Source organism: Panthera leo, chromosome B4 (assembly GCF_018350215.1).
Source record: "Panthera leo isolate Ple1 chromosome B4, P.leo_Ple1_pat1.1, whole genome shotgun sequence".
In the NCBI taxonomy this organism is placed as follows: Eukaryota; Metazoa; Chordata; class Mammalia; order Carnivora; family Felidae; genus Panthera; species Panthera leo.
Window position 1 is genome coordinate 78,813,567 of NC_056685.1, and position 69,709 is coordinate 78,883,275.

At 50.8% G+C, this 69,709-nt stretch overlaps 3 protein-coding genes across 4 annotated transcripts; all 3 read right to left on the minus strand.

Moving 5' to 3' along the window:
* Nucleotides 1–10,548: 10,548 nt before the first annotated feature.
* On the minus strand, nt 10,549–17,339 carry KRT4 (keratin 4). Of its 2 annotated transcripts, none has more exons than XM_042946633.1 (9): nt 16,802–17,339; nt 14,779–14,993; nt 13,770–13,830; nt 13,288–13,383; nt 12,606–12,770; nt 12,221–12,346; nt 11,584–11,804; nt 11,297–11,331; nt 10,549–11,188 (listed from the first exon to the last, which is right to left on the minus strand). In XM_042946633.1, exons 1-9 carry the CDS (start codon nt 17,261–17,263, stop codon nt 11,001–11,003), a joined length of 1,569 nt encoding a protein of 522 aa, XP_042802567.1. In that variant the 5' UTR covers nt 17,264–17,339; the 3' UTR covers nt 10,549–11,000. The 2 variants fall into 2 exon arrangements, with proteins under 2 accessions (XP_042802567.1, XP_042802568.1); XM_042946634.1 differs by lacking the exon at nt 16,802–17,339 and adding an exon at nt 15,089–15,147.
* Nucleotides 17,340–28,815: 11,476 nt separating this feature from the next.
* On the minus strand, nt 28,816–40,364 carry KRT79 (keratin 79). The gene is made up of 9 exons (XM_042946635.1): nt 39,769–40,364; nt 37,069–37,289; nt 35,718–35,778; nt 35,498–35,593; nt 31,479–31,643; nt 31,191–31,316; nt 30,332–30,552; nt 29,744–29,778; nt 28,816–29,467 (listed from the first exon to the last, which is right to left on the minus strand). The coding sequence occupies exons 1-9, from the start codon at nt 40,243–40,245 to the stop codon at nt 29,265–29,267; spliced, it is 1,605 nt and encodes a 534-aa protein (XP_042802569.1). The 5' UTR covers nt 40,246–40,364; the 3' UTR covers nt 28,816–29,264.
* Nucleotides 40,365–45,980: 5,616 nt separating this feature from the next.
* Nucleotides 45,981–54,450, minus strand: KRT78 (keratin 78). The gene is made up of 9 exons (XM_042944562.1): nt 53,926–54,450; nt 53,285–53,499; nt 52,180–52,240; nt 51,607–51,702; nt 50,363–50,527; nt 49,883–50,008; nt 46,899–47,119; nt 46,587–46,621; nt 45,981–46,505 (listed from the first exon to the last, which is right to left on the minus strand). The coding sequence occupies exons 1-9, from the start codon at nt 54,289–54,291 to the stop codon at nt 46,234–46,236; spliced, it is 1,557 nt and encodes a 518-aa protein (XP_042800496.1). The 5' UTR covers nt 54,292–54,450; the 3' UTR covers nt 45,981–46,233.
* Nucleotides 54,451–69,709: the final 15,259 nt, after the last annotated feature.

Consider the following 69,709-nt stretch of genomic DNA (forward strand, 5'->3'; position numbering starts at 1 on the left):
AGACTCATTGGTGAACAAAATACATGGATCCCCTGTGAGACCGCTCCTCGGGCTGAGGGGCTGTGCTCCTAGAAGTCTGTGGCCTCAGCATCCATACCCCACCCCCAGCCTCAGGAAAACAGACCTGGCAGGGCCCCAGCACTGCCATACGTGTCTGACTCCAAAAGCCTGAGAACTGCCAGCCTGGTGTTTTTCAGAAGCTTAGGTACTGGGCTTGGCTTGTCCAAGAGGAAAGCCTTCCTGCCAAATTAGCCGCTTATCTCTCCAGGACAGGCCTTTTTTCATTCAGTGTGCTGCACGTTAGGCCCTGCTAAGGGTGTAACCTATGCAGCCTTGGCAGCAGCTGTCTCAGATTAGGAAAAAGGAGGAAAGGACAGGGGATGTTTCAATGCTGGGTGGGGCTGGGAATGGCCCGAGTGCAGAGGAAATGAAATTTTCTTCAGTGACCTGGTTCTCCTATTTTGTCCTTCTCTCGCCCATTTGTTGCCCACAGGCTATGCATCCTCTTGGCCCCTTCCCCAGAATAAAGCCGTAAGCTTTCCGGGAGTTTATAGTCTTGGTAATGTACTGGATCCCTTCGTTCTTAGCACAGTGCTTTGCCAATAACAGGTGCTGATAAAAAATTGTTTGGTTGAATGAGTCAATCAATTAACTGACGAATTAATGAATAAATTAAGCCTTTCCTGGATTACAACCAAATAAAACTGGTCAAAAATGGGTTCATGGGGTGCCTGAGTGGCTCAGTCAGTTAAGCACCTGACTCTTGATTTTGGCTCAGGTCATGATCTCACGGCTCGTGAAATCAAGCCCCGCATTGGGCTCTGTGCCTGACAGCACAGAACCTGCTTGGGATTCTCTCTCCCTCTCTTTCTGCCCCTCTCCTGCTCACATACTCGCGCTCTCTCTCTCAAAATAAATAAACTTTCTAAAAAAGAATTCAAATCCCATTACATGAGGTACCCCAAGTTAATTGAGATCATCTCAACATGAGGAATCTGGACACCTCAAATTTGGTGTACAGCTTAAGAAAATACACATGCAAAATGAGTGTCGCCTCTTTTCCAATGGAAAAAATGTTGTAGAATCACAGTATCAAGAATCACTGATCAATCAATCAGGAACCACTCAATCAATTAAGGCACGCACTTGTCGGTATGAGCACTGGGGGAGGTATGGAATAGTTGGATCACTATATTGTACATCTGTTAACTGTATGTTAACTCTACTAGAATTAAAATAAAAACTTTTTTAAAAAGTGGTCATCCTAGGGGCACCTGGGTGGCTCAGTCAGTTAAGCATCCGACTTCAGCTCAGGTCATGATCTCGCAATTTGTGGGTTCAAGCCCCACGTTGGGCTCTATGCTGACAGCTCAGAGCCTGGAGCCTGCTTCAGATTCTGTGTCTCCTTCTCTCTCTGCCCCTCCCCAACTTGTGCTCTGTCTCTCTCTCTATTAAAAATAAATAAATGTAAAGAAAAAAATGTTTTTAAAAGTGTTCATCCTAAAAAAGGAAAAAAAAGAACAATCACTCAATCAGAGGGGTGGGGGGATGAACAAAACAGGTGAAGGGGATTAAGAGATATGAACTTCCAGTTATCAAATAAACGAGCCTGGGGCCTGTGAAGTCAATAGTCTTGCAAGCCTTTTTATGGTGACAGGTGGTAATTACACTTATCGTGCTGAGCGTTTTGTAATGTATGTAATTTTAGAATCACTATGTTGTACACTATGTTGCACATGAATATAATACTGTATGTCAATTATACTTTAAATTTTTTAAATCTTTTAAAAATTTAAAATTTTCAAAAGAATCAATCAATCACAGAATCAGCTTGAAGTTGACTGGGCATTTGAGGTCCTATAATCTGCCCCCTGCCCAGTACTGGGATTTCCTCTCTAGCAGGTCTGAACTAGATCCCTGACCTTCCAGAGCTGTTGCCCAAGGCTTAATGACATGTGAAGTGAGCCCACGGCCCAGATCGTGGCCGCACACAGACACGCTCCTCCACTTGGCTCCCTCCGAAGAACTAGACTTTAAAGAATGAACCAAACCCAGAGTTGGGCCAGCCCCACCCCATGACTAACCATGACCAAAGCTGCATATCACAAAAAATTAGGCCATATTTCTTTTTCTTAATATTAAAGAGTGTGCACTTTGAGGCCAAATAGACCCAGTTGTTTGATTTTTTTTTTTTTAATGAGGTATAACTGACGTACAATGTCATATTAGTTCAGGTGTACACAGGCCCAGTGTTTAAATCTCAGCTTTGTCATGACACATCCATGAGCAGGTTCTCTGTGCCTCAGTTTCCTTATCGAAAAAATTAAGTTTTTAATGATACCTCTCTCATAAGGTCATTGTCATGCCTGGAAAGTACCTAGCACACTACCTGAGTTCAAGCGGTGTTCACTATTATTGTTAACTGTTTGTGTTTGCAACCCACGCAGAGAATTTCAGCTTCCACACCCGTCAAAGAACCGGCCCCATAAAATGATGAGTCCATTTGCACTTATCCATGGCGGCCCTACAGGGGATGTGAGCACAGCTTGCGGCCCGATAGATAGCTAGATAGATATCAACTCCATGACCTGGGGTGAGGGGAAGCGGACTTCAGCTGCCAGCCTACCAAAGAGAAACCAGTGAACAAATATGAGAAGTGTTTACTGAGCATTGACTCCTCAGTCGCCATGTGATAGAGAGAATGGTTTCCAAAGAGCTCACAGTCTAGGCAAGCCAAACAAAGCAAGACTGTAAAACTACGTGCTGTGTAAGGAGTGCTGTGAGAGCATGAAGAGTCAGAAAACAGAGTCGCATGGGAAGGCTTCCTGAAGAGACATGGGCCAGAGCTTTCAAGGAAGGCAGGATTAGACAGAAGGAAAAGCATTTCATCCCAGGAGGTCATGAGCCAAGGCTCAGTGTTGAAAACAAGCACAGTTGGATTCAGAAAGTGGAGACCATGGTGGACTTTTGTCATTTGTGACCACGCAACATCTGTGAACACCTTTCCTACGTTTCAGTCATTTCCCACATTGTGATCCCCACCTTCCTAGGACAAAATCCAGAAAACACATTCCCAGATTGCTTTGCACCTGGAAGCCAGGACTGTGACCTACAATGTTCCAATGAGGTAGACCCTCGTGAGATTTCAGATTCTGATATAGACAATGTAAGGAGACAGCCATGGACAGACAGAACAGTTTAGCTTCTTGGAGGGTGCAATGATGGAGACATCTGGGCCTCCATGGGCAGAGGTGGGATGTTGTCATTTTGCCCCAGGCATCATCGGTGCAGCAACAGTGGTCACACTGTTGTCACCAGAGATGCCTCCAGGTGCGGCTGTGCATGGTTCCAAGCTACCAAGCTCCCAGAGAGCAAACGAGCAATAATGTCCTTTCATATATTATTTTCAGTTTACATAAGACAGAAGGGATGCTCATATTTGCAAGCATGAGCCTTGATCAATTCAGTGATGAGATAGACCTGGAAGGCAGAACGGATGGAGGGCCTGCCTTTTGTGCCGGACAGAACAAGGCTGCTGCATGGCCAGGTGCCAGCCCTGAAGTCTAGGGAATGGATCCTTGGGATTCTTAAACTCCCAGTGAATCAAGATCCCCAACTGCTCCCCACTGGGGGCAGCCATGACCAGAGCCCGCTGATCCTGAGCCATACTTGCCATTCCTTCAGAGGGAATTAGCTTGGAGAAGAGTCTTTGAGAAGCAAAGCCACAGCCACCACAGTCATCACCTAGTACTAGAGCTGGGACCTCCCCAGCCAGGGGCAGAAGGAGTGAGAGGAAGGGCTTAATCTATTCTTACTCTACAGCCAGGGTTTCAAAGCGGACATCGCTCACGAGGGAACCGGAAGTAAACCAGGGATTGGGGGTGCCTTAGTAGGACTAGAACATCAATTCTGATTGGAGAGTCATGAGTGATACAGGTGATGCCAGGGGAGGAAGCAATCCCAAGTTGAAATTTATGATGGTCCAGCCCAGCCCTCTGGACTTGGGGACCCAAAAAATATTTGGAGAAAACACTTGTTGGTTTACACTCACCCTGAACACCTGGATTATTTGAAGCTTAACTAAATACCCTAGGTTCTTTCTCCCTAGATAAATGAGTGACTCACTGTGTTACAGTGTATAAAATCAGAGCCTCATAGGGTGCTGCACCCAGGAAGCCAGCCAGAGCACTCCTCTGCCTCCAGGTGGTCCCCTCACTTCCCTGCGGCCTCTCTTTGCTCTTCAGGATCCCCACGGAAGGCTGTTCATCAAATCTTCTGGCCTGCCCAGGCCAGCAAGCCACCACCCTGAGCTGAGGAAGTTCTTCTTGGCTCTAGCTTCAATGCCCTCTACTCCAGTAGGAGCCTACCTCTTCTTCATGGAATCAGTGAAGTTGGGGTTGGCAGGGGTCTCACCCACCTGACCACCATACCACCATGGCACCCACCCATCTCCAGATCTGAAGGCCCCTTTTGACATTAAAAATTATATTGACAGGGGCACCTGGGCGGCTCAGTTGGTTAAGCGGCCAACTTCAGCTCAGGTCATGATCTCGCGGTTCATGAGTTCAAGCCCCGCGTTAGGCTCTCTGCTGACAGCTCAGAGCCTGGAGCCTGCTTCGGATTCTGTGTCTCCCTCTCTCTAATCCCTCCCCACTCATGCTCTGTCTCTGTCTCTCTCTCAAGAATAAATAAACATTTTTTAAAAATTATATTGACCTTCACGTAGGTTAGACTCTATCCTTTCAGGGTCATTTGAGAACATCTATTTTTACTGTGAATTCAACTCTGCCTCTCTCCCTCAAAATAAATAAACATTAAAATTGCCTTTTATACTCGCCTACATTTCAAAAGGGTAACACACGTGTGTGAAAGACATTTGATTTATTCAGTCTACGGACACGTGTGTGCATTTGGAGGGTCAGAACCCTGGCAGTAACCCAACAACCACCTGAGATCTTTAAGCCCCAGGTCTCAAACTCCTACCGATCAGCCTCTTCCACTGTCCATTACACAAGGCTCACTGTCCCCTGCTGGAGCTCCCCGCGGGACCACTCCCTTCTGCGTGCCGTCACTGCCAGCCCTCCCTGCCTTCGTGTCCATCAGCATCTGGTCCCATCAGGCCTTCAACGGATGTGAACTGAACTGACATGACTTCGCTCTTGTCTGACCCTCCAGAGTAATACACACAAAGCTCCCTGACTTCTGCACAACAACTATTCCAATATTAGAAAATGCTGTTGAATTTCCAGAAGCTGTTCTCTAGGTTCAATACACCCAGACCCTCCTCCCAGTCTTCTTTCTGTGCACGTGCCTTCCAGGACTCTTCATTCTGTCCACGAAACTCTTAAAATCACAGTGCTTAATGAAGATATAATGTTCAGGGGTGACGTAGTATGTGGCAAAACCCCTAGGAAGACCCTCACTGTCTGTGACGTGGACACTGTGCTTCTTTCACTGCAGGTTAAGGTTCTGTCCCTTTCTTTAACTGTTGGCTCATGTGGGTCCCACCTGGAGATAAGAGAGGGGCTTTACCCAGATAAACCAGGCAGTCCTGGGCTTGAATCCTGGCTCTGCTTCTCACTTGTGTTCTTGGGCAAGTTACTAAGCTTCTCCAAGCCTTAGTTTCCTCCTCTGTAAGATGATAATAATAGCGAATTAATCTTCCACAGTTGTCGCAAGCATAGAATTAAATAATGCATGGCAAACTCTAAAGATGGTACCTACACATACTGAGTACTCAGGAAACAGTCACTATTATTTTCCATATGTCATTGTGTGTCACTTTGAGATGTGCTTCTGTCCTAATGTGAGAATAGGTAGGGCCCCTTCTGCTGCTCTGGAACATTCACAGGTTAATTCAATGAATTAATTGCTCTAGCAAGGACCCGAGCACCCTGTGTTCTCCATCATATTCTTGACTTAATACCCTTCTTCTTCCACAGATGCAAACATCAGCTCTAATCAGCCTTCCTGGGCTCTGTCTACTTATAAAATGAATACTTATTGAGCACTTAACTATTTACCAAGCACCATTCTAGGCACAAGGAAAGCAATAGTGGACACAATAGATGAGTCCCCACTCTTCTAGAGTCCACAATGCCAGTGGGAAACAGACAATAAAGAAATAAATACATGCTTGTCAGGCAGTGGAAGGCACTACCAAATAAATACAGCAGGAAAGGGGGGTAGACATGACAAGGGGTGCTATCTCATAGAGAGTGGTCTAAGGGGACCTGAGCGGATAATCTGAACACAGTGAAAGAACAAGACATGCAAACATGTGAGTAAAGGGTGTCCTGGGCAGAGAGAACCACAAGTGCAAAGGCCCTGAGGCTGAGGCAGGAGAATGGGGAGCATTTGAGGAACGGCATGGGGCCAGCAGAGCTGAAGCAGAATGAGGGAAGAGGTGAGAGGAGATGTCACTGAAGGGTTTCAGGAAAGAGAGACAGAGCATGAGCAGGGGAGGGTCAGAGAGAGGGTGACACAGAATCTGAAGCAGGCTCCAGGCTCTGAGCTGTCCGCACAGCCCGACTCAGGCCTCGAACCCGCTGACTGCAGGATCATGACCTGAGCTGAAGTTGGACGTTTGACTGAGCCAACCAGGTGCCCCGACGTGAGGTGACTTGTAAAAGGATGAGTCTGGCAGCTGTGTAGAGAGTAGGTTATGAGGTCAAGGCAGACTGTGTTGAGACCCATTTCACCTTCTTTACCTTCCAAGACAGAAACTTGCATCCTGATTTTAAATAACTCACTTCCATGTCCTGCTGTAAGAATAAACTGAAGGAACAATGGCCGCAAAGCAGACTTACAGAGAAGATAAAAAAGACAATAAAACCGAGAGGGAGGCTCGCCCTCAATAACGCTTTATCTAAGCAAGATTGTCCTGAGTGATAGGAGCTCTCCACCACGTTTGTGCTGAATCATGTTTGTCCAGTACGCTTCTCAAACTAGAGATTGTCAGTAGCAGAAATCCCATCTTGTCCTCCGTGGGAGATTCCAAAAACAACTTAGGAAGTTATGAAATAAATTGCCTGAAACAAAAACTAAAAGAGGCGGGGGGGAAAAGGTCAAGTGATCATTTAACCTGGGAAAGAGAAAGTTAACAGGAAATTTAAATGTATTTTTCCGGGCAATGATTTGAAAAGCAGGGCTCTCCTCTCTGCTGCAGCTTTGAGGGAATCCAGTTGGACACCAGGCAGAGGGTGCTATCACGGTGGGAAATAAGGGGACCACAGGATATTATGTAATTAGTCCAAGGAGACAACACCCAGCATAAGGAAAGCACGCAGCAAATATCGAAGGAATGGATGTCGCTAGGGGAAAGATGATTCTACCAGGAAATAAGGGAGTGACGAGAAACCTGTTGGGCCCCGGAACGTTTGCTCACAGTAAACAAGAGTGGGAAAGGAGGCAGAGCAGGGCCAAGGTTTAGCATTACAGCTGCCTGAAGGGGAGAGAGGTGCACGTGTGGCACTTCCCAGATGTGAATCCAAAGCACACCCTGGGCCTGAAGGCCACACCCCAAAAGCAGGTGGCCCAGAGTTCCCTCTTCATCTCTTCCAGGTTATATATGTGCATGTTTTTATCTAGACATTATTACCCTGATTGAAAACTCCTTGAAAGAATCGTCTAATTCTTATTAGAACTTTGCCTAGGACATCCGTTCATTAAACCAATTCACATTGGTTCATTAAACCAACATTTGTGAAACATCTACTATGTGACAAGCACACTGGCCTTGAAATATCAAAATGAATAAACACAGTCCCTACCCTAGAAAATTCAAAAGCTAATAAATGGGTGGATGGATGGGTGGATGGGTGGATGGTTGGATGGATGGATGGATAGACAGTAGATGGATGGATGGTGGATGACAGACAGGTGAATGGCAAATGGCAGTCCAAACTCTTTCTCCCCAAAACCTCTTCCTAGCTCATCTAGCTTCTCCTTTGAATTTTTGAGGACCAAATCCACAGCACTTCAAGTAAAAACCCCACAGATGCAAGAAACCATGGGCAGCAACAAGCCTGAGTCCTGGGGCTCCCACCAAGACCCTTCATGGCCACGGTCCTACACTCCCAGCCTTCTTTCCATGGGATAGAAAGATGACTGTTAAGTCTCTACCTTCAAACAGCAAAAGGGTGGAACAGGTGCTAAAATGGCTTCTTCCTTCAGCTTGCTCCTTCTCTTTGCCCTGGCCGGACCCACTATTCCCTTGCCTCAAGGGCTAACAAAGGAGGACTCAGCTCCCTTAGTTATTTCCCTAGATCACTGTCTCATTAAAACTTGACCATCACTCTCAAGACATGGCAGTGGACCTGCCTTATTCTGAGGTCCTCTGGTCCTAGAATCCAAAACCTGAGTCCCCATAGCAGGCAAAACCAAAATCCCACAAGGGGGCAACACTAAATAAATCCCTCTCTGTTATATCCTTCAGTTTTACTAGCAACAAGGCAGGAAGACTTCAGAAGTGTTGGCAAGAATTTTCTGAAACTGGGAGGGCTGGACTCAGAGCAGAGGGTCTTGGCAAAGGGGGAGGGACCTATGCAAATAAGGTCATTGCTTGTGAGCCTGGAGCCTGAGCCAAACCACCAGTGAGGTTGCAGCCAAGGCTGGAGGTCAAGAGCCTGAAGAGTGGGGGTCAAGGCAGATGAACCAAATATAATGAGTTAAACATCTGCCAACTCACATTTGGGCCATTACAATGTGAGAAGTGGTTTTAGTACTCCTCACGTTAAAGCATTTGGGGGTGGGGGGAGGGTGTGGAGACTGCAGGGCCTTCCAAAGGGTAATACAGTCTGTGTCTCCATAGCTCCCTGAACACAAAGAGCTGGCCAGATCCAGTTCAAAGATCTAAGAGAAGAGCGGTGCCTATCATCTCAGAGTTGGACTTTCCCCACAAATAATAATCCCCTTTCAATAGCCAGCCAGCTCCAGACCTATGGCTCATGGCCAGGATCCACTCCCCTGGATTGTTCTGGTAACAGAGACCAACAGGAATGCTTTTCTTCTTGTAGGTGAACCAGGAGTCTTCTTTATAGAAATGAAACACAAACAAACTCACATAACCACTTTCCTGCAGAAACACATTTATTCAAAGACACACACGCACTTGACCTGAGTTTCCTGTGTAAACCATTATATCCAACTAAAGAGGCCCTGGAGGCCTAGCGGTGCCACTCAGGCTGGCTAGTCCCACACTTGACTTGCTCAGCGGGTATGAGAAATTCGGTAATCTGCCCCCAGCTCCTCAGGGTGGCCCATCACAACCCGAACCTTCCTGATGGGTGAACTTGAGAAGTCCCTCCCTTACTGCTAACCTTTGACTCCTCCTCCCAGCTCCAGGAACTTAGAAAAGAGCCAATTCAGCATGTTCCCAGGGGAGGGGCTCAGTGGTGGGAAGAAGTAAAAGACTTCCTGGTCTGACACATGGCGGTGAGCCCCAAGACAAAGGGGAGATTAGGGCGGGGCTGAAGAAGGACCAGCCTTTCCAGCCCAGGGAGCACAAGCCCCTGAGATTAATGCTTTGTTGCCTGCCCATGCTGCCCTGAGCCCACCTCCAGGTCTGTGTGAAGGCCACTTGGGCAGGGACAGGCCCTGGGCAACCCGTGTGCCCTTCTGTCTGCACGCAATAAGGACCCCATGGGCACTGTGCTGGGGGGACTGGAGTCTGAATGAATTGCCTGGCAGTCCAGGGTGGGAAGCTCCAACTGAGTGGCCAAGGGAACGAGTGCCTCCTGCATCTGCAGTCGGAGGTATTTAGGTCAGACCACACGGGGAACGGTGCAAGAAGATTATGCTCCTCGGCATAGCTTGAAATTGGTCCAATATAGAAACAGGGTGTCCACAAATGCTATAACCAGACCCCCACCTCTCACTGCCCTCACCTCATCTTCATTTCCTTATCTTCATTTCTCCAGGGCTGGCCCAATCAGGCAGCCTCACCTTCTACCGCTCTAGCAGACCTGCCTCCCGCCCCCCACGTCCTCACCACTCAGGGACAGCAGTATGGACATAACCCTAGACATAATCACCTGAGATGGGAAAGTGGGCAGGGCATGAAAGCTCTGCGAGAACAACATGCTTCCATCCCTCCATCCAGCAATCGGGATCTTGTTGATTCTTGGAAGAAGTTCCAGAAACCCTTGCTGGTCCAGTTAGATTGAGTCCCATGCGTGGAGTTTCATGAAAGTAGGGAGGCCTTGCTAGACACTGAGTATAAACTCTCCATAAGCTCCCTAACCTCTCGTTCCATATTCATTGGAGACCCCTTGACTGCCTCTCTTCTACCCCTTCCCTTCAGGCTCACTGCAGGCTCCACACTGAGATGGACCTGCTCTGATTGTCTTCCATCTTTGTGTACTTGTTGGTTGTTGGAAGTCTGTGCCCCTGTTCTGGAGCAGCCTTCAGACTCCACACACAGCATGTCTTCCCCAGATTAGATGATGACCTTGATCTGTGCAGACATATCCCTCAGGCCCCAGCCTCCTTTGCTCCCACCTGAATTCTGGAGACTTCTCCCCAGGGAACAAGGACAATGACTCAGAGTGAATGACAAAAGCGTTTTATTAGAGATTCACCCAAAATGGATAGAGGGGAGGAGAAGAGGTGGATGGGACCCTGAGTGGTTCCTGTCCTGACCTTGCAGGCCAGGTTGCTGCCAAGTAACAGAGGAGTTTGGTCCTGATGTAGAGAGATATCTGGGGCCATGGGCTGGGAGGGGACATACGTGACCCTGATTAACCAGGAGATGAAACTCCTGGTTGTGTTCTCCTCTGCCTGTGGGAGGTGAAGAATCAGCTGACACCCCTTTCATTCCAGGTGGTAACCAGGACCAAATCGAGAGGAAGATACCAAACTCCAGGAGGGCAGAGTCCACACTGAGGTGACACTGGGAAGATGAGCCCCAGAGAGGGAGGGTGGAGGCAGGGATGAAAGAAGCACAGAGATACCAGGGCTGGGCCCAGCTGGGCTCAAGGGCTGCAGGGACCTTGTCTCCTCTATCGGTGGGACCTCTTGATCATGGTGCTGGTAGAGATGATCTTGCTGCCAGAACTGCCACAGACACCGCCACCAAACCCAAAGCCACTTCCGGAGCCAGAGCCAAAGCCACTGCCCAGGCCAAACCCAGAGCAGCTTCCTAATCCTCCGCCGATGGTCCCAGCACTAGCGCCACCACCAACCACAGCTGCAGGAGAGACACAAAGGGTATGGTTATTCCAACAACACTGGCACCCAGGGGTCTCACCCGAACCGGGGTGGACAAAAGGCCATGGAAGGGGTGGGAGGTACTTACAGATGCTCAGGGCACTCTGGCATTCTCCAGACATTCTGTGGGGGAGAGAAAGAGCAGTGAGTCACAGCAGAGCCCGGAGCCAGGCTCCGTTCAATGAGCGGGTCTCAAACACATATCCCATCCTTATGTAGCCAAGTTAAAGGTCTGAATGTGAACCTGTTGTCCACACAGCCCTGCTTCATAACGCACCCATGCAGCACTGAAGCAGGTGGCCCAGCAGAGGTGCAAACTCAAGGCTCCAGAATATCTCCCTCCCTCACCTTCCCTCTCTGCCTTGCCCATCCCACCTGTACTCCTCGCCCTCCAGCAGCTTGCGGTAGGTGGCGATCTCCACGTCCAGGGCCAGCTTCACGCTCATGAGCTCCTGGTAGTCCCGCAGCATCCGGGCCAGCTCCTCCTTGGCCTTCTGCAGGGCGGCCTCCAGCTCTGTGCGTTTGCTGTAGGCATCTTTGAGGGCCAGCTCCCCACGCTGCTCTGCATCAGCCACGGATGCCTGCAGAGTCTGGCACTGTAGACAACGGCATGAACAGGCAATCATCAGTGCCCTAATGTCAAGCCTTCTCCATCTGCCCCTCTGCTGTGCCAGCTTCACTTGGGCTAAGATGTCAGGATTCTGTCCTTCTCCCACCTGTCCTATTCATACATTCCCTTTACTACAACCAGGGCCCGCCAACATCCCTACCAGACTGATTAGATAAAGATGAGCAAAAACCAATGAAAAAGAGCCAAGAAACCTTATTTACCAGGGTGTCATGTCAGGTTAAGTAGAACATTGCTAAGAAGACCTGAGTGTGGTTTACATAAGGAGTCACAAATCCCCTGCACACAAGCTTAGGATCTCCTGGCCTGATACCAGATCTGTTTGTCTGCTATGGAGACACCTGCCCTGGCCCTGTTCCATGGCTAGAAGGTGGTGACACTTACCTGCTTCTTGACATTCTCAATCTCAGCCCGCAGCCTCTGGATCATCCTGTTGAGCTCTGAGATCTCACTCTTGGTGTTCTTCAGGCTGTCACCATGTTGGTCAACTGAGATCTGGAGCTGTTGGACCTAATATCCAGGAAAACACAGGGAATGAAGGGTCAGGGCTGTTTGGGTAGGGTCTACTCTCAAGTGAAGTCAGCAAGAATAGGTGGCAGGGATAATACAAAATATCATGTAATCTCAAATTAGACCAGGACCAGTGATGCCCGGGACATGAGTTCATCTCTGACATCTCTCAGGCTTGAGTGGTGATCACCTGCTCACAAACATCAAAAGCAGAGTCCCAGAAACCACCCCCAGCTCCTGAGAGGTCCCCAATACCCACCTTGGTCTGGTACAGCGCCTCAGCCTCCGCCTTGCTCTTCTGGGCGATCTCCTCATACTGGGCGCGGACCTCAGCGATGATGCTGTCCAGGTCCAGGTTCCGGTTGTTGTCCATGGACAGGACCACGGACGTGTCTGAAACATGAGTCTGCATCTGGCACAGCTCCTGCAGGGGAAATGTCTCGTGTCAGTTTCCCCAGAGAGTCTTCCCTAATCTCTGACACCAGAAATCCACTGTGGTGATGGAAATGGCCATGCCACAGACTCAGATGGAAGTAGGGTTGGCATCCCAATGTGTAGGGAGAGCGGTAAGTTTTTATGTAGAAATCAAGTGATTGGTGGTGACATTTCAAGACAAAAAAAGTAATGCTTCTGGTCTTTGCTGCTCTCTGGGAACCATAAGCAGGTGATCAATGAATGGATTCATCTCACCAGGGAAATGCTGGACAGCAAGAAATTCCATCCCATGCAATCTTGGATCTAATCACTCCTCCTAAGACCACATCTGGTTTCAAAAACCTCCGAGTTGAGTCTCTCACTTCAATTCTTTCTACCCATGACCTTGCTGAGAGTGCCCTCAGCAAGTAAGGGAGCTGGAGTCCTTTCAAAGAACTGTGAATGCCTGCAGCAGCCTCACACATGAGGGACTGCCTTCTTTGAATGGACGGGGATGGAGTCCTCACCGCAGCAAAGAGGACCCTCAAGAAGTTGATCTCATCGTTCAGAGCATCCACCTTGGCCTCTAACTCCACCTTGGTCATGTATGCGATGTCCACATCCTGCAGAGGTGGGGGATAAGAGACAAAGGTACAGAAATCACAAGCGGGGCAAGGGAACGAATGTCAAGTGACACACAAAGATGTTCTCAGCAGCATGTAGGGAAGGCTTCTCAGTACAGGTGAGGTGACAAAGGACTCATCGTCTGACATACTCGGCCCCTAAAGCCAGCTGCAGAAATGGAAACTACTTATCCAAATGGGCTTTTATCCCCAACTTCAGTTCCTTAGGGTCTGGTGCAGTTACCCACTCCTTTGACCACATAGATCTGGAGAGTACCAAGTGGGGTAAAGATGGGGCCGAGATGAACCAAACCCATGATTCCAGCCAAAGACCACTCTCGAGGGAAGGGATACCCTCATAGCCCCTCCCACCCTTCATCTCTTACCTTCTTGAGGACCACAAAGTCATTCTCGGCAGTCGTGCGCTTACTGATCTCATCTTCATACCTGGGGGGAGGGGTGGGAAGGAAAAGACAAAAGCCGCACAGTGAGCTAGTGTTTCCCCGATCTCTGCTGCTGGCTTTCAAACATCTAACTCTTTGGAAATATCCAAGTAATTGGCTGCATTTTGCTGTTTTCATGCAAATGCTCATTCAACTTACATTTGTTAATTACCATGCATGAGAGACCAGTCTAGACCCTGGTTTATTCAGAGAAGTGAAAAATCAAACTTTATAAAGACTGTCTTCAAGAAATAAGGCGTGAAGAAGAGAACCCCGCATGGTCTGGTTGGTTTTATCTTCATAGAAGGGCTGCCCCTTTGGTGGATTAAATTCTCAGGAATGCTGCCAGTGCTCCAGCTCTCTTTGTTTGGTGTGAGAGCGAATGGAGAGAGCGGATCAGTATTTTCTCAGGTCTACACCATAGTAAGTATAGTAAGAGGTACTGCATTAAATGTTCATGTTATGTCCATTGCTATGCTACCTCTTTTCTCGATCTTATTTAATTTCATTTAATTCTCAAAAGCTAAAAGGTAAGATTATTAGCCTATTTTAAAGATGAAGAAAACTAAGGCTCAGAGAGGTTAAGCAAGTTACCCAAGATCACACAGCTAGTAAGTGGAGGAATCAGTATCCAAACAAGGTCTGTCTCCACAACCTGTATTCTTCTGACCATGCCCTACTACTTTTCATCTGTGCAGTTTCTGATCTTGTTTGTATGCAGCAAGCCCAATTCCCCAAATGCATCACTCATTTTCTATTTGGGGCAACAAGGCCTCACACCATTTTTTAATGGGACCATGTGGATGCAGGGGAACAAACTAGAAAACCTTCCTGACGCTTTTGGGATCTCTTCAGAGGCTGAGATTCTAAATGACTAGACTGGAACCCAGGGACCCTGGGGCGTGGTTGGGCAGATATTGGCAGGCGGTGTCCCTCCGTGCTCCACACATACTTGGTCTTGAAGTCCTCCACGCTGTCCTGCGTGGACTTCAGCTCAGACTGCAGCCGTCCTTTGTCATTGGCCAAGGTATCCAGCTGCTTCCTCAGGACACTTATGTAGGCCTCAAAGAGGGGTTCAAGGTTTTTGCTGGATGTAGTGGTCGTCTGCTGCTGGAGGAGGTTCCACTTGGTCTCCAGGACCTTATTCTGTTGTTCTAAGAACCGCACCTGTGTTAAAAAGGCACCGGCCAGCCCATGAGGGCCTGAATGAAGCTTTGGCAGGAGGATTGGCCACAGCCACCCAGGTGACCCAAAAGCCATACAAGTAGGGCCACCGTGTCACAACTCCAGGCACCATCCATTGGGGTCAACATGGTGGCCCTGCTCCATGGCAACGATGGAACGCATGTGTTGCAGGCACCACTTCCTGACCACAGGGACCCAGAGGCCCTGAGGCAACTTGCTGAGAAGAACATTGAACTTCTATGCAATAATAAAATAAACAAAACTAGGAGATAAAACCACAGTCTGGGAACTCTTGCATTCCAAGTGATGCTGACCCAAGGCAAAGGCACGATAAATTTGCTGAAGATTTTTGGAATAAATGGGCCTGAGGTGTCTCTTTAAACCTGTGCACAACTGAGTATCAATAGTTAGCACCAAGGCCCTAGACACATTCCCAGTCTCGGCCAGGCTCGCTCTCCAAGGGGACTTCCCTGAACCTTCCCTCTCTCTACGAAGAGATCCAACAAGATAAGCCAAGGTAGCAGTTTGGCACAATGTTCCCACTGTATGTGCTTCAGAGCTGAAAGAAAAGCAGGTAAGGGTGACTGATCACAGTCTGAACCCACAAGATGCGATGAGGGGAGATGAGACAAGGAAGCACCGAACTCTGGGCCTTGCTTTTATATCTGCGTGTCCTAGAGTCACCATAAAGCCTCTTTAAGCTACGGACGGCTTATCCAACTAGTAAGAAGAGAAAACATTCCCACTCAGTCTACTCCAAGATTGTTCATTCTTGCCCCGTACATTCTAAGAGGACTGAGATTTCAATGCACAATCAAGGCACCCTTGACTAAATGTACTACACTCATCCACTAAATCATTAATCTTCAGATGACTTAGAAATCTGGGCTTATCTGCTTGCTATCATCCATCATACTTGGCTGTAACTGAGCTTCAAGGACGTGAATCTCTAGGGGCGCCTGGGTGGCTCAGTCGGTTGAGCATCCAACTTCGGCTCAGGTGGTGATCTCGCGGTTCATGAGATCAAGCCCCGCATCGGGCTCTGTACTGACAGCTCGGCATTCTGTGTCTCCGTCTCTCCCTACCTCTCCCCCACTCACATTCCGTCTCTCTCTCTCTCTCTCTCTCTCTCTCTCTCTCTCTCTCAAAAATAAATAAATCTAAAAAGAAAAAAAAAAAGGACTTGAATCTCTAGACCCTGCATGGGAAAGGAAGTTAGAGTACAAAGAGAAAAGCAGAGACCCAACCCCTCCTCTCTAACAGACCCAGAAATGAGCAAGTCTGCCCAGAGTCAGGAGGATGAAGAAGATGACTCTCCAGGGTCCCATTGGTCCCTTTTGCCTTTGGGAAACCAGCGTGGTTTTCTTCTGCTCCAACAACAAAAGTGCCAATAGTTAAATTCTTATATTAACTATAATTAATTTTGGCTAATCATTAGATTATTAGCCATGTTACTTCCAAAACCAAACCTGAGAAAACAGCAGGGAAACAATGCACCCAGGGAAACCGTATAGCAGGGATACCTGGACTCAGCAAAGTTGAGCAATTTGCCCAGTGTCACAGAGCACATCTAAGAAGACTCCCAACACTGCATTGCTCTGAGTAGCCTGTCTTCCCACCCCCATGGACAAAAGAGGAAGACTTGGAGGAATGAGCCCCCTTTAACGGCTAGAAAACAGAGGCCCAGAGAAGTTCAGTGGTTCCCAACACTGTGGCAGGCTCAGGTCTGAAAGCCCAGGACACAGGACCCCTGGTTTCTACCACCGTGTCTGGCCAAAGGGGCGGCTCACCTTGTCGATGAAAGAGGCGAACTTGTTGTTGAGGGTCTTGATCTGCTCCCGCTCCTCAGTCCGGACCTTCTGGATCTCGGGGTCGATCTCCACGTGGAGTGGAGTCAGCAGGCTCTGGTTGATGGTGACCTCCTGAATCCCCCCAGCAGGGCAGACGGGGAAGCCAGGACCACCCCGTCCACCAAAAGAACCCCCAAATCCACTACCAAAGTTGCCAACGCCAAAACCTCCAGCAGCCCCGAAGCCAGCGCCTTGCCGGGACCCGGCCATGCTGATGGCGATGCTCTTTCTCCCCCCGAGATTGTAGAGGCTCCTGCTGCCGAAGCCCCCAGAGGAGCAGCGGCCCGTGCCCCCAGACGTGGAGACTGAGCTGAAGGCAGGCCTCTTGCCCCCGCCGACGACAGCCGAGACACAGCTAAAGCCCTGGGACCCGCCTCGGACGCACTGCTGTCTGGAGATCATGGTTGCGGAGAGGAGAGCGAGCTTGGCTTTCTCAGAGAAACTCGAGGGGCCAGGCCCGTGAATGCTGCAGCCCCAGCCTGGGTCTCTTATATGTGCTGAAGCAGCAGGGCTTGGTTGCAGGGGCATAAAGGGAAAAATCTGAAACATCTCTGGGCTTGGCCTTTGGCACAGGCCCATCCTTCCTGTACCTGCTGAGTATGTCACTAAACACACCTACAGATGTCATTCGGAGGGCACAGGTTACAGGATCCCAACACACTCCCCTCCAGGAGAACCTGAACTGGTGCCCCAGGGCCTCCTGAATCACAGGCCCCTGCCTGGACCCAGCCCTTAGGGGCCCCCACCCACTGCCCCTTCCATCTCAACAGCCTCTCAGGGGCTCCCCCCACCCCGACTCCACACAAGATGGCCCATTGCCCATTCTCTCATTCCACAGATTTTGGAAACCGAGGGCCTGGGTTCAGGTGCAGGGCCCGCCCTCCCTTGCTCCACAAACCTGGAGCGAGTCACTGCCTTGGGCTCAGATGCTTCCCCCGGAAGTTGGAAATAATACAAACATTTACCTGCAGCTCCTCTCAAGATGCAGCGAGATGATAATCGTAAACCGTCAGAAGCTGCCCCCAGGTTTATTCTCCTCGTTATTATTCCTCCACACACACTTGGGGCCCACGTGCACACACAAAGAAGAAATCCGTATTCCAGCCTTATAGCCTTCCAAACCTAGATCAAGACTCACCTCAACTTGACACGGTTGTCGAGACCCTACTATGTGCCAGGCGTGGAGCTGGGGACTGAGGAGACAGAACTCTGTCTCTGGCCCTCAAGACGCAGGTTCCTTCTCTGGCCTCTGTTCGGGTCTGTGTTTGTGGGATTCTAGATCAGCACTCTCCAGCCTGGGTCCCATCCCTACGGCGTGTGCCCCACTGCTCCGTTTGCTGCCCAGCTGTTCCCTCCACTCCACCAGGACAGGGCATGTTCTGTTTTTCTGTAATGACCCCCGCATTCGGGGCAGGAGTTTGTAACTCTTTTGGTGCTGAGGACCCCTTTAGCAGAACAGTGAAGCCCGTGAGCCCCTTCTCAGAGCAATGTTTTTAACACAAAATCCCAGGGGCATCTGGGTGCCTAAGTTAAGCGTCCGACATCGGCTCAGGTCATGATCTTACGGTTCAAGGGTTCGAGCCCCATGTCGGGGGTTCTGTGCTGACAGCTCAGAGCCTGGAGCCTGCTTCGGATTCTGTGTCTCCCTCTCTTTCTCTGTCCCTCCCCTGCTTGCTCTCTCTCTCTCTCTCTCTCTCTCAAAAATAAACAGAAATAAATGAGTGAAAATAAGTGCAAAATCCTAGTTTTTAAGCCCTAACTTAAACTCTTCCCCACTGAGTGACATGGATCTGTGTTCAAATCCCACCTGGTGCCACTAACTAGCTGAATGCATTCGTTGTTTTTTTTTTAATTTTTATTTATTTTTTTAATATGAAATTTATTGGCAAATTGGCTTCCATACCACACCCAGTGCTCATCCCAAAAGGTGCCCTCCTCAATGCCCATCACCCACTTTCCCCTCCCTCCCACCCTCCCCCATCAACCCTCAGTTTATTCTCAGTTTTTAAGAGTCTCTTATGGTTTAGCTCCCTCCCTCTCTTTTTTTTTTCCTTCCCCTCCCCCATGGCCTTCTGTTAAGTTTCTCAGGATACACATAAGAGTGAAAACATATGGTATCTGTCTTTCTCTGTATGACTTATCTCACTTTAGCTGAATGCATTCAAACCATCTTCTCATCTAGAAACTCGACACCTGCCTCTTACATACCTATGGGGCCTGGCACATAGTAGGTCAGTGGACATTCATTCCTACCCGGCCCAGACCTTGCCATTGCCACTTAAGATGAGAAATTAGACAAATCCGTGACCCTCCTCCTCTTCTAAAGCCCTGATGAGACTGCCGTTGCAAATCTGAGGCACAGCAGTGATTGGGGCCTGGGTAATTCCCACAGGCCCGAGCTGACCCTGACCTACCGAAAGCTGGCCATGGCAGAAATGAACAGCTCCCTCCCTACAGAGAGAAAGGGCAGGGCCCGTGGGGTGCAAAGAGGGAGGCGGTGGGTCCAGTTCCCAGGGACGGGGCTGCACGGAAGAATGGACTGGCGGGGGGCTCTCTCCTCTCCCCCTCCCCTCCCCCATCCCCTCTCTCCCTCTGAGCTGTAACACCCCCCCCCTCAGTCCCACCTACCTCAGCCTCTGCGGAGCTCCACCTGTCAGGGTTCAGGTGGAAGGGGGGTGGAGGAGCCGTGGCCGTGAAGACAGGAGGCTCCCAGGCTCCATGGAAGGTCCACGGAAGAAAACCCACTGGGTTGTCCGTCCCCCTGGAGTAAGTGAGCACCCTAGAGCGAGGACCACTTCCTACAAGGGATGCTGCTGACACTTCACTCCCTCCTTCCATGAGTATTTATTGAATGCCAGCTTCGTGCCCTCCCTGTGCTGAGTGCTTTGCACACAGGGCACCATTCTGTCTTCCTAAAGGGTCTCCCCAGGGTCACACAGTAGCACGTGGTGGAGCCAGGACTGGAACCCACATCAGTCTCGTCCCAGAGGCTCGGTGCCCCCGGCCTCTCACCGTATCACCCTGCCCGGCGTGAAGCCGCTTGTCTAATTTCTACAGCAGCCGGTCCAGAATTGGGCACCTGAACAAACCTGGCTGACCCCACCGTTCAGGTCAAGGGGGCTCTGAGGGCACTGGTATCCCAGGGTCTACTGCCCTCCACCCTGACCGCAGGTATGGGCATGGCTGGGTAGGAAGGCAGAGCTACTCCAGGTGTCTGGGGCTGCAGCTATAGGAGCAGAGGAGATCTGGCGCCACCCCCTTTGTGGAGCTGAGGTCTGATGGTCGGCTGTCCTGCCCTGAGAGGAGACAGGAAGGCCACCAGGATTGCAGCCTGAGCTCAGACCCCGGCTGCCTCACCTGGGTCTCCACACCTCCCACTCACAGCTCCATCCTCTTGCCCCTGAACAGTTGACGAGAACCTTCCTGGCTAGGAGGAAGGTTTATATCTGCAGAGGTGAAGCCCCAAGGAGGCTCCTGAGATGTCCATTGTGCCTTGTCGTCTGTGACTGTGACACTTCCATGCTAGGAGAAAATGATGTGGTGTTGCACCTGGAGTTGTGTCCGCTCGTGCCCAGAGCCTAGAAGAGAACACAAGTGGGGATGGAAAGGATTTGGGGCGAGATGATATATAACATTCAACTTATTTTGTGCCTGTGGGTGCTTCTCAATTGAGGTACTGCTCATGAAGCTAATGCTAACGCACACACCACCCTGAGACAAAAAATAAAACAAAGGAAAGGGCTTAGTGCTTTCCAGGTAGAAGGGGCTGTCATTTAGAGTTGCCATTATGTGCGGGACACTGGGTGCTTTTCTGATAACAGTTCCATTCCTTACAACAACCCTGTAAAAGAGGTGTTGCTATGCTCAGTTTAGGGCTGCAGGCATTTGAGGCTCAGAGAGGTTATGCAACTTGCCTGAGGTCACACAGCCAGGAAGTGATGGCAGTGGGAAACCAGTCCTATCCGTCTAACTGCAAAGTCTAATGACCTTAACCTCTATACCACTTTACATCAGTGACTCTGCCCCACACAATACCTGCAGGAAAAAAAGAAAAAAAAAAACATACAGCAACTTCTACAGAACCATAGTTTATAATCCAACAGGGCATCAACAGGGTCCTTAACGAGCATGCTCTGTAGAGCTGTCTCTGCTCTTTCTGCCCTTTCTCTTGTTACATGATTGGTTGTTCTGTTTACATTACCTCGTCCTTGCAAGTATCCAATTAGGTAGGACATTGTCCCAAGGGACCGATTCTGTGTCGTTCAATTAACCAGATCCAAATTAATGTAAATACATTTGGGCTTTTTCCATAATTTGGCTACTGTAGACAAACATCAGGGTATAAACATCAGGGCGCGTGCCCCCTTCGAATCCATATTTTCGTAACCTTTGGGTGAATAGTGCAATTGCTGGGTAGTAGGGTGGTTCTATTTTAACTTTTTGAGAAAACTCCACACTGTTTTCCAGAGTGGCTGCACCAGTTTGCATTCCCACCAACAGTGTAAGAGGGTTCCCCTTTCTTCACATCTGCTGTTTCCTGTGTTGTTCATGTTAACCATTCTGATGGATAAAGAAGATGTGGTGTGTGTGTGTGTGTGTGTGTGTGTGTGTGTGTGTGTGTGTGTGTGTAATGGAACATTACTCTGCAATCAAAAAGAATGAAATCTTGCCATTTGCAACAACCTAGATGGAACTGGAAGGTACTATGCTAAGCAAAATAAGTAGTCAGAGAAAGACAAATACCATATGATTTCACTCAAGTGTGGAATTTAAGAAACAAAACAGATGAACATAGAGAAAAGAAACAAAAGAGAGAGAGAGAAACCATAAAAGACTCTTACATACAGAGAATAAACTGAAGGTTGATGGGGGTGGGCAAGGTAGGTGATGGCATTAAGGAGGGCACTTGTTGTGACTGGGTGCTGTATGTAAGTGACGAATCACTAAATTCTATTCCTGAAACCAATATGACCCTATATGTTAACTACCTAGAATTTAAATAAAAACCTGAAGCATTAAAAAAATAAGGTATGCACCTACAAAAATTGTTTAATTTTTTTTCATTAAAAGCAAATTAACTTAATTACACATCCTACAATAAACCCAAGCCGAACAGGAAGAAAGTTCTAGACGACAGCCATATTCTGTGCCTTGATTAAGTCAGAATTGCCAGAAGTTCACAAACCCCTCAAACTGTAACATGGGAAACCGAAGGTAGACATGCCTCCCGTCTGCAGGGGCAGATTTTTCCTGGAGTGACAGAAGCACACATGAGGGTCTTTCCCTAGAAAAGGGAGAGACGTCTGCTGCCCGCATAGGCTGGACTCAGGAGGTGGAGCAAGGTGACTCTACCAGACAGCGAAGTCTAAAAGCTGGTTGCCATCCCACCCCCCAGCTTCCGCTATTGTCCTCGGTGACCCTTTGTCCTCCAGCCACTGTTCCCACTCTTATCAAAGAGGTCGTTGGGCCGGGAGATCAGGACCCGAGCTGAAGTCAGACACTTAACCATGGTGAAGCGACCGACTTCAGCTCGGGTCATGATCCCAGGGTCAGTGGATTCGAGCCCCGCGTCGGGCTTTGTGCTGACAGCTCAGAGCCTGGAGCCTGCTTCAGAGTCTGTGTCTCCCTCTCTCCCTGCCCCTCCCTCCCCTGCTTGCTCTCTCTCTCTCTCTCTCTCTCTCTCTCAAAAATAAGCAATAAACTTTAATTTTTTTAAAAAAAAAGAGAACACTTACAAAGAGGATGGCTTGCTGACAGGGGTGTGGAGCAGGGGCAGGAGGGTGTGTTTGTTTAGGGCTTTCTGAGTGAGGCAGGTGTGCACTCGCATTCAGCCTGGGATTACAGAGATCCCGAGGTCGTTCACGCAGCCCCAAAGCTGGCTGGCGCTGTGAGAAAGTACCCCCGCCCTCCCTGGACGATCCGTGCCCTTGTGCCTGCAGTCACTGTCACTGGGCCTCAGCCGCACACTGGGCCTGAGTCACCCTTCGGGCAGCCAGAGTCAACTTGGGGATCAGAGACTTGGTAGGAAAGAAGCAGTCGGCATTCAAGGAAGGGGCCAGGAAGAACAGTGAGAGGTGAGGACTCCTAGAATGGGGGAGGGGAGGTTTTCCCACCCTGGGCACGTGCAAGCCGGGACGACCTGACACATATGGATGGCAAAACCATTCTTGCCATCCAAGACTTGCATGGCCCCACTTGTAAAACACACAAAAGGAGACATACTCTGTCCGACTGCTGTTATGAGCAGGGAAGTGTGGGTTTCTCCCGGGCTAGCCTCCACCCCACCCCGCCCCCACCCCAAGCAGTCCCTGGGGTCTTCAGCCTCCAGGAACTCTGTGTGGGAACCCCTGCGTCCTGGTCATTCCCAGCCTTCAACAAGTATTTCTAAGGAACACGTTGTTGTTAGTGGACCTTCTGGACAAGGGATAGAATCCTTGTGTTTTATTGCATGATAACCCAAATATCTCGAGTTTTTAAGCTGTAAATATAATTTCAGTGAAACTGTTTGCTTGTTCTATTCAACCATTAGCAAGTCCTCCCAGCTCTCAACCCTAGTTTTCTTACATATAAAATCAAAAGTTTGGACTGGATCGCATCCAAAGTCCCCTTCCAGCTTCGGCATCCCGTCCTCTGTATCTTTCTCCGTAAAAGCAGCATCACCCAGCTGTTAAGAACTTGGGGTCTGGGATCAGATTGTTTAGGTTCCATGCCCAGCTCTGCTACTTACTGGCTGAGAGCCCTTAGACAAGTTACTTAGCCATTCGGTGCCTCAGCTTCCTCATCTGCAAGATCAGGATGATAACAGTACTTCTATCAGAGGCTGTTGGGAGGAATGAATCGGCTAGAGCGTTGACAGTGGCTCCAGCCCACAGTAAGCACTCAGGGGACAGTAGCTGTTATTCCTAGAAGGCGCTGGATGGACATCAGGGGTGGCCTATGATCCACCCCTTGCAATGAGAAACATCACTCTGAAAGTGTGACTGTCTTCCCAAGCTGGAGACCACCCAGTTTGGTAAGGTGGAACTGGTTTTGCCGAGCACTAAGTCTTTGTGTTCCTAAGCTGTGGTTTAGGGTTTGGCTCACAGTCCCTCTGCGGACCTTCCCGTAACCCTAGAGGAAGCTTTCATGGGGCACGTCTGGGCTCTTCCAAGGAGGATGGGGTGACCAGGTTCAGAGTACAGGGGACATCCACCAAGAGGGGTTCAGATGAATCATCAGGAGGTCTAAGGTTGTCCGGGATGGGGTGGATACAATGATAGCCTCAACACAGGAGGCCACTCTCCTGATTTGGTAGTAAGGTTTAGGGGGGTGGAGGGCATAGACCAGTTGGGTGTAGATTGAGGAGTGAGGTCCAAGCTCAGAGTAGGGAGCTGTGGAGATGAAGAGGGAAAGGGGTGACTCTGAGAGCCACGATAGGGGAAGGACGAGATTTGGAGAGAGAGGGACGCAGGGGTGGGACAGAGATAGCCTCACAGGAAAGGGACATAGGGCTTGATATCAGCAGCCCTAGAAGCCACTAACCAGCCATATGGCTGCTGGTGTGAGAGTTAGCTTCCGTGAGCCTTAATAGCCTCCCCTGCTTGGGATTCTCATCTCCTTCTCTCTCTGCCCTTCCCATGCTCGCTCTCTCTCTCTCTCTCTCTCTCTCTCTCTCAAAAATAAACATTTACTTAAAAAAAATAATGCTGCAGTGAACATGGAGTGCAGAGATCTCTTCCACATAGTGATTTTGTTTCCTTCAAATATATTCTCAGGAGTGGAAATACGAGATCATCTGGAGAGTTCTATTTTTCATTTTTTGAGGACACTACGCACTGTTTTCCATAGTGGCTGCACCAATCTACATTCTCATCAACAGTGCACGAGGTTTCCCTTATCCTCCACATCCTTGCCCACATTTGTATCTCTTGTCTTTGTGATGGGGGCCATTCAAACAGGTGGGAGGTGATATCTCATTGTTGTTTTGCTTTTCATTTCCCTGAAGATAAGGGACATTGAACATCTTTTCATGTACCTGTGGACTATTTTAATTTCCTCTTTGGGAAAATGTCTATTCAGGTCCTCTGGCCATTTTTTAATTGGGTTATTTGGATTTTTTTTGCTTTTGAATTGTAAAGGTTATTTATATAATTTGGATCGTGTATGTGATTTGCAAATATTTTTTCCCAATCCATGGTGGCCTTCTCATTTTGTTGATTGTTTCTTTTGCTGTGTGGAAGCTTTTTAGTTTGATAGAGTCCCACTTGTTTATTTTTTATTTTGTTGTTTATGCTTTAGGTGTCAAACCCACAAAACATCATTGCCAAGACCCTGTCAAGAGGCTTTTTCCCTGTTTTTTCTTCTAGGAGTTTTATGGTTTTATGGTTTCGGGTCTTACCTTTAAGTTTTTAATCCATTAAAGAATTCACTTTTGTGGGTGCTATGAGATAGTTTTATTCTTTTATGTGAATACCCAATTCCCTCAGCACTATTTATTGAAGATAATGTCTTTTCTCCATTTAGTATTCTTGGCTCTCTTATCAATATTAGTTGACTGTATATGCATAAATGGGTTTATTTCTGGGCTCTTGATTCTGTTCTATTGGTCTCTGAATCTGTTTTTACACTGGTGCCATACTGTTTTAATTACTATAACTTCATAGTATACTTTGAGATCAGGAAGTGTGATGCCTCCAGCTTTGGTCTTCTTTCTCAGGATTGCTTTGACTATTTGCACTCCTTTGTAGTTCCATACAAATTTTATGACTGTTTTTTCTACTTTTGTAAAAAAAAAAAAACAATTACTATTGGAATCTTGATAAGGATTGTATTGAATCTATAGATGGCTTTGAGTAGTATGGACATTCTAACAATATTAAATTCTTCCAATCCATGAACACAGATATCTTTCCATGTATTTATGTCTTATCCAATTTCTTTCATCAATGTCTTACAGCTTCCAGTGTACAGATCTTTCACTGCCTTGGTTAAGTTTCTTCCTAAGTATTTTATTGGTTTTGATGCTATTGTAAGTGAGATCATTTTCATAATTTCTCTTTCAGATAATTCATCATTAGTGTGTAGAAATACTACTGACTTTTGTATGTTGATTTTGTGTCCTGCAACTTTACAGAATGCATTGATTAGATCTAATGGTTATTTGGTGGAGTCTTTAAGATTTTCTATATATAAAACCATGTCATCTGCAAAGAGAGACCATTTTACTTCTTCCTTTTCCAATTCTGACAGCTTCTATTTCTTTTTGTTGCCTGATTTCTCAGGCTAGGACTTCTAGTACTTTGTTGAATAGGAATGGTAAGAGAGGGCACCCTTGTGTTGATCCTGATCCAAGAAGAAAAACTTTTAATTCTTCACCATTGAGTATGATGCTAGCTGTGGGCTTGTTATACGTGGCCCTGTTTGCTGACAGTTTGCTGACAGTTGCTGACTATGAATGGGTGTTGAGTTTTTTCAAAAGCTTTTCCTACATTCATTGAGATGATCATATGATTTTTATCTTACATTATATATTTTTTTAGTTTCTTAAGGTTTATTTGTTTTTGAGATAGAAAGAGAGACAGAGCATGAGCAGGGGAGGGGCAGAGAGAACAGAGGCAGAACCTGAAGCAGGATCCCAGCTCTGAGCTGTCAGCACAGAGCCCAATGTGGGGCTCGAACTCACAAACTGTGAGATCACTACCTGAGCCAAAGACAGACGCTTAACTGACTGAGCCACCCGAGCGTCCCTATCTTTCATTATATTAATGTGATGTATCACATTTATTGATTTGTGTATTTTGAACCAATCTTGTATGCCAGAGATAAATCCCACTTGATCACAGTGTAAGGCCCTTTTTTTTAAGCTTATTTATTTATTTTGAGAGATAGCACGTGTGCACAAGCTGGGAAGAGGAAGAGAGAGAGAATCCCAAGCAGGCCCCATGCTGTCAGTGCAGAACCCAACCCAGGACTTAATCTTCTGAACCATGAGATCATGACCTGAGCCAAAATCAAGAATCGAACACTTAACCAACTGAGCCACCTAGGAGCCCCAATAGTGTAGAGTCCTTTTAATGTGCTGCTGAGTTCAGTTTGCTAGTATTTTCTTGAGAATGTTGGCATCTATGTTTATCAGGGATATTGGCCTGTATTTTTCTTTTCTTGTAGTGCCCTTGTCTGCCTTTGGTATCAGGGTAGGCTGGCCTGGTAGAATAGTTGGGAGTGTTCCCTCCTCTTCTATTTTTTGTAAGAGTTTGAGAAGGATTGGCATTCATTCTTCTTTAAATGTTTAATTCACCAGTGAGGCCATCTGGTCCTGGACTTTTTTTTGTTAGGAGATTTTTGATTACTGATTCAATCTCCTTACTTAGTAATTGGTCTGTTCAGATTTTGTATTTCTTTCTGATTTGGTCTTGGTAGGTTGTATGTTTCTAGGAATGCAGCCATTTCTTCCAGGGTGTCCAGTTTTTTGTCATATGAGTGTTCAGAGGAGCCTCTTATGATCCTTTGCATTTCCATGGGATCCGTTATTGTACCTCCTTTTTCACTTATAATTTTGTTAATTTGGATCCTCTCTCTCTTTTCCTTGGTAAGTCCAGCTAAAGGTTTGTCAATTTTGTTTGAAGGGTCAAAGATACAACTCTTAGTTTGGTTAGTCTTTTCTATTGTTTTCCTACTCTTTATTTCATTTATTTCTACTCTAATCTTTATCATTTTCTTCCTTCTGCTGACTTTGGGCTTAGTTTGTTCTTCTTTTTCTAGTTACTTAAGGTGTAAAGTTAGATGGTTTAGTTGAGGTCTTTCTATGTTCTTTTTTTTCTTTAAGGTTTATTTTAATGTTGAGGGAGAGAGACGGAGCGTGAGCAGGGGAGGGGCAGAGAGAGAGGGAGACACAGAATCTGAAGCAGGCTCCAGGCTCTGAGCTGTCAGCACAGAGCCCAACATGGGGCTCAAACTCATGAACCATAAGATCATGACCTGGCCCAAAGTCAGATGCTTAACCAACTGAGCCACTCATGAGCCCCTCTTATTTCCCTGACATATGTGTTTATAGCTATAAAATTTCCTCTGAGAACTACTTCTGCAGTATCCCATAAGTTTTAGTACGTTATTTTTCCATTATTATTTGTCTCAAGATACTTTTTTATTTTCCTTTGAATTTCTTTTATGATCTATTAGTTGTTGAGGAAAGTACTGTTTAATTTCCATGTGTTTGTGAATTTCTCAGTTCTCCTCCTATTACTGACTTCTAGTTTCATACCATTGTGGCCAGAGAAGACACTTGGTATAATTTCAATCTTCCCGAATTTACCAAGACTTGTTTTGTGGCCTGACATATGATCTACCCTAGAAAATTGTTCTGTGTGTGCTTGAGAAAAATGTGTATTCTGCTGTTGTTGGAAAAATGTGGATTTTTCTTAATAACCAGATATGAGGGCTGAGAGAGAAGCTATCTGACGCCACGATGATGAGTTACTTGGGAAACCAGGAGCCAGAGTGAAAGCAAGTGAAGAGAACTGGTTCTTGTTAAGACCCTCATTAGCCAGGTGATTTACACATGTTCTCATCACACCTTGCTTTTATGAAGGAGGAAACTGGGGCTCAGCGGTTAAGTGACTTGCCGAAGGTCACACAGTAAGTGGCAGAACTGGGATTTGAAGCCAAGTCGGCCCAGTTCTGAAGGCCAAGTAATAGGGGATGGGCTGGTAATAGGTAGATGCTCAGTGGCTGGGTTCTGCCTTGAACAACTTAGATATTCCCTCAAGTCTCCCCCTATGAATTCCACAAGGGAGAGAGTAAGAGCCAGGCCTACAGTGGTGATGGTTATCAGTGGATGTGCTTTTAACACAGTAATTAGCATGGGGCATAATGAGCATGTGGTTGACAATTTCAGCTCCCCCGGGGCAGGAGAGACCGGAGCCACAGACATCTAGCTGCAGTTACCATTTATTGAGATACATCACAGGCACAGACAGGGGAGGTGGGGTGGGTAAATTTGGAAAGGGATTGGGGGTTGGTGGGAGCCCGGGGAGGTTGAAAGGCCTTCGGGGACCATTCCCAACTTCCCTCCTTCCTCCCCCAGCCTGCCCCGAGTGCAAAGCAGATGAGCAGAGGAACTGAGGGAAATCTAGCCTCCTCTCGGTTGTCAAAAGATCACTCCCAAAGCACTCAAATACATCATTCAAGATGGTAGCCTTAACCCCCGTCCCCCTCCCATCACATTGCAGAAGCAAGGAGAAAACCTGGGCAGATTTGAGCCTTCCCAAAATGCAGATCACGTGCAAAGAGTCTGGCATGCAAGTAACACTGGACCTGTGGTCCGGGGCTGTTCCCGCTCCTATGGAGGTAGGCAGGGAGGGCAGCAGAGGTGGGGTGAGTAGAGCAAGGAGAAAACGGCAGGAGCCCCGCTTGCGAGGCTGGGCAGCTAATACCTCCGGCTGGACGTCTTGACCGTGGTGGTCTTCCGCAGGATGGAAGTACCCCCAGAGACGGGCCCTCCCTTGGTGCTGTAGCCCACACTGGTGCTGAACCCGCCCTTGCCAGCACCCCCACTCCCGCCCAGGGACATGCCACCCCCGAAGCCGGCGGCACCGCTTCCGCACACAGTGGTGGAGTTGCCAGTCACCGCTGCAAGACAAAGGGTCTGGGTGAGGTAGGGCAGCCGTGCTGGAGGAGGGCCGGGGACTTGGAGAAACCAGTGAGGGACAGCAACAAACGCAGGCCGTGGAGCCATGGAACACTGATGGAGAAGGTGGGGCTGGAAGCTCATTCTTTGAGAACCCCCCAACTGGTCTCCAGGGGCTCAGGCGGGGGGAACATGGGCTCCTGGCCAAGGATAGATTGAGTGGACTGAGCAGAGGACGGGGCTGGGCCTGGGGCAGGGGAAGACAGCAAAATACTCACAAATGCTGACTGCACTGGGGCACTCTCCAGACATCCTGCAGAAACAGAAAGACCAGGAGAAGGGTCAGGGGTCCCCGGAGCCCAAGCGAAAACCCTCTGTCTCCCCGACTCCCTCCTTCCCACTCTCTGCCTTTACAATGGATCAACTCAGTGGGTCATCTCTCGAGCCAAGGCCCGCAAGACAAGACCAGGAGACACACGAAACACGTCGTGGCCTTTCCAGCCGCTGCTGCAGAGAAAGCAGAGCCAGGGCGAGCCAAGTGGCCCCGTCCTGCGCCGTCCTCACTTCCCTCTGCACGCACACCACGGACAGCAAACAGAGCCCATGCCGAAAGACACCCAGTTTCTGGCTGAGGGGACTTTCTTTACATCTCGTGCCTTCCCAAGGACAGAGATGATTCATTTTTTCTCAAAGCTCCAAAGGTGGTGGCACCTGGTGTTGGAAGGAGAAGGCTCACTCCTGCAGGGATTCCAGACACCCTAAGGATTACTGATGGCTGTGCCAACCGAGGAAACACGTGGCAGAAGCGGTCAAGCTCTCCCCCAGGGCAGGGCTGGGAAGCCCTCTGAAGCAGGAGGGGCCCCCACCTGCTCTCCTCGCTCTCCAGCAACTTGCGGTAGGTGGCGATCTCCACATCCAGGGCCAGCTTGACATTCATGAGGGCCTGGTAGTCACGCAGCAGCCGGGCTAGGTCCTCCTTGGCCTGGTGCAGGGCCGTGTCCAGGTCCCCAAGCTTCTTCTGAGCATCCTTCAGCGCCAGATCCCCACGCTGTTCCGCTTCTGCGATGGCAGTCTGCAGTTGCTGGCACTGCCCAGGGGATGAGAGGGGTTGGGGACACCCTCCAGGGTCATCACATCCACCTCTCTGCCCTCAAACCAGACGTCACCATCCCCCACCCACCCCACCCACCCTGACTAACCGAGCTGGAAGGAAAGCAGAAATATTCCTCTGAGAGAAGAGATACTATTACACAAGCAGGGTCTTGTAGCACCACTGGGGAAGTCCTTACTGAAGTCTAACCTTAGCCTTTCCTGCTGCAACTCAACCCAGTGCCTCAAAAGAGATAAAATAAATAATGTAACCTCACCGTTCACCAGGTGCTTCACCCTGATACGGGGAAAAGTCCTTGCTTTTTTAGCCACGCCCTAAATGGAATCAGCATCTAGGACCTGAACACTTGAACCCTCAGCCTCCTGCTCTGACCCCCTGGAGATGGGACCAACCTCCTTGGAGGACGTTGTCCCAACTGCTCTACCACTAATATGCCATGTGACCTTCCCCAGGCCTCAGTTTCCTGTCCTGTAAAAGGAGTACATTGATCCAGCGTTTGAGTGTGTCCCATCCATCAGGAAAAGAGCAGCTCTGACCCCCTCAGCATGACAGTGAGAAGGTCCCCACCTCCACCAACCCAGGCCTGACCCCCAGGCTCCCAGCCAAAGGCTCACCTGCTTCTTAACTGCATCCACCTCACCCTGCAGCCTCTGGACAGTGCGGGTGAGCTCAGCAATCTCGTTCTTAGTGTCCCGCAGGTTGTCCCCATGCTTCCCAGCTGTCACCTGCAGCTCTTCATACTAGAGACCAAAAAGGTGGCTGTTGTGAGCTGTCAGTTCCCGGCCCTCCTGGGTGACTAGGGGCCCTTCGGAGGCTGGGTGTGTCTGGCCTCAGGCCTCTCATGATGGGGGATGTTCTGTGTCCAGTCCCAGCCCATACACCTGACCGGCTATTCTCCTCACCTTGGTCTGGTACCAAGCCTCAGCCTCAGCCCTGCTCCTCTGGGCAATCAGCTCATACTGGGCCTTGACCTCAGCAATGATGCTATCCAGGTCAAGTCTGCGATTGTTGTCCATGGAAAGGATTACATTGGTGTCAGACACGTGGGTCTGCACTTGGCTCAGCTCCTGCAGAAAAAGAGAGAGCTGCCAGCGGTGCCCCTGCTCCAGGCCCCCAGGAGACAGCTGAAGGGTGAAGGATGGGGTCCCCAGGTGGCATCAGGAGGCCTGTGTTCTGCCCCAGGCTCCAGCCTAGAAGGAAAAGCATCATTCTCCCCGGCTGTGAAATGGCACTCTCATTTTGGTAAATACCATTTCTTTTTGTGCATTTACAAGTTTCCAAGAGATTAAAGAAGGGGAAAGAATGCATACTTACTGCCCTCAACCCTGGTGCCAGGCATTCGGCCAGCACGTCCACCAGTCCCTTTCATCGTCAGAAAGCCCTGGGAGGCAGGCAAGGCCATGACTGGCGCACAGGGTGCTTTTGTCAAATTGGGAAAAGTCTCCCCTCTGAGTGGAAGCAGCTGGTGGGACCCAGGGAGCTGACCGTGGGCCTGATTCGAACCCCACTCTCCACTCAGCCAGTTAACAACCTGCAGCATCATTCACGGTGGTCCTGACAGAGGTTGGTGAGGAAAGAGTCTTGGAGAAGAGAAGTGACACATCCAAGGTCATCCAGTCCTATCCTGGAGCCCAACTGGAACCAGTCAGTTGAGCGACAAATCCCAAATCGTTTCCTCTAGAATATACTGACATTTATAGACCATGGTGATATTCTTGGACCCTTCCTGGGTTTCTAGGACCATCAACTTTGACATATAAACAGGCATTTAAAGATGTCATGAACAGCAGCTTAGTTTCTGTGTTCTGGCTTTGGATTCAGCTCTATCGCTACGCCATATGCATTGGCTCCCAGCTGAGCTCTGCCTCCGTCTCTCCCATGGTCCTTCCTGCCCTGGGCTGCCAACAAACTGCCCAAACCCCAGCGCCAATCAAATACCTCATCCAGAGGCGCCAGAGTGGTTTAGTAGGTTGAGCATCTGACTCTTGATTTTGGCTCAGGTCATGACCCCAGGGTCATGAGATCAAGCCCCACACCAGGCTCTGCACTGAGTGTGGAGCCTGCTTGAGATTCTCTCTCTCTCTCTCTCTCTCTCTCTCTCTCCCTCTTCTCCTCTCCCCCACTCACTCTATCTCTCTCTCTCTCTAAAATTAAAAAAAATGTGGGATGGGTGAAGAGGAAGGGGTGAACATCCATGCTGCTCCCCAAACACAAGGCACTCTATGCTGCCTCCGTGTCACTGTGCAGGCTGGACCCTGGCTAGCAGGCCCTTACTGCTCTTCCTTTAGAATTCCTGCCCTTCCCTCAAAATTCGTCTCAAATCCCACCTCTTCTGAAGCTCCCACAGCTCTCCCAGGAAGAATCAGGCTCAGCCTGCTCCATATACCTTGTCTCTGTCCCAGCACGGCCTCACCACATGGTAACTGGAGATATAGGGCCCCCAAAGCAGGGACTTTGTCCTTCTGGTGCCATGTGGAAGCTACTCAGTAATATGTGTTAAATGAATAAGGGACCGCAAAGGAAAGAAACACTGAGCATGCAGACATGGGTCTTAGACAGTAAGAAGGCCAATTGTTGTCCATTCAGAGAAGAGGGGGTGGGCACCGTTGACCTGGCCCAAAAGTGAAAAGAATCTAGAGAGGAGAATGAGGAATCCGCAAGCAATGAATGACCATCAGTGGTCCAGCAAGGAAAAAAGTGGGGAGGCACCTAGGAAATCATCGTGATGGCACAGAACACTCCCCAACAAGTTCCATTCTGACAGGGCAGATGGAGATGTTAGAAGGAGAAAAACACAGCCATGGATGAGCCAGGGGAAATGCTGAGGTCAGCAGACAAGGGCTGTAGGTAAGCTCTAGGTGAAAAAAACAGAGAGGCAGCATTGGACTAACCCAAAACACCAATAACTCAACTGCTACGTCATTTGCCTCTTTCCCATCAAAGGGAACAATCATCAACTTAGAAAGAGCAGCATGCTGGAGAAGAAATGGAAAACCAAGACAGACACAGAGAGTATGAGAGGCCTTGGCCTTGTTGGGGATCTCAGGGGTCCAGGCCAAAGGAGCATATCCTAGAAGGCCATGGCATTGCCAAGGGGATGAACACTCCCAGAGATCCATGAGAAATATGGAGAGTAGGACAGGTTCCAGAACCCCAGACACAGCAAATGTCCTCATTTTTGAGGGGATGATATTTAGACTTTTTCAACTTAAACTTGACGTCAACTTCCTATGAACCTCTAGAAATACAAAATATAAGTAAGAGGCAAGGAGCCAGCAAGACTTCCCTAAGGAAAGGCCAAGCCAAATGGATTTCACTTTCTACTATGGTTGTCTTACTAAAATGCTAAGGGACCGTCACAGATATTGCTTGACCAACAACTTCTTGAACACAAGACAGAAAGATGTGGGCCAGATAATGATGTGGTCACCTAGATTTTACAGTAGCTGAGCCACTTGAACCATAAATTATTGATTGGTGGAGTGAGGTCAGCCTGGGAGAAAGGCACCCCTGAAGGCCTAGGTCTTGCACTAGAACTCCGTTCTTGGCCCCGTCTGCTTTAATGTGCTTACCAGTCATTTACACTGAAATGTTATCACCCCACTGAACTGAAAGTTGACCAGGTCCACAGAGAACCCAAAGCTGGGGCATCATCAATAAATATATCCAATTACCCAACTGGGTATCTCCAACATATGGATGGGGGAAATCAAGTTTCAAAGTGCCCAATAGTGTCTGGTTGCCCAGACAATGGGACGAAACCACAATGACATTTCACAGGAGAAATGGGACTCATTAACTCTTCGGTTACAAAAATTCAACGGCCAACTTCCTGTCTTTGGAAGCTGGAAGCAAACAGATACATACCTCACTTGAAAGCACTCATGTGAAAAACTCCAGGGTTTTTATTAAGGATCAAATATCATGAAGTGACTTCTAAAGATGACACATAAACTAGTGCGACATTAGGCTGCAGGAATGCAAGTCTGTAACCGCCCTCCCTACCCCCCCTGTTTTCCAAAGTCTGAGATCAGAACCCTATTTCCTCAGTTTCTTCATATGCCACAGATGGCAGCCACCTAAGCATCCTGACCTCTAAAGTGCTGCCATATGAAAGACACAGGCCACACAGATGTGTGCAGCCTGGAGGGCAGAAGCAGGGCCAATCAAGAACAGAAGTCACGGGAAGATTGAAGTCAGCTTTCTAATTTGATCAACAATGAAAATGCCTGCCCTAAAAAATAGTGAGTTCCCTGCCACTAAAAGCATTCAAGTCGAGACTACATGACTCCTATCAGCGATATTAGAGGAAGGGCTCCAGCATGAAGGGGAAGGGGGGCCATGAGGTCCCTTCCAAGTCTGAGTCTGAGATGCTAGGATCAACTCGGTTAACTTCAGCCCTCTTAGCCTGGTCTTCAAAGCCCCTTGTTTCCTGGGACCTGGCCTGGATTCTACCCACTACCCATACCTCAACTCCTGAGGCAATCTGGAATCTCCGTCCCCTCTCTGTCCATCTCTGCTCCTCCAACCCTTGCTCCATTACAAATGGTCTAGAAGGGAAATGGTCTAACACAGGAATAAGAGTCAGACTTTGAAGAAGTCCAAGAACCAGGCTTTATTTCCAGCACTGCATCTAACTAGCTATGTAACCACGAGGAAGCTACTCTGAGCCTCAGTGTCCCTGACTATAAAATGGAAACAATAATGGTATCTATATTGTGGCTTTGTTGAGAGGATCATATAAAGCTTAGCCCAGTGTCTGACCCATCCTTAGCACCTGATACATGGAAGCCTGTATTAATTAAAGGCCCAGGTTCTATATTCCCTCAATTAAATTGCACTGGTGAATTCAGATCAGACCTGCGGGGGAATCCCCAATGCCATATGTAAATGTAATTGTCTCTGTCCATTGCCATCTCACCAGTTCATAGAGGTGGTTTAGGAAGTCGAGCTCCTCAGTCAAGGTCCCTACTTTGCTGTGTAGATCCATCCGGGTCATGTACGCAGCATCCACATCCTGGGGGAAAGAGAGACAGCAGGGCAGATGCCTCAGCCCCCAGGACTCTCACCTCCCTCTGAGTCAGCCCAGCACCCTGGCAAGCCCAAAAACCACCTCCCCCACTCCCTGCCACCCTGCTCACCTTCTTGAGCACCACAAACTCGTTCTCCGCTGCAGTGCGCTTGTTGATTTCATCCTCATACCTGTTACACAGGAAGACTCAGGCCAGGCTCAGCCAGGTTCTGCCTTTTGGGACATTTAACCCACTCGGCTTTAAGCCCCGTTGGGTCCCACGTTATCTAAGAACACCTTTGAGAAGGAGTTCTGTAATACAGCCTACCAGTGAAGAAACTTGGGGTACAGTCTTTAAATATTCCTGCCCCGCCCCCCTTTGAGGAAATGGACACAGAATGTGTGCAATAATATGGCGACCAAGAGCAACTATCTCTTTGGATCAGAGCCCTGAGGAGGCTTTTATAAGAACAGGCAAAGATGTGTCCACAATGGCTCATCTTTGCTTTCACTTTCAACAGACGGGACATCTTTTAAAACAACTAACTTCTCTCCAACTGCTTTTGCTGAGACTTGAAGGGTTAGAAATTGCCAGTATCAAGTTATTGGAAAAGTTATGAAAGATTGGGCCCTAAAATGACAAATATACATATCAACTGATCATAATATGTGAATTTTATTTGGGTCTTGATTCAAACAAACTGTAATTTTTAAAACTTAGGACATGTATGGACAATTGGAAATTCATAATGAACGGATAGTCGATGATATTGAAGAATTACTCTTTTGAAAGTTTTAGGTGTGTGAGGTGCCTGGGTGGCTCAATCGGCTAAGCGTCCAACTTCAGCTCAGGTCATGATCCCACGGTTCATGATTTCGAGCCCCACGTCGGGCTCTGTGCTGACAGCTCAGAGCCTGGAGCCTGCTTTGGATTCTCTCTCTCTCTCTCTCTCTCTCTGCCCCTCCCCTGCTGGCACTCTGTCCTTGTCTCTCAAAAATAAAACAAACATTAAAAATTTTTTTTAATTTTAAAGTTTTAGGTGTGATTATGGCATTGTGTTTATGTTTTATTAAGTCAAGCTATGCAGATAGGCTCTATGAATATAGCCAGCAAATATTTGTGAATGGAATCACATGATGGCTGGGATTTGCTTCAAGACAATAAGGTAAGGGAAAAATCAAGTAGATGTAGAAATAAAACAAGATGGGCTACGAGTTAAGAATTATTAAAGCTGAGTAATGAGGACATAAATGTTCATTACACTGTCCTCCCTACCTTAGAGTTTTTAAAATGAGGAACAATACACAAGTAAGTGGGACAATTCTCCAGGACGCAATGGGTCCAGAGCCTGGACACCCAAGGGGAGTAGCTCTGTCTGGGCACTGCCCCGGGTGGGTCCCAGGAGCCTGGGAATGGGGTGATTTCCCACGCTGTCCCATCCCTGCCCCCACAAGCTCCCAGCCTGTCCAGTCCTCCTTACTTGCTCTTGAAGTCCTCAAGGAGATCCTGCACATTTCTCAGCTCTGAGTCCAGCCTCCCCCGATCGCTCAGGAGGCTGTCCAGCTGCCTCCGCAGGTTGCCCAAGTAGCTCTCAAAGAGGGGCTCCAGGTTGTTCCTGGTGACACCCGTGTTCTGGCCCTGCTCCTGCAGCAGTGCCCACTTGGTCTCCAGCACCTTATTCTGCTGCTCTAGAAACCGCACCTGAGCCAGAGCAAGAAGAGTGGTGGGCTGGTACCATTCCTCTGGCCCCAGGAGGGACCCAGGACTGGGCCCATCACCACCACCCATCCCCGACCAGGACGTCACAGGGCCAGTGCAGACTACACATTGCCAAGGGGAGGAGTTCCTGAGAATACATTCTTTGCTGGAAAAAAACAGTCCAATCCAATGACAAGACTCTAAAGAGTTAATAAACCATCAAAGCCCCAGCTCAGTCATTTGGTGGTTGGTGATGGTCAAGTCACTTCTCTCTGCATCTCCCTTTCCTACTTACACTGATTACACTGGACTAGATCAATGTTTGTGAACCCTCATTCTGCATCAAAATCAACTGTTAAAAATGCGGATGATGGGGGCACCTGGGTGGCTCAGGCAGTTAAGTGTCCGACTTCGGCTCAGGTCATGATCTCGCGGTCCGTGAGTTCAAGCCCCGCATCAGGCTCTGTGCTAACAAGCTCAGAGCCTGGAGCCTGTTTCGGATTCTGTGTCTCCCTCTCTCTCTGCCCCTCCCCCACTTGCACTCTGTCTCTTTCTCAAAAATAAACGTTAAAAAAATGTTTTTACTGCAAATTCATATATAGTGTATGTGAATGTATGTATGCATATATACAAACATGTATGTATGGACATGTGGACACGCACACATATACAGAGAAAGCAAATGTGACAAAATGTAAACATTGGTGAATCTAAAGCAAAATAAGTCCGTCAGAGAAAGACAAGACCATATGATTTCACTCATGTGTGGAATTTAAGAAAAAGAACAAACAAGAAAAGAAAATAGAGAGAGAGAGAGAGAAACCAAGAAACAGACTCTTAACTCGAGAGAACAAGCCGATGGTTACCAGAGAGGAGGCGGGTGAAGTAGGGGACAGGGTCTGAGGAGGGCACTTGTCATGATGAGCACAGGGTGATGTATAGAGCTGTTGAATCACTATACTGTTCACTTGAAGCTAATATAACACTGTAGGTTAACTGTATTGGAATTAAAATTAAATTAAATTTTAAAAATGGGTGCATCTGGGTGAAAAAATAGTTAGAAATATGTTGTACTGTGCTTGTAACTTTTCTGTAAATTTGACTTTTTTTTTTTTTTTAATTTTAACTCTAGATGCCCAGTCCTATCTCTAAAGACTTAGAAGGGAGCTCAGGGGTGGGCTCTGGGGGGCTTCTCTGCCCGGCCAACAGGGACAACCACACAGACCACGTCCTAGACTGTGATGCTGAGAGCCTGGGAGAGGTTTTTGCTTGTCTGACCTCTGGGACAGTCCCACAGGAGGACCAAAAGTCACTAGGGGAGAAGGTGAGGAGGTGGGCGGAATAGCTTGCTTCACCTTCCACCATCTGGTTTCTCCAGGTCCCACCTCCACAGCACCCCAGGCCCTAAATCACATGGCCTGGGAACCATGCATCAGGTGCACCTGCCATGAGCGGTGACAGGGCCTCTTAATGCCAAGGACCATAGGGCCCATGAACCTGAGTTTCAGGCCCACCTCTGCCTCCAAGTATCCGTGTGAGCCTGGGAAAATCTCTTGACCCCTCTAGACTTCTGTTTTCTCTTCTTTAAAATAGACACAATATCACCTATTCTGATTCCTCATGGGACACTGTAGGTTTCACGTCAGAAAAGGACATGAATGTTCTCTGGGAATCCACACATCACTGAACCAAGGTGTGGTCATCTGCCAGGATTTTCCCCATCATGGTCCCTCTACCTGGGGGGTTGGGGTAGAAGTAGACGATGCAGTGAAATGGACCTGAAAATGCCGGAGGGCAGTACAAGAGCCATGCGGTCAACCTGGAGGCCAGGGAAAGAGTCAGGATGCCCCCGATCTGGAACAGACCAAACTCTATACCCCTAGCTCTGGTGACCACCCTCTTCACCATCCATCCCCACTTGAGCTTCTTGGCCAGAAGAGCAAGTAGGAATAGAAGAGAAAGGTGACTTCTCCCAGGACAACCCCCTCTATCGCGCTGAATCACATCTTTGTCCTTAGGCCTTCTCCAAAACTGAGAGAACAGGAAACAGATGGGGCTCCTTGGATAACATGTGTGACCTTTGAGCCAGTTTCCCCAGCGGTGAAATGACAAAAGGCGATAAGGACCACCCTGTTAAGAGGAGCAGTGAGGACAGTCTGCCCCTTCACTATGTGATAGGCTGCTGTGTGACCGTGTTAATTATGGCCAGAGAAAAGGCTGCACCACAGTCAAGGTGGGCTTGGCCGCAGACCTCCTGAGCAGAATTGAGATTCACCTGAGCAATGACAGTAAGATCCAGAAGACTGTCTCCAGCCATCCACGTCTGGGCATCCCAGGCGCAGGCGGGAGAGCTCTAAAAGTCATTCTATCAACCCCACCACACTGCACATGGGCTACATCAGCCTCTGCCCAGCCCACCCTCTCTTAGGGACCCTGCTTCTACTCCAAGGGCCCCTCCCGGCCTCCTTCCACCCAGGCTCACCTTGTCAATGAAGGAGGCGAACTTGTTGTTGAGGGTCTTGATCTGCTCCCGCTCCTGGGTACGAACCCGCTGGATCTCCGGGTCTATCTCCACGTTGAGAGGGGTCAGCAGGCTCTGGTTGACAGTGACCTCCTGGATGCCTCCGGGAGGACAGGCAGGCCCGAATGTCTGCCTGCCGGCGCTCAGGCCCCCATAGGCCCCACCGCCAAAGCCGAAGCCCCCCAGGGCCCTCCCTGAGGAGGCCCCTCCAGCCACACTGACCGAGATGCTCTTGCTGCCCCCCAAGTTATAGAGGCTTCGGCTGCCAAATCCCCCCTTGCTGGGGCCACAGCGGGTTCCCCCAGCACTGCCACTGCTCCGGGACACCGCCACCGAGCTGAAGCTGGTGTGGGCCCGGGACCCGCCTCCTCCACCTGCAGAGTTAGAGCTAAAGCCTCCTTTAGTGGAGTATGTCTGCCGAGACACAGAGGACCTCATGGCTGTCAGAGGGGCCGGAGCACAGGCTGAGAGAGCTGTGAGGGAACGCAGTGAGCTTCTATGACACTGAAGGGCTTTTTATCTTTTCCCGGTTGGGCTGGCTCCTGGGCTCCACAGACACTCCTGCCCCATTGCCCCAGGAAGAGAGGGAGGGGCCCCGGGGGCCAGGGGAGTCCCCTCTCCCCCAGTGGGAGGGAGCGGCTGCCCAGTTATCACCTGCGCTCCAGAGCTGGGGCTGAGCCAAGACTGTGTGGGACAGGATGCCACCTTCTCCCCCCTGGGGCTCTCCTGACTTGGAACAGGATGATACAGTCTCCCACGGCCACCCCCACCACCCAGTGGCTGGCTTGGTCTCCTCCTACTCAGCCCTGATGGCCGCCATCAATGGGGCTCTGTTCTGTGGGATTTGGCCCAGGCCCCTGTCGTAAGCCAAGGCCCCAGGGCCCATGGCTGCACAGGCGGTAAGGGAAGGAACATTGAGCAATGGACTGGGGGGAGGGTGCCCAGGCCTGCTCCAGTCCCAGCCTCCCAACCCACGGCCTCACTGCCTCCTGGCAGGTCCAGGGTGGGGGGAACAGGTGACAGAGCGGGGCGGGAGCAGTCTGCTCTTCAGTCATACACGGGCAGATGGTCTGCTGGGTGGGGTCCCCGAGACCAGGGAGATGAGTGGGGAAAAGCACATTCTTCTAGGGACCGAAGAGAGATGGAGGGCTTTGACCATCACCTGAGACCCCCAACCCTCTGCCCTGCAGCTGAGCATCCCCAGAAGGGCCCAGCCACTTTGGAGGGGGCTGGAGGCCCCATTCGGACTGGACATAAGTACAGATCTGAGAAGTATGTGTTCAACAAAGACCACAAGAGGCCCACGAAGCATCCCAACATTCTCATCTTCCCAGCCCCCAAGGATCCTGATGCTTGAATCCCAAGGGCCGGAGGCTCTTCAATCACTTCACACAGTCCCAGGCACAGCCCCAAAGGAAGACTTGGAGGTGTCAGCCGTTAGGACTGAGACAACTTTGAGGAGGTAATTTCAGAGATGTCCCTCCTCCCCCCTTGAGCTTTTAGCTGGAAAACTGGAAAATGGGCCCAGAGAGGTGAGAGAAACTCGCCTGAGGGAAGGAGCAGACGCAGTGCTTGCCGTGCTCCTCCCACAGTGGCTGGGCAGGGAGCTGGGGCTGTGGCCACTTGTGTCCCCAGGATCCCAAAGGAAAGGACATGGCCGGCTCCACAGCCCAAGGAAGTCAGGCAGAGAGCGGGCCCACTCCAGGCCCAGGGGAGGCTGTGGGACTCTTTCCCAGGACCACTGTGAGAGGCTGCAAGTTAGGTCAAACCTAACACCCAGGAGGGATGGGGTGAAGGGCATTCAGAGAACTAGACCCTTATTTCCCAAGAGAGGCTCTTCCTCCCTGCTGGGAGCTCAGATACAAGGCACTGGGGCAAGCCAGGCTGGGACGGAATCCCCACTGAGCTGTGTGTCCTGGGGCTGCTCTCTCAACCTCTCTGGGCCTCCTTTGCCTCTGCCTATAAGCAGAGCCCGCAGGGGAAATCCTTTCAAAAAGCCTCAGCCAGCCATCCCAGGACTGAGCCATTACTTCCCACTGACCTTTGCCTGCAGTCCCGAGGCGAGGCTGTGATCACTTTCTCAGCCTCCTTTAGCTCTCCCTGGAGGGGTGTGGGAGGGGGAAGGCGGGAGGGGATGCGGGGAGTGGGGCTTCTGGGGAAGGTGGGGAAGGGAGTGATGTCAGCCTTCTGAGTCAGGGCAGCCGGGGAGGTGGGAGTAGCGTCAGCTACAAACAAACAAACATTCCACCGCTCCCCAGGAATGACAGCCTCATGTCATTGACCTGGCACGCTGAGCCAGGCTTTGTGCTGAAAGCTGGTGACAGACAGCGGCACAGGCCACCCAGGGCTTGTTCTCTGAGTTACTGCTTGGAGACATGCTCCCTCCTAGGCAGTGGGGGGGATGGGGGGCTCACGGGTCCCAACCCAGCCACCGTTGGGACCTTCTTTTTCGGGCCTTGACTGTCCTCTCTGCTTTGATACCGAACACCCAAGCTTAGACCTTCTTTCTGTGGCTTAGGGATCGCTTCCTCCCCTCTGCTGCCGCTCCAACCAAGGGCTTCTGTGTCTGCAGACTGTCACCTGCCTGGGGTCCCCCCACTGTGGCAGGACACAAGAGCAGAGGGTATGGCAGGCTGCTGCAGGAGGGACAAGGTAAGATGGCTGATGGTGTCAGCTGAGCACCCAACATAGGCCAGGCTGGGGACAGAGCAGTAGGAAAGATACGGGTGCCAGGCACCTGCGTGGCTCAGTCCATTAAGTGTCTGACTCTTGATTTTGGCTCAGGTCATGATCTCATGGTTCGTGGGGCTGGGCTCTGGGCTGATAGTGGGGAACCTTCTTCAGATTCTCTCTCTCCTTCTCTCATCCCCTCCCCCCTCAAAATAAATAAACTTTTTTTTTAATTTTTTTTTAACGTTTATTTAATTTTTGAGACAGAGAGAGATAGAGCATGAACGGGGGAGGGTCAGAGAGAGAGGGAGACACAGAATCTGAAACAGGCTCCAGGCTCTGAGCTGTCAGCACAGAGCCCGACGCGGGGCTCGAACTCACGGACCGCGAGATCATGACCTGAGCCGAAGTCAGCGGCTTAACCGACTGAGCCACCCAGGCGCCCCTAAATAAACTTTTTAAAAAAAATTTTTTAATGTTTATTTCTGAGAGAAAGAGAGAGAGACAGCGTGAGCCGGGGAGGGGCAGACAAGGAAGGAGACACAGAATCCGAAGCAGGCTCCAGGCTCTGAGCTGTCAGCACAGGGCCCAATGCGGAACTGGAACCCACGGACCGCGAGATCATGACCTGAAACGAAGTCGGACACTTAACTGACTGAGCTACCCAGATGCCCCTCAAAATAAATAAACAAACTTTAAAAAGAAAAAAAAAAAAGGAAAGGTACGGGGTAAAGAAAACACTTGCTGCCCTTGGGAGCCCTCATACAGGGATAGGACTTTCTAAACTAACAGCAATGGTTCTTATAATCAGCATTTACTGAGCACTTCCTACGTGGCAGACACATCAGTGCAGTAACACATCTCACGTCCATGATGGGTAGGCTCCGTCCACCTCCTTCCTGCCCCAGATCAGTCATCTACCTTCTAGACCCTTGTAGGTTGCTCCCTTGCTCTCCCACTTCCAGGTGGGTTGGCCAAGGCAGAGGGGATGGGGGGCAGGAGGGGGGGATCAGTAGGAGATCTGGGAGAGGAAGGGAGGACTGGTATTTCTCCCCAGCCTCTTCCATGATTACGGCTTCTTCCAAGTGATCCCCCCAAAAGTCCCTGCTCTTGTCTCATCTGTCACTCCTTCCTCCTGTCGTTCGGCTCTACACTGGGTGGCCTCCTCACCCTGGTTCTTCCAGGATTGTCCTTATTTAGCACTGAAAGCCCCACGTCTTGGAAAAAGGCTCAGTCCTGGACAAACCACTAGCCTCGCTACCTCTGGGGATGGCAGTGGCTTCCCACTGCTCCCAGCCTCTGGCCCCTCCATCCTTTCTGTGTCCTTAGCCACGCCCACACCTCCATAGGTACCCCTTTCATTAAAGTCCATTTAGCCGACCTTTCGGGTGAATTTCGTTTCCTGCTGGGACGACAAATGGCAGGCCCCTCCACCAGCCCTGTGAGGTAAGCACTGTTATTAATCTCTTTCCACGGATGAGGAAACTGGAGAGGTTCCACAGCTTGGTCAAAGTCACACCACTAGTAAGTGGCAGAGCTGGGACGCAAGCCCAGGAATCCTGGCTCCTGAGCCGTGTACCCCCAACCCCTGTCTCCCTTAAAGAAGGCTCAAAAGCTTCCTTCTCAGACATTTTTGATGGAGAGATCCACAGGTCTGAGAAAAGGGCTGACCTCCCCTTAAAACTGGGATGGGGGGGTGGGGGTGGGGAATGGCCTGACTTCCTGTGGCCAAGACCATGGAGTTTGGTGTTAGCCACATGGGGAGGGAGGAGACAAGAGGAGCCGTGCAGGAGCCGACGGGCTGCTGGGGTAGGGGCCCGGGTGGAGAAGGTGACCCTCCCCACCCTCTTAGCACCTGGCCCTGATGCCCACACACCTGGCCTCCTGCAGAGCTTCCCACTGAAGAGGGAAGAAGACTTTTCCAGTCTCATGTTCAGACAGGCCCAGTGGTGGGATGAGAGTCAAGAGGTAAGGGGACGGGCTGAGTTTCAGTCCCAAGTGCCCACCAGAGCCCCCCTGCACAAGCCGAGCAGCTGGTCCCCATCCTGGGTGCAGGAGAAGAACTTGCCCACGGGTCCCAGGCTAATGGAAAAACCTGGGTCCCAGGCAAGAACCAGACAGAGACAGAGCCAAGGATAGCTACGGGTACAGCCAGGCTGGGCCGGGGACAGAAAGGGTCTGGCGCATTCAGACCGAGGGAATTAGAGAAGGTTTCCAGGAGGAGAAAAATCCGGTGCAGACATGGGAAGAAGGAAGAACAGGGATGAGGGGCTGTGTTCAGTCAGGAGTACAGCCAATTTACCAGGGAACAAGCGAGAAGAGATACTGAAACATCAGCAGAGATGGAGGGAATGAAGGACATCCTAGGGAGCAGAGCAGAGGGCTGGAGGGAGCCCCCCAATGAGCTGATTGGGATGAGGGGTGGGATGCCCGTTGGATATTCCCAAACAGTGATCGATATTTCCCAGGTTGCCTTCTGCGGAGAGCGTGGGCTGGGCAGCAGGCCTGCTTCTGTTTTACTGGGTGAGGTGCAAGCCTGGGGGCCGAGCTGAATTGCCAGAGGGAGTGGCAGAGAGACTGCACACCGCCACAGGGCACCTTCATCTCTGCCCTTCAGCCTCCCCTCTAAATGCCCTTGGATCACCTGTTTAAAGCTAGTGCTTAGCATCGCTGCTGAATTGTTAATCTCCTGGGGGCACTGCTTTCCAGAAGAAGGGCCAGGTTAAAGCTCAGAGATGAGGTGGGGCTGAGGCAACAGGACCCAGCTTGCTACCTCGGATGGAGCTGGAGCCAGCGTGTCCCTGGAGGAGACTGTACAAAGGGGCAGGACACAGAGGGAACTTCACCAGAAACCCCCATCCCCCAACAGAGGCTGTCTGAATTAGCTACAGGAGGCTGGCCTCTGGCCCTGGTAACCAAGGCCTCTGGAAGGACGATCTGGCTCTCATGGGTAGGAGGGGTTATGTTGGAGAACCCAGAAACTGAAGGGGACGGGGAAGATGCTGAACCCCGGGGGCGCCTGGCTGGCTCCATCTATGGAGCATGTGACTCTTGATCTTGGGGTCATGAGTTTGAGCCCCACATTGGGCATAGAATTTACTCAAAGAGAGAGAGAGAGACTGAACCCATTAGGAGGGCAGGCTGGGATTGATCCAGCCTGCCAGCATAGCCCAGTCCTGGCACAGTGCCTCGAGTATGGTTTACACTCAGTAGAATTTGTGAGAGGGAAAGAGTGGGAGAGGAGAGAGAGAGAAGGGAAGACGCCCCCTCAGGGAGAAGTGGGTGCTGCTTCATGTCACAGAAGAGCTAGAGAAACGGTCCAGAGACAGGGGAAGAGGAGTAGGCAGGTTGGCCCGTGATTCCAGCCCGCAGGCTCTGGTCAGTGGTCCTCAGGCCTCTCCCCTCCCCACAAAGGACAATATTTGGCTGGCCAAGCCCATCAGGGGTTTCCCAGCTCCTCCTGAGGGCTGCGAGGAGGAGAGGATGAGGCTGGCTGGCTAGAGGACAGGGTGCTGTGGACTTGGCCTGGGGTGAACAGCAGGCAAAGGAGATGTGGGTCAGTATGCAGAGTAAGGGAGACTGGGCAAACACTCGGAACAGCGGGCAGGCATGATTTTATTGATTTGTGCAGAGTCCCCTGTGAGCTGGCTCAGGCTGTGGGCAAGGGACACAGAGCTGGCCAGGAAGGGCAGTGGAGGTGGGAACTGGGCTTAGAAGGTTCTGGAAGGCAAGGGGAGCAAGCGGCTGCCAGGTCACTCAGTATGTGACAGACGTCTTCAGACTTGACTCCACCGTCTTCTTCAGGATGGTGTGGCCGCCGGAGCTGGAGCCAGAGCTGAAGCCGGAGCCGGACACAGAGCAGGGGCCCCAAACCGGGCCCTGCCCAGAGCCCAGGGTGACGCTGGAGCCTCCGGTCACGATGCTGGAGCAGCCAGACCCAAAGCTGCCTTTCCCAACTCTGAGTCCACAAGCGCCCCCCAGGTCACCACCAGCTCCTCCAGATACGATGGTGCTGCCTCCCCCTACAGCTGCCAAGAAATGCGCCAGAGTCACGTCAGGGTCCTCAGCTCCCCACGGGGACCCCTCTCCCCAAGTCCCCTGATACTCACAGACAGTGACCTGGCTGGTGCATTCCCCAGACATCCTGATGGAGAAAGGACAAGAGAAGGAAATGCTAAGAAGGGCTGCAAAGAATGCATTCCCTCATGCTTTTTAGCTTCTTGGAGCAGCTCACATACCCAATCAGCAGATGAAACCCACAGTCCTGGTTTTAAATCCCTGCCTCCCCGCTCCCCAGCAGAATAGGTTGCCCTTAGTGGCTCAGAGTGCCAGGAAATCTCAGAATCCCCCTCAGCAAGGAGAGCATTGCAGTGGCAGTCCATCCCCCTCTGCCCCCTCGGCTGAGTTCCCAGGCCCCCCACCTGCACTCCTCGGCCTCCAGGAGCCTGCGGTAGGTGGCGATCTCCACATCAAGGGCCAGCTTCATGCCCATGAGCTCCTGGTACTCCCGCAGCATCCGGGCGAGGTCCTGCTTGGCCGCTCTCAGAGCAGCCTCCAGCTCGTCCAGCTTGGCCTGGGCGTCCTTCAGGGCCAGGTCCCCACGCTGCTCAGCATCAGCGATGGTGGCCTGCAGGTCGGCATTCTGGGATGGGTGTAGAAATGAGGGAGAAAGTGGCTGCAAGCCCAATACAGCCTCCCAAGTCACCTGCTGTGGATGGAGCTTAAAGCCCAGGGTAGACCACAATCTCAAGCGCTCAAAGTATCCATGGTCACCCCCACTTCCCCGTTGCTCTCATCCTAAGGGAGCGCATTGCCTCTTCTGCTTCCTTAACTCCCCGAGTGGGTCGAATAGTGTCCCCAAAAAATGTCATGTCCACCCAGAACTTCAGACTGTGGTCTTATTTGGAAAGAGGGTCTTTGCAAACGTAATGCATTAAGGACCACAAGATGATAGCATCCTGCATGCAAGATGAGCCCTAAATCCAATGAGTTGTGTCCCTAAAAAAAGACAAGAGAACACGGAGACAAGCACAGAGAGATGACGCCATGTGACAACGGAAGCAGGGACTGGAGTGATGCAACCGTAAGACAAGGAATGCCCAGGAGTCCCAGGGCCACCAGAGGCTAGGAAAAGGCGAGGAAGGATTCCCCTGCCGAGCTCCTTCAGAGGGAGCGCACCTGCTAACACCCGATGGCATGCCTCTAGTCTCCAGAACTGAGAGAATACACGGTCTGGTGTTTTCAAGCCTCCAAGTTGGTGGTACTTTGTTACGGCAGCCACAGTAAACTCATCTGCTTCCTGTCTCACCTCCTCCGATGATCTTCCCCTACTTCTTCCCACTCCTGCCCCTTAGCTCCTTACCCGAGGCACTGTAGCTCTACCCAGGCACTTAATGCCCTTCCTGTCCTGTATGGAGCAGTATCTACAAGTCTCATCTTGAGGGTGACCACCATCCTTGATGGTTTGAGAACAGCCCCATTTCAAACACTTTGTCCTGTTATCAAAGTACAGTAAAACCTTGGTATGGGAGTGTAATTCATTCCGGAACCATGCTTGTAATCCAAAGCACTCCTATATCAAAGTGAATTTCAAGAACCATTGGCTCAGTTGTGATCATGTGACGTTCAGTGTCACATACTACTCGTATTGCCAGACATCGCTCGTTTGTCAAGTTAAAACATATTAGAAATGTTTGCTCACCTTGCGGAACGCTCGCAGAACAAGTTACTTGCAAGCCAAGGTTTTACTATATATCAAACCATGTGCCTCAGTTTGGGGTTTGAGAAATACACTCTCTGTGCTTACCTCTCTGATCTGATAGAAAACTCCCAGAAGGGGAACAACTTCTCTATCTAATCTGCCATCCAGTGGGTTTACCTTCCTGTTTGGGTCAGGAAAGAAGGCATTCCCTAAAGGCTCTCATTATTCTAGTCCCAGTGTAGTCTCATTCCATTCTATTCTATTCTATTCTATTCTATTCTATTCTATTCTATGTTTTTCTATTCTTTTCTTTTCTTTTGTATTCTATTCACACGCACCTTGTTGTTGGGAAATATCATCTCTATCCTACAGATGAAAAAACTGAGGTTCAGAAAAGTGGTGAGGGGCAGAACTGGGACCCTAACCCCGGACAGCTGATGTCTGGTCCTAGACCGCGGGGCTCTGCCCTAGGTCTGGCACAAGGATATCCAGTCCACCATGTGTGTGCAGGAAAATGGGGCCAGGCGAGAAGAATTCCCAAGAGGGATTCTCACAGGACAGGCACCTTGCTGTGTGGCAGAAGCTGTGGGTCCCAGATGTGGGGACAGAGTAGCACTCCTAAGTACTGGCTGCTGGGCTGAGGCTCCGCACCCTCAGTCACCCTGGTGAACGAACTGAGCTTAGAAAGTATCTGGGCTCTGCCCTTAGATACTGATTCCCTCAGTCTGACAGAGGCCCAGGGATCTGCATTTTAACAGACATTGCCGAGGCATTCGCAAGCAAGGAATTCAAATCTATGGACAAAACACTGGCAGCAAATTGAACGATAGGACCTGGTCACCTTCATCTCAGGTCCTGAATCACATCCCACAGGAGAGCAGGTGAGGATGGGTGGAGACTGTGTCTGGGCTTTGAATGGCCTGAGCTCCAAGGGCTTTCCCAGGGGGGCCCCACCGGGGAGTGGACGGGTCACACGTGCCCTGCTTGCCAAGCTGAAGTGCGTGAGGAGCCCGCCTGATCTGTCGTCTCGGCTCTCAACCCTCTGCCGATCCCAAAACCGATTCTTCGGGTTTGGGAAAAGTGGGTGCAAAGATACTGATTGCTGAAGAGTCTGTAATCCTTCACGTCTAGAAGTGAGGTCTCCGGGACTAGCAGGAAACCATGTCTCTCTCCTTGCTGCCCTCTCCCTCTCTCCCTGCCAGCCCACACCAGGCACCTACAGCATCACCTCCAACCCACACAAAGCATCTAAAGCATCTGCCTACGGAGGGCTCGCCCCCCCCATGCACCCCCATTCCACTGCCCATCTCACCTGCCCCCTGCGTTCCTGGCTTTCACACTCCCCAATGCGGGACCCAGAAAGTCAGCACCTAGCCTTAGAGTCTCCGCTGGGCTTGAGGAGTAAGACTCAAACGAAAAGACTAGAAAACAGATAGATTAACACTCTCCCCCAAGGAGCCAAAAGCCAAACGTACACCTGGCCATGAAAGGCAGCGTGAGCAGCACCCCCTGGAGTTGTTCAGTGCAAAACACACACAGGCTTGAATTCAGAGGGAGGTCAAAATCCTCCGAAATGGGGCTTGAGGTTCTCTCCACCCAAATTATCCAAAGCTTCAGCCAGTACTCAAACCTGGACACAAACCTAGCAGTGACCCTGGCACCAAGAGAGTACCGGGAGGGCCTGGGGAGCTCTGGGAGCCTTACCTGCTTCTTGAGGTTCTCAATCTGACTTTGCAGCCTCTGACTCGCCTGCTGCAACTGAGAAATCTGGACTTTGGTTTCCTTCATGCTATCCCCGTGAAGCTGGGCAGATGCCTGAAGCTCCTGGTACTGAGGGGGACAGAGGTGACACCATTAGTTGAGAGGACCTTCACCTTTGACCCCAAGACCATGAGAAACATCGTGTCCCCAATTCTTCGCCTCCTCGCATCCTCACTCGGAATGCAGGTGAAACGCTGAAGGCAGGACACGGTGGGATGAGCCCACGCCAGTCTGGGCTGGTGTCCCCTGGTTTCCCTCACTGTCCCCCTCCTGGAGAGGGGAAGTGGCCATGCCCACCCAGCCCTGGAGCCCCAGGGAGGTTATCAGAACTGCCCCAAGGGGACCGAGGGGGACGACCACCCTGGGGCATGGGCATGGAGACACAGCCCTTTCCAGCCCGGTGCTGCCCCCTGGCCCTGGCACCTTGGTCTGGTACAGCATCTCGGCCTCGGCTTTGCTGTTCCGGGCAATCTCCTCGTACCGGGCACGGACCTCAGCGATGATGTCACTGAAGTCCAAGCAGCGGTTGTTGTCCATGGACAGCACCACGGACGTGTCGCTGGCCTGGGTCTGGAGCTGGTTCAGCTCCTGCAGGGAAGACTGACTCAGTGTCCACCTGCCCCTGCTCCCTTTCCCCCTTGGAGTCCTGGGCAGGTTGTCAGGATGGCTGACTTCTGCCCACACTCCGTCAGGGGGCAGCCCTCATTCCCCTGGGTGGTGCTGAGCATGCCCTCTGTTGTCTCCTCTCCTGAAAAGGAGGGTTGTAGGAGGTGATGTCTGATGACTCTTGCAGCGTGGACATTAAAGGTAAATGTCCTGCAAGCTCGAAATCGCCTGGTCCCCATCACTGCCCTGACTTCTTATCACACCTGCCTCCCTCTCACTCCTTCTGCTCCAACCCCCACAGCCTCTTCATTTCCACAAAGGTACCAGTGCTCCACTGGGGGCCCTGTGCTCCACCTGCAATTCCCCGGTTCCACCTGCCTGGTTAACTTCCCCACCAGCCTTCTAATCTTCTCTCAAACTTTGTCTTCCAAATAAGGCCCCTCAGGGTGCCTGGGTGGCTCAGTCGGGTAAGCGTCCGACTTCGGCTCAGGTCATGATCTCGTGGTTTGTGAGTTTGAGCCCTGCATCAGGCTCTGTGCTAACAGCTCAGAGCCTGGAGCCTGTTTCAGATTCTGTGTCTCCCTCTCTCCCTGCCCCTCCCCCACCTGTGCTCTGTCTCTCTCGGTCTACCAAAAAAAGTAAACGTAAAAAAAAAAAATTACCCTATCTGAAATTGCCACCTGCCTTACCCCCTCCCCACCTTCCTAAGCCCCCTTTCCCTGCTCTGATTTTTCCTGTTGGTCATAGCACTGATCACGTTCTAACATACTCTACAATTTACTTCTTTAGTAGGTCTATTGTTTATTGCCTATCTCCCAACAGAAAGCAGGCGTTGATTTGTGTCTGGTTATTGACTAGTGCATCTCTAGGACCTAGCAATCCACACAGTACATTCTCAGTATTTGCTTGTCAAATGTCTGCATGACTGGATCCAAGTCACCCTAACCAGGCTTCGCCTCCTGGCCACTCCCACTGTGGCCAGGGAGCCTGCGGGCCCCATCCCCTCCCCTCACTCCCACCTGCCCTCAGCAGACCACCACCCTGCATTGGTGGATCCTCACTTCTTCGTACAGATGCCTCAAGAAGCAGAAGTACCCTTGCAGAGACTCCAGTGTGCCTTCTAGCTCCATCCTGCTCAGGAAAACCCCATCCGCATCCTGGGGACAAGAAGACAGAAGCCATGTACTCCCACTTCCTGCTTGTGGGTCCCACTCTGGCTCAGGAATTCTGGTCACACACTGCCCAATACTCATCCACAGCTCTCCCCGCAGACCCACTCCTTCCTCCTCCAACCCCGCCCCACCCTGTTCTCCCTTTTGCCTGACACTGACCCACACTGCCTTCAGGAAGCCTTCCCGGATTACTCTCAACCAGTTCTGCTTCTTCCACTCCCTCCCCACCCTCTCCCACAGTGACACCCAGAGCTCATCATGCAGTCCTTCCATCCGATCTTGTCCTGGGGTCCCTCTGTCTACATAGATGTCTCATTTCCCTGGGGCCCCCTACAGGCTGCATGAGATCATGTGCTGCATTAGGATTCCCACCCCCTGCCGTCCCAGCCCTGAATTGGGCTTTAAAGGTGCATGGTGGGTGCTCAGGATCCGCAGGAAGCAGCTGGACACCCCCCCCCTCACCTTTTTTAGGACCACAAAGTCATTCTCAAGTGTGGCGTGCCTGTAGGCCTCCTGCTCATACCTGTCAAATACGTACAGAAGGACGATGCCTGAGGTGGTGAGATCAGAACCCATGCCCCTCCTCCAAGCACAACCTCCCAGAAAAGGCCCCTCTTGCCTTTAGATGCTTCCAAGCAGGACACATAACCAGCCAGCTCCCCTACCTTCCCTATCAGGAGGTCATTGTCACAATCTGGCTATGACCCTCTCCACTCTTTCAGCCCGTGTCCACCTGACCACATGAGGCCACTTTCCTTCACGTCTATAAGGCACATTCCCACACCTCTCCTCACTACTCACAATCGTCATGTGAAGGGGACATTTTGGATTGTGTCAGGGAGATCACGTGACTTTGCCCAAGTCGTAGATAATTAGGTGGCGCGAGCAGATCTAAGACCAGCTCTCCCGGTCCCATCCTGGGCTCTTTGCAGGACCCACCCCGCCTCACAAGCCATCCTCCCAATGGCTCTGGGAGATGAGAAGGGCAGGTGACATGTTCCCAACCTACAGGTAAGGAACTGAGGCCGGCAAAGGTAAAAGGCCACACAGCTACCCCTTGCTCACAGTCGCCAAACCCAAGCCTCTGGTTAGTCCAGGGCTCTCTCCACACCACCAGGTGACCTAGGTGGGGAGCCCAGAAACACAGCCCAGCTGTGAATCATGCCACAAGCCTGGGGATGGTCCCCCTAAATGGATTCCCTTCCACTACCGAGACCAGAGAACATCTGAGTCATTTTAGCCCACAGCTTGCTCAACAGGATTTATCGAGGAAAAACCCACTGCGGCATTGTTTAAACAGGCCCCTCCCAGGCCCCTGACCGGACACGTGGCCCTTGTAGCTGGATCTATTGGAACTGAGGCTCTCTAGACCTGGGCATCAGGCACTGTGGGGCCTCCTTACCTGTGACAGCGGGGCACCCTGAGAATCAGAGGGCTTGGGATACAGAAGGGAGGCCACCTATGTGTCTCTGGGAGCTCAGCATGTGGGAGACCCTCCAACCAACAGCCCCGATCCAAATCCTCCTGGACCCCACCCGGGCCCCCGGGGGCACTGGGGTTTGCCTACTTGGCCTTATACTCCTCCTCCTGGTCCTGGCAAAACTTCAGCTCGGCATCCAGGGCCCCTCGTTCTCTCTGGAGCTGCTCCAGCCACCTCTTGAGCTGGGCCACATAGGCCTCGAAGAAAGACTCCAGGCCCTGGGGACTGTCGCTTACCCCCTGCTGCTGTAGCAAGTGCCACTTAGTCTCCAGGACCTTGTTCTGCTGCTCCAGGAACCGCACCTGCAGCACAAACAGAGGGTCCCTGAGGCTCCGGTAGGACTCCCTGGCCACAGGCTCTGGAAAGTCAAGCCCCAGGAACCCCCCACCACCACTTAGCCCACCTTTCCCCTACCTCCCAAATCCAGCCTGGGCAGGGGCAGCCTCACGCCCTCGCATGAGGCTCTGAGCACATCAAAATGATCACGATGGCTAACAGGGGAGGGGCTTCCCACTGCTGAACAACTGTTCTCTGTCCCTGTGCCCCAACCATAGAACAGCAGGGCCTCAGCCTAATCAGGACTGCAGTTAAACCACTGGAAGGACTTCCTCACTGCAGAAGTGATTAGAAAACTGGTAGCCAAGGAAACTTCTCCATTCCCAAATCCACGGAGGACAGTTCCTCCAAGGGAGGCCCAGAAAGAGGGGCTTAGCCGAGTTGACCCTCACCTTGTCAATGAAGGAAGCAAACTGGTTGTTGAGGGTCCTGATCGCTTGGGTCTCCTGAGTCCGCACCGCCTGGAACTGGGAGTCAATCTCAATCTTCAAGGGGGTCAGCAGACTGTGGTCGATGGTCACTTCCCGGATGCCCCCCGGAGGGCACAGGGAAAGCCCAGGCCCACAGCGGCCCTCCCCAAGCCACACCCCTAGCCTTCCCCCTGATGCCCAGGCCCTCCCACGAAAGCCCCCCCTGCGCCCCCCAAAAGAACCGAAGCTCCTGCTACTGAAGCTGCCTCTGCCACAGCCCCCAGAGTGAGGAGAGCAGGCCGAGCGAGCACTGAAGCCCCTCTGGGCCTGGCAGGAGGGGTGAGACATGGTAGAGACGGAAGGTCACACAGCTGCAGGCAGACAGACGGACAATAATCGAAGTGTGTGAGTTCCTGCCCCGAGGCCCCAGCACGAGACTTTTATCCCCTCCCATGCCTGGGCTGGGCCTTGGGGAGCAAGATGTTCTTGGCCTGACTGTATCTGTCACTGGCTCCAGCTGACCTATTCCGACACGGCTGGAGAACAGGGGCCCAACACGTGAAGAGCCCAAGGGAGAAGGAGGCCCGGACCCTGCCCTCGGAGCTCCCAGACCAGCAGGAGAGCTGGGCCTGTCCCAAAGACAAGGAAGCAGCCCGAGACCTGGACCCCAGGGCTGGGGGTGGGAGCGATGGCCCCAAGCAGTCACTGTGGGTCATTCAAGGAAGGCTTCCCAGAGAAGGAGATGGGGGGGGTGGGAAAGGAGAGACGGGGTTCAGATGGAGCATCTGAGTGCCCAGGAGACACTGGACAGAAGAGAGTGAAGCTTCTCGAGGGAGAATCTACCTACAATAATTGGAGAAGGAAGGCGCTTGGTGGCAGTAGGAGAAACTACGAGGTTAATAGAGGTGTTATTGTCATCGTTGGCTGAAAGACGCTCCAGGATTTGGAAATGAAACCGAAAAACAGGGTGTCCAAGTCCCTCCTCTTGCTCAACCCAGCAATCATCCATGAGGCGCCACCCCACTCCAACCAGGCATCTCCATCCAGGATCTGGGCAAGTGGCGCATTTCCAAGCCCAGCCTGTGTCCCCGCTCCTTCCACAGGCACGCAGCCCAGGCCCATCCACTTGGGTCACACACTGAGTGTATCAGCTTACAGATCAGAGGCACCTGGGCTCTGAAGTAAAATATGCATTTAGAAAAATACTCCCGGGGAAAGTGGGTGATGGGCATTGAGGAGGGCACCTGTTGGGATGAGCACTGGGTGTTGTATGGAAACCAATTTGACAATAAATTTCACATTAAAAAAATAAGAAGAGGGGTGCCTGGGTGGCTCAGTCGGTTAAGCGTCCGACTTCGGCTCAGGTCATGATCTCACGGTCCGTGAGTTCGAGCCCTGCGTCGGGCTCTGGGCTGACCGCTCTGGGCTGACAGCTCGGAGCCTGGAGCCTGCTTCCGATTCTGTGTCTCCCTCTCTCTCAGCCCCTCACCCGTTCATGCTCTGCCTCTCTCTGTCTCAAAAATAAATAAACGTTAAAAAAAATTTTTTTTAATAAAAAATAAAAAAATAAGAAGAAAAAGAAAAATACTCCCTTGGGGTACTGGGAGCAGACACGGGAGTCCAGGGCTCCCCCCAGGATAGATTCTGTGTCTGCCCTCTGGTATTCCGTGAGCCTCCCACCAGGTCCAGGACACCTGGTAGGGGGCATCCAGCCACCACCACTGAAGCTCCCTGAAGCTCCTCCACTGCTGGTGAGCAGCATTGGACAGCTCGGATTTTTAGAAATTTCTGAAGTTCCATCTTTATATGGTGGGAGGGCAATTTCTTCCTCCTCACCCCCCACCTGCTCCTAGAGCCGGATGGCCCCTGATACTAGGATACTGTGCCTTTGATAATGCAACTCAAAGCAAGAATAAGCAGGGACTCGGCATAATGGACACTCAAGGGACATGCTATGAGGAAGTCAGTCCTAGCAATGTGAACCATCCTGTGGCTGCCCTACCCGCAGGCCAGACAACAGTGAGCAAGTCTCCCCTCCCTCCAGAGGATTAGAAGCCCCTTCCTCCTTCTTCTCGCCCCACTTGGCACACCCCTGAATGAAGCTGAACCACAGATGACCTCAAGGGGAAGAAGTAGTGGGGCCTTCGGTGGGGAGAACAAAGGAGATCAAAGCACTAAGGGGCCAGGTGAGGAAGAGAAGAAGAGCGAAAAGATCCCAGCAGGAAATCCGAGTGTGCCATGGAGAGGGAGGCAGCGGGGAGCAACTCTGGGGTCTAGAAAGAGAATCCGGGAAATGGGCTGAATCCCACTGAGGACTCACCTCCAAACCCTCCCCCCTGGGGACCGCCTTGCAGCAACAAGGAAAGCCAGATGCCTGCCTTCCAGGCTCCGTGAATGTGTTTGAGAAACATCTCTGTGAACTGGACTCTACCACCCCTCCCCCTGGTATTAAGGGTGGAGGACAGAGATCACGGTGGGATGGCACCAAATCCACCTCCCTAGAACTTCCTCATATTTGTAATGTTATAGAATAGTAAAGCCAGAGTGAACTTCAAGGGCATCTGACCAATGCCCCCATTTTACACTTAAAGACTCAGGCCCCATAGGGTGTAGGGCACCCTTGGGTAACCTAAGAGATGGCACCAGATGACCTCTAAGCCTGCTTTGACCCATCACTCCGTGATCTGAGTGACTTTTGCTCAAGGCCACCCACACAGCTGATCAGGCTGGAGCCAGGACCACCACTCAGCTCAGGCCACCGTCCCATGGAGCAACCCTCTAAGCCCTTGGTCATAACTTGTCCACCACTCTATCCAGCTCAGGGTCTGGCATATGCTAGGCACCAATAAGTATTTGTTTTAAGACATGAGTCCTTATCCGTGACTGTCACACCCAAGGACCTTCTTGAATCGCCCCGGTTCTCAAATGCTGCTGTTTCCTTCCATTAAAAATAATAATAAGGGGCTCCTGGGTGGCTCAGTCGGTTAAGCACCCGACTTCAGCTCAAGTCATGAGCTCATGGTCTGTGAGTTCGAGCCCCACATCAGGCTCTGTGCTGACAGCTCAGAGCCTGGAGCCTGCTTTGGATTCTATGTCTCTCTCTGCCTCTCCCCCACTCACACTCAGTCTCTCTCTCTCTCTCTCTCTCAAAATTAAATAAACATTAAAAACAATTTTAAAAAAATAAAATCAAAATCAAGAAATCAAAAATAAATAAATAAATAAATAAATAAATAAATAAGTAGGGGCGCCTGGGTGGCTCAGTCGGTTGAGCATCCGACTTCAGCTCAGGTCATGATCTTGCAGTTGGCGGGTTTGAGCCCCGCGTGGGCCTCTGTGCTGACAGCTCGGAGCCTGGAGCCTGCTCCGGATTCTGTGTCTCACTCTCTCTCTGCCCCTCCCGACTCGTACTCTGTCTCTCTCTCTCTCTCTCAAAAATAAATAAACATTAAAAAAAAATTTTTGAAATAAATAAATAAATAAACAATCATTCAGTGATGGAGAGAATGCTGACGCAGTTTGGAGATTTGAATGCGAGGCCCTCACGGCCTGAGCGATCTGCTCCTGTACACAAAGGTGCACAGAGAGGTCTCAATTCATGCAGCAGCCGAAGGACAAACAGCTCGAATCACAGACTTCACACCAAACCAGGGAGTGTGAAGGCTCTGATGGGTCACAATTATGGTCACGGTTACGGCTGTCCTCAGGCTCCCTGCTCCCGGTTAACCCTCCTCAGCCACACCTCCTGCTCTGTAGCCCCTGACCACTTGGGCCCACCTTCAGGAAAGTGCCAGGCTGGCACCGCTTCTTGAAACTCCATGGGGCCCTAAGCTCACTAGAATTCCCCAACCTCTTTGGCTCAAGCCTGTGCTGCCTGCGCAATTTCTTGACCCAAATGCCATTCGTTACTCACATTTATTCAATTTTGTATCAACAAAATGTGATTGAGCACCGACTGCGTGTGGGAGCCTGTTCTGAAGGTTAAGAATTCAGCAAAGGGAAAAGCCCAGCCCCCACACCAAGAAAGCCTAGAGTCTCGTGGAGACACACACAGTGAACAGGTAATTGGACAAGTATTTCATTGCAATTACAATAAGGAAAGAAAAGTATACGGCATGAGACAGGCCTAACCTAGCTGATCCCCTGATTTATTCTTGAGCATGCCAGGAACACTCATGCCTCAGAGCCTTTGCATTTGCTGTTCCTTCTTCCTGGAATGCTCCTCCGCCGATACCCATGCCTAAAAGTCACCTTCTCTGCTGCCTTAAAACCAAAATCGCAACCCTGGGTCCATCCCTCCTCTGACACTTTTTATCCATTTCTCTGCTTTCTTTCTTTCCACTTAGCTCCTGGCACTTCCTAACATTCCATGTACTTTACTTATTCATTTTGCTCACCTGCCTTCCCACAGCAGACTGTGAGCCTCATGGGCAGGCATTTGGCCCCTTTGTTCATTTATGTATCATCTGCACTTAGAATGGCACCTGGCAGGGGCGCCTGGGTGGCTCAGGCAGTTAAGCATCTGACTCTTGATTTCAGCTCAGGTCATGATCTCATGGTTTGTGAGTTTAAGCTCCACATCAGACTCTGCGCTGACAGCCCGGAGCCTGCTTGGGATTCTTATTCTACCTTTCTCTCTGCCCCTCCCCCACCCATTCTCTGTCTCTCTCCCAAAATAAACAAAAATAAGCTTAAAAAAAAAAAAGAATGGTGCCTGGCATACAGGAGGCACTTAATAAATACCTTATGAATGAATGGATCCCCGTTCAGTTTCGTTTCATTGATTTCCTTCCATCTTTCAACCTCTGGAGGTCCTTGTGACTCTTAATTCTCTGAAGCATTAGTCAATCCCCAACCAACCACTGAAGGTGGGGGGCATGAATGCATTTGAGAAACATGGTCGTGTGTGTGTGTGTGTGTGTGTGTGTGTGTGTGTGTTTATTGAACGCCTACTTTGGGTGAGCACTGAGCTACATGATACAGGAGATGAAAAATGGGTAAGGCCCCATCCCCATTCTGAAGGAATACATAGTCCCACGGAGGATACACATATGAATACAGAATGGGAGGTGGTCTGAGAGGGGCCGCACCGGGTTGTAAGTTGGTGTGTTGGCGTAATTAGTGTGGGGAATTCCTCTTTTGGAAGAACCTTGACCCAGGGTCCTGGTCTTGGAGGAAAGCAAGGGCAGACTCAAGTAGCATGCCACTGGACGCCCTCCCTTTACATCCTCCCAGGGTCTGTGCTTTTGGGTCTTATGCTCAGCTATTTGGGAATCTACCCAGTCATACTTTTCTCCAGACCCCATTTTTTTTTAAATCCAGCATCCAATTCTTTCAATTGAAGTAGAATTGACATACAATGTCAGTTTCGGGTGTACAACACAGTGATTCCACAACTCTACACATTGTGCTGTTCTCACCACAAGTGTAGGTATCTGTCACCATGTAACACTATCACAATAACATAGACTCCATTCCCTGTGCTGTGTCTTTCATTCTTGTGACATTCATTCCATAACTGGAGGCCTGTATGTCCCCGTCCCCTGCACCCATTTCACCCTGACCCCATTTTCCTGTCTCTCTACAAGAAGATCAGAAAATGTATCAGATGTCTCATTGGGGCACCTACGTGGTTTAGTCGGTTAAGTGTCTGACTCTTGATCTCAGCTCAGGTCTTGGATCTCAGGATCATGAGGTCAAGCCCTGTGCTGGACCCACTTTAAATAAAAAAAAAAAAAATCTCACTGAATCCCAGAAAGCCTTTGTCTGACCTAAAAAACTATCAAGGTAACATTGTCAGTGAACTATTTTAAACAACAATAAAACACCAAATGGGGCCTGCGTGCCAAGCCCCATTCTAAGAATTTTACGTATATGAAGCATTTAATCCTAACAACTCCATGAAGTAGGGACTCTTAGTATCACCATCTTACAGAAAGGGGAACTGAGGCACTGAAGAGAACAAACAATTTGCTCAAGGCCACACAGCTAGTATGCTACAGAGCCAGAACGTGAACAGAGGTAGTTGGGCTCTCGAGTCTCTGTGCTTGGCCACCACACTATGATGCTCTTAGAGACCTGGAAATATCCGTGTTGAAGGACACCGTATCCAGCTGAAGCCCAGAGAGGTAGGACTATTTGCCTGAGATCACACAGTAGATGCAAAAGTAAAGGTCATTCCTCCACATCAATTATCAACATTCATTAAGCACTACCGGGTGCTAGACACGATGAAACAAAGAATACCGAGAAGTCCCTGCCTTAGAGGAATTTGCAGTCTGGTGGGGAATCTATGTGAAAACCAGTAAATGCAACAGAGGTGTTGGAGGCGCCCCTGTACTATGTACAGGATACCGTGGGGGCCCGGGGATCTTCTAGAAGCAGCAGCAGGTGTTCGTGTTCTTGACATGTTCAGGAAGAAGATAATCCTCTCCTGGGGTCAAGGCGAGGCTGTGCTGCCCGCACTTGTTCTGGTTTTCCTGGCTTTTGCAGGACAATGAAGGGGTTGGTTACTGTCCTGTTGTTTGAGGGGGACTGGACAGAAAGGTGTCCCTCACTTGTCTTCAGCCAGCCCCCCCACCCCCCACCATGCACAGCCCATGACTTCTCTGTTAGTCACAGAAGTTTGGCCTTCACGGCTGAGAAATACATGCCAAATTCTTACCCAGAACATCCAGAACATCAGTCCTTTGCACATGCGATCCTCACCATCATGTACTTAATAGTGTTCTTTTTTTTTTAACTTTATTTGTTTTGAAAGAGAGAAAGCGTCAATGGGGAGGGGCAGAGAGAGAGGAGAGAATAACAAGCAGGCCCCACACTGTCAGCCAAGAGCCCAACAAGGGGCTCAGTCGTGACCTGAGCTGAAATCAAGAGTCAGATGCTTAACCGACTGAGCCACCCGGGCGCCCCAATAGTTTTCTTTAAATCAAATCTAAATCAATTCACTTTGTTTCTTATTCTGACCCTAGCCAGTAATGTCCTTCAAATCATGGCTTTTGTGTGGTAGTTCCAACTTTTCCAATTCATATTTAAATAAAATAGAACTATTAAAATGTCACGCGTTCATCCATGTGTCAATGGCCTACATAGGAAACACAGTTCAACCTGGAGCTGCTTCCTGCATCAGAGCTGGAAGGCTCAGGGCCCCTGGGTGGCTCAATCAGTTAAGTGTCTGGCTCTTGATTTCAGCTCAGGTCATGATCTCACAGGTTTCTGGGATAGATCCCTGCATCAGGCTCTGCACTGACAGCAAGGAGCCTGCTTGGGATTCTCTCTCTCCCCCTCTCTCCCTGCCCCTCCCCAACTCATGTGCATGCTCTCTCTCCCTCTCTCTCAAAATAAATAAAAACTTTTAAAAAAAGAAAAAGCTGGAAGGCTCGAAGCTGCCCAAAGCCAGTGAGGACAAGGAGGGGGCAGCACTTTTTCAGATGTGGCCAGGTTCTGTAATTAACATCTCTGGTGGCCTGTGGGGCAGGAAAGGAGAGGGAGGAGATTAAAGAAGTAGTCCCTTGCTCAGCCCCAGGCCAAGCAGAGCACACTCCGGCATTCTCTGCCTCAGTACCCTCCTGCCCTCTGGGTTGGGACAGGTGGCCCAAGTCCTCCTCACTTCACTGGCAATGGAGGAAGGTGGCACCATCCAGAGAATGGGCTTAGTTTTTTGTTTATTTGTTTTTGAGAGGGGGGAAAGGGGCAGAGAGACAGGGAGACACAGAATCTGAAACAGGCTCCAGGCTCTGAGCTGCCAGCATAGAGCCTGACATGGGGCTGGAACCGACGAACCAGGAGATCATGTCCTGAGCCGAAGTCAGACACTCAAACGACTGAGCCACCCAGGCACCCCGAAAATGGGCTTATTGCATCAAGGGTGGGCCAAGCTACAGCCCCCGCAGCCCCTCCAAGTCCAGGTAATGAGGCCCCAAAACCCACAGGGAGTGCAATCCCAAGACAGAGGCCTGGGAGAGCAGGGATTTGCAAAGCTTTGCCTGGGAATTCCGAATTTAAATGTATGTCCCTGGGGCACCTGGGTGGCTCAGTCAGTTAAGTGGCCGACTTTGGCTCAGGTCATGATCTCATGGTCCGTGAGTTCGAGCCCCGCGTCGGGCTCTGTGCTGACAGCTCAGAGCCTGGAGCCTGTTTCGGATTCTGTGTCTCCCTCTCTCTGACCCTCCCCTGTTCATGCTCTGTCTCTGTCTCAAAAATAAATAAATGTCAAAAAAAAATTTTTTTTTAATAAATAAATAAATAAATAAATGTATGTATGTCCCCAAGTTCAGGGTTGAGAGAGGCAGTAAGGGACAATGCCCCAACTCCTACTTTGGAATAATAACCTTTTACACATAAAACCTGATCACGTTTCATGAGGCACTCCTCAAACGCCTGTTGAGGACCCTCTGGGCACCATCGCTATGCCGGGGCCAGGCCTTGGCAGATCCTTCATCTTGTTTCCAGAATCCAAGAAGCGAGCATTATGGTTGCTTACGCTACAGGCACAAAAGCAAGTGCCTGAGATCTCGAAGACGGCAAGACGCCAAGGCAGGACGCGAACCCAGGTCTTCTCAGGAGGCCCGCGGCATGGCGCTCGGGCCAGTGACTGCAGAGCCGGGACAAAGTGGGCACAATTAGCTCCCCTGCATTTGCACAAGCTGGCTCAGCACGCCACTAGCGGAGGTGACAGAGACCCTCCCAGGCATTGGGGAGCAAACCAGTGGTGCCTGAGAGAGGGAAACGGGGCAGGGCCGGACCGAGGGAAGAGGGAGGTGTTCACACCAGACAACCTGGGAGTCCAGACTTGCCCGTCCAGGGCTCAGCACGCAGGCGCCGCCACTCTGAACCAATCAGGTTCAGCCAGTTGGGTGCCCTGTCGCTAGCAGCCAAGTGCTCCTGATGTGGTAAATATTTGTGAGACGTGTTGCTAAGGTCAGCCTCCTAACACCCCAGAGGGTGAAAGGCCCATGGGGCAATTTCTAGGGGAAAGTTCCCAAGATTCCTACAGCGCTGGGGAAAGTAAGGTAAGGCCTCACCGGAAGTCCTGGACTGGGAAGTGGGGGAAGGGGGGGGTTACCCGGATGAGCTACCCCCCACCCCTCACCCCCACCACCCCCCCCACCCCCCACCCCCCGCCCCGCTCAACCCCCTAGCCAGCATCCCTCCCCTGGCCATCTGCAGAGCTGTACCCGAACCACAGGAGGGATTGGGGATGGGGGTTGAATCTTCTGCCCCCGCCCCCCAAGGAACTTCAGTCTGAGAGAACAGTATTTTCAAAACTGCAAGTCACAACCCAGCAGGAGGTTGTGAAATCAATTGAATGGGTCTCAACCAGCCTATCAGCGTGCATCACAGTGAGGCACCGCGAAATTTTGTTCTGTGTGTGTGTGTGTGTGTGTGTGTGTGTGTGTGCGTGTGTGTGTAAGTGTGTACAGAACTGTGATATAAAATGAATTTCTTCCAGGACGCCTGGGTGGCCCAGTCGGTGAAGCATCCGACTCTTAGTTTCCGCTCAGGTCGTGATGTCACCCTTTGTGAGTTCGAGCCCCACATTGGGCTCTGTGCTAACAGGGCGGAGCCTGCTTGGGATTCCCCTTCCCTGCTTGCTCTGTCTCTCTCTTTCTCTCTCTCTCAAAAATAAATAAATAGACATTTTAAAAAATAAGAATAGGGGCGCCTGGGTGGCTCATTTGGCATTCGGTTGAGCATCTGATGCTGGCTCAGGTCATGATCTCACGGTCTGTGAGTTCAAGCCCCACATCGGGCTCTGTGCTGACAACTCCAAGCCTGTTTCAAATTCTGTGTCTCCCTCTCTCTCTGCCCCTCCCCCACTCATGACAGAGCTGTCTTTCTCTCTGTCAAAAATAAATAAACATCTAAAAAATTTTAATAAGAATAAAATAAAAATAAATAAAATGAATTTCTTCCTAGGGATCATTGTCCAAAAACGTTTAAGAAACTTTCTGATAGAAGTGGTCCCACACCCAAATACACACAAACCTAAGAAATAAGACCAGAACCAGGAGCAGCGTTAGCTGTCAGGATGGGGGATGGGAAAATAGAGGTTTCCTCTGGGAAGCTTTTCCAGAAGAGGGAGGTAATGAAAACAGGTTTGAGAAGGGGGAAAGCGGAGGGTAAGGGGCTCTCCCAATCTATCCTGAGGGTTTGGAAATTCTAATATCTAATCTAATCCCTAAACCCACTGATGTAGGTTCTGCCCTACAGCGCGCCCACCCCCCAAAGCAAAGAATCATGGCCCCCTCATCCATGGAACCACTAAGTCATGACAGTGATGAGGGCAGGAACCCTTGGTTGGGTCCACGGAGAACAAGGCTGGCCCGGCTGGGAAAGAGCAGACAGCAGCAGGCTGAGCACAGACAGGGCCCAAGGGGCCTGACAGTGGGCCTGCTGTGAGCCACCCAGACTGGGTCAGACCATATGCCTGACCTTGAGGAATGTAGACTCCAGTTAAGAAGACCACAGGGGCACCTGGGTGGCTCAGGCGGTTAAGCGTCCAACTCTTGATTTCGGCTCAGGTCATGATCTCACGGTTCGTGAGTTCCAGGCCCACATTCAGTTCTGCGCTGTCAGCACAGAGTCTGCTTGGGATTCTCTCTCTGCCCCTCCCTTGCTTGTGTTCTCTCTCTCTCTCAAAATAAATAAACATTAAAAAAATAAAAGACCACAATAACGCACAACCAGAGAGTGACCCAACAACAAAAATACCCCATATAATACCTGCCAGTTGTAAAATGTCAGAGCAGAGAGATCTAAGAGGTCATCTTATTCAATACCCTTGTTTTACAGCACAAGAAACTGAGGCTCAGGGAGGGAAAGCAGCCTACCCAGGGCACACAGCAAGGATAGGACTAGAACCCACTAAGCCAGGACTCATTTCATCCCGCATTATAGAGAGCCGTGAGTCTAGGATAGAGACCCACGGAGGAGGACCCCAAGCCCCCAGTCACCTACCCACTCCCACCACCCCAGCAAGCTCATGAAGGCTATCCTCCACCCATCACATTTACCCAGCCACTTTTCACCACCAAGCACCGTGCTAGGTGTTTCAGATACAACAAATAATCCCACCCAGCTTAGAATGCTGTCCTCCAGGAAGGGAGACTGGCTCCATGACCCCCTCCTGCCCTGCCCAGACACTTGTTGCTTTCCAGATTGTAAGGCTTGTGGCACTTCCTTTTCTTTATACAAATGATACAAGTTCATCACTGAAAATTTTAGAACGACAGATAATGAAATAAAGTTAGGAAAAATAAAACTCTTCCAAAAACTACAACCTAGAGGTAGTCGCTGTCAACATTTTGGTGCCTAACCTTCCAGACTTTTTCTACATGTAAATATCTTTCATTATTCCTTCAACCCATATTTATTGGACACTTTCTCTGTGCCAGGTACTGTTATAGTACTATCTAGCGATAAAGCAGCCAACGAAACAGATCAAAATCCATGCCCTTATGGAGTTTGTGTGTTATATATATGCATATATCTGAATGCATATGTGTATATGCGTGTTTCTAGCATAGTGCTGTATGCTACTCTAGTGAAAGCACCACTTATTCATATAAATATGTATTTCCCAGAGGTGGGATCAGATTACACATATGGATTTGTGGCCAGTTTCACCCTGTCTGTATCAATAAATGTAGATCAGAGTATTGTAAATGGTTGGGTACTCCTTTGCAGCGATCCTCAGGGCTTTCCACCCACCGGGTCCACTGTGTGATTTCTTTCCCAGAGGACACGTGAACCTCTGGGAGCCCCGTCTGAACGCACGTACGCACATACACGAACATGCATGCATACACTGTCTCCCGCGGGGGCCAGCCAGCAAGTCACTGGACAGGGCAGGCTAATCCAGTCCTGGTCCCAGACATCTTTCCAGGATTTTCCAGGGCTCAGACCCATTCCTGGTATTCCCTTCCAGGCAGGAGCAGAAGCAGGCCTGGCTTCTCCTGCTCTTCACTCCCCCTGCAGGAAGCCGGGGCTCTCACAGCTAGAACAGGGTCTGGGAGCCAGGCAGAAGCCAGCCCCGCAGCAATTCGTGAAACAGGAGTAGGGGCTGATCAGGACCTCCCTGAAGTGCCTTCCCTGCCACCACTTCTGTGGTGCCTGATGGGGTTATAAGGTGAGAGCCCCCAAACAGGCCCCCAAATGGGAATGTAAACCACCAGGGACTCCTGGGTGTTTTTCTGGACGTGGTGAAGTCCCAGCTGGCCCTGGGGAAACCCACACAGTACGCGGACTCCCCGGAAGCTAGCTCCTGGGGTCCTCGGGGTACCTTGGGCAGAGCCCAAGAGTGACCTGAGGGTCAGGATCAGGAAGAGAGGACCTATAGGCTGATGGTTAAGAGCATCAGTCAGACTGCCTGGGTTCAGGTTCTGTCTCCACTACTGACTAGCTCTGTGGCCTCAGGCAAGTGACCTAACCTCTCTGTGCCTCCATGTTCACAACTATAATAAGGGAATAATAATTCCTATTTCATAGGGTTGCTGTGTATGTCAAACAAGGTGATACACGTAGTGCCCAGAACAGCACCAAGCACAGGGTGGTGTCTATCAACTATTAGCTTTGATTATTATCTTCTCAGCCCCCACTCGCCAGCCAGGCCCTGGCCTACTAAAGGCTGCCTTTCCTGGGACTCCTCCTGCTCTCATGTTCTCTGAGGACAACCTGGGGCAAGAGAGACAGAGAACGGGGACATGTTGGGGGGGGGGACATGTGGGGAGTGCATCGTGGGGAGCTTTTAACTGAATGCAGGACAATGAGTGTGAATGTGCAGAGATCAGATGACCACGTAGGACTAAATATGTGTGTGCACAAGTCAAAGTGTAGGGGCCCTGGAAGCATATATGGTTCACACGCGACTGTGGAAGCTAGCCGTGCCTGTATAAGGGTGGGAGCGTGCACATGTAGCTCTGTGAACATCATAGAAGATACTCGTGCACATCAGCATGTAAGGGGGTGTACCAGGTTGTATATTGTGAGTGCGTAAGGGTATGTGTGTGTGCGAAGGCTGTGTGTGAATGTCCATGCTCCCCAGCCCCACCCCAAGCACACAGCTCTTGGGGAGGGGGCCACCAGAGACACAAATTCCCCATGCTGAGGGGACAGTGCCCCTGACCTGATTGGGGAACAGCCTTCATGTTTTTCACTCTTCTCGTTTCCTAGAGAAAAGCTGCTAGCTCAACAGAGCCCAGCCTTAAACCCCGCCCCACTGATCGAAACTCGGGAAGAAAACCAGCGCCAGCCATCTCCACCCTGCACCCCCACTCCTGTTGTGGAATGCTCCTGACAGCACAGGACCCACACCTCGCCCCCCACTTCCCACTCGCTGCTCTGCTGGACCGACACCCTCTCCCTGTGAACCAAACCGCAGCCCCTCTGAGGGCAACCGGGGCAGCTCCCAGCCATGGACAGAAAGCTTAAGCCCTTCTCCAGGCTTTGAGAGCACTTTGCCTCCCTGCCCCAGCCATCCTTATGGGGGGCGGGGGGGCTGGCAACTCCCTGCCAGAGGGGAACTGGGGCCTGGGGTGGGGGGAACAACTTCAGAGCCCACAACCAACCCCCTCCCAGGAGGCAGGCACCCCACCCAACCCTGCATCTCCTAAGAAGGCAAAACCACAATACAGGAGTGGGTAGGGAGGACATCGCAGAAAGAAGGGTCACTTGGATGCAGAGGCCAGACATCAAGAGGGGTCCTTCCCTTCATTTCAGGGTTCCAGAGAAGACCTCTCTTCCAGGAAGTTGTCTCGACAGTTCACGGTGTTATATGCATTAACAGTAATCATCACTTAATGCACAACTACTAATGCCAGGTGCTTTGCATATAGGACCTCTAATTAACCCCATTTTATAGACAGGGAAACTAAAGCTCGGTCAGGTTAAATAACCTGTCCCAGATCACACAATCAGTGGTGACAGAGTCCAGATTAGAACCCAGGTCTGTCTGTAAAGTCTGGACCCTTTCTTAGGCCCTGTTCTCATCTTCCTGTCTGTTCTCAGCCAGAATGGACACCTCCGTTCTTCCTCCTCCTCCAAGGGGATGGGGGCGGGGGGGGGGGGGGGGGCGCCCAAAGACAGACAGAAACATGCTCAGACCAGACAGAACAACTAGGGGGAATGGGGGGCTGGGCTGTTGGCAAAGACTTGCAGAAGATGGGAGCATGGCGGGAGATCAGGAAGCAAGGGGGAAAGGTTGTTGAGTGGAGGAAAGCAGGGATGAGAAGGAGGACTCTGGCTTCTGTGACACCTGGCTGGGGAGGGTGGGCGCAAGGCTGCATGCAGGGTGGAGGACAGGGGGGAACAGAGAAGGTAAGAATTGAGGCCTGGTGGCTGAGCCCCCAAAGTACCCGTCTCCCTGTGTCATCACTACCCCTAAGGAGGCCTGGGCCATCTGCCTCTTGACCCCTCCCGAGCCAGGGGTCTCAGACCCCAGGGAGCCCAGGCGCTGAGCCACTGAGCACCTTCAAATTCTGGAATGTGCCAGAGCTTCATTCCTCGAGCTGCCTTGTTCCCAGCAACAGGGAGGAGCACTGGAGCCCCTGGGCTTGTGGGGAGGAGAACCCAGTGGGACTCCAGAGTAACCATCCAAAGTGCCCAGAGAGGCAGGCCTGGAGGAGGGGTTGCCCAGGGAAAGATTGGGGAGAGAGAGGATCCACAGGGGCCGGAGGGAGAGGGACAGGAAGGCACGGTGAAGGGAAGAGAACATGGGGGGAGCGGTGCCAAGAAAGCCTGGCACAGGATCCTTGCTGAGGTGGGGCTGAGGCAAAGCACTGTGGGGAGAGGGGGGAGGGCACACCTCCCCTGGCCCCACCCCAACCCCCTTCCGGCTTGTCCAGGCCCAGCCAAGTGCCAGGGAGAACCCGTGTCAGAACCCAGGGAGCCAGAGCATCAGTTCCACTCGGCCCTCCCTCTCTGGGACTCTACTCCCGGAAAGCGACCCGTGCCTCACAAAGGCGCTTTGCAAGTAGGAAGCAGAGAAACTGTATCAAAATCCCTTTTCCCATTTAGCCCCCTCCCACTGGCTGCAAATTTAAAACATAAAATTAAAAAATAAAATAAATAAAAACCCCTTTTCAAAGTTCCTTCGCAAGCCTGCCCCGGCCAGGGTAAGGGGCTAGTGCTGCAGCAAGGGTGCCTGGGGGCAGACAGCTGACAATGAGGAAAGGTCAGAGTCAAGGAGCATTGGGAGAGGGGGCTGGGAGACCCGAATCAGGCCGGGAGAGGCTGCCCCACAGAGGCAGGGGAATGCTCAGATGACCTCTTTAGAGTCCTCTCCCAGGCTTGACCCCCAGGAGTCTTTTTGTGGCAAAGGGCAAACCGAAGCCCCCTTTCTCAGGGACCTCCCAGGAGGACCCAGCTCTCCAGAGGGTGGGGGGTGGGGTCGCGTCACAGTCTTTTCCAGGCCATTCGGTATCTGCTGATTTGTGAGGAAAAAGGGAGAGACTGGGAAACCTCATGCCAAGCCCACGGGTGTAAATGAGGGTGACGTTCCCTGCCAGTGGGTTATCGTGACAAGTAAGCGCAGCATCTAAAGCACCCAGCGCGTGCCTGGCACAGTTTCTCGGAGGCGCAAGCAGCCAGGATGGGATCCTAACACCCACGGGGGCCGGCAGACAGCAGGCCGCCAACTTCTCTCCCCACCCCTCCGATAGGGAAGAGGGGCCTGGGCCCAAACACCCGCTGGCTCAGGCCTGGGCGCGCTAGCCAGGCTCATTTGCATGTCCTTTGCAAGCTCTCTGTCTGGCCACCCCAGACATTT

Coding starts and splice junctions, on each gene's coding strand:
- KRT4 (XM_042946633.1), bottom strand. CDS start 17,263: ATGATCTCCAGACAGCAGTGCGTCCGAGGCGGGTCCCAGGGCTTTAGC. Junction 12,771..13,287: donor TGAGGGTCCTCTTTGCTGCG/GTGAGGACTCCA, acceptor TTTCCCCTGCAG/GAGCTGTGCCAGATGCAGAC. Junction 11,332..11,583: donor CTGGAGGGCGAGGAGTACAG/GTGGGATGGGCA, acceptor TCTCCCCCACAG/AATGTCTGGAGAATGCCAGA.
- KRT79 (XM_042946635.1), bottom strand. CDS start 40,245: ATGAGGTCCTCTGTGTCTCGGCAGACATACTCCACTAAAGGAGGCTTT. Junction 35,594..35,717: donor AGTTTGTGGTGCTCAAGAAG/GTGAGCAGGGTG, acceptor TCTTTCCCCCAG/GATGTGGATGCTGCGTACAT. Junction 30,553..31,190: donor TGGATGCAGTTAAGAAGCAG/GTGAGCCTTTGG, acceptor TCCCCTGGGCAG/TGCCAGCAACTGCAGACTGC.
- KRT78 (XM_042944562.1), bottom strand. CDS start 54,291: ATGTCTCACCCCTCCTGCCAGGCCCAGAGGGGCTTCAGTGCTCGCTCG. Junction 52,241..53,284: donor GAGGAGGAGTATAAGGCCAA/GTAGGCAAACCC, acceptor CGTATTTGACAG/GTATGAGCAGGAGGCCTACA. Junction 46,506..46,586: donor CACCAGCCAGGTCACTGTCT/GTGAGTATCAGG, acceptor ATTTCTTGGCAG/CTGTAGGGGGAGGCAGCACC.